The 72,089-nt window shown below is 45.1% G+C and overlaps 2 protein-coding genes across 2 annotated transcripts in view; one reads left to right on the top strand and one right to left on the bottom strand.

The window, feature by feature from the left end:
• LOC146208030 (uncharacterized) overlaps window positions 1-8,361 on the top strand; it is a 13,411-nt gene extending 5,050 nt beyond the window's left edge. The window contains exons 3-5 of the mRNA XM_084577935.1: window positions 211-540; window positions 3,649-3,947; window positions 8,076-8,361. Of these exons, the coding sequence (XP_084434061.1) occupies window positions 211-540; window positions 3,649-3,947; window positions 8,076-8,361 (915 nt within the window). The remainder of the gene's footprint in view (window positions 1-210; window positions 541-3,648; window positions 3,948-8,075) is intronic.
• A 10,591-nt stretch (window positions 8,362-18,952) lies between these two features.
• Window positions 18,953-71,449, bottom strand: LOC146208029 (sodium-coupled monocarboxylate transporter 2-like). The gene is made up of 15 exons (XM_084591714.1): window positions 71,117-71,449; window positions 66,773-66,838; window positions 65,732-65,783; window positions 62,546-62,613; window positions 56,270-56,427; window positions 54,209-54,346; window positions 53,146-53,275; window positions 39,449-39,537; window positions 36,021-36,130; window positions 33,748-33,815; window positions 32,674-32,760; window positions 32,196-32,368; window positions 26,754-26,857; window positions 23,878-23,978; window positions 18,953-19,184 (listed from the first exon to the last, which is right to left on the bottom strand). The coding sequence occupies exons 1-15, from the start codon at window positions 71,447-71,449 to the stop codon at window positions 19,104-19,106; spliced, it is 1,758 nt and encodes a 585-aa protein (XP_084447840.1). The 3' UTR covers window positions 18,953-19,103.
• Between the last annotated feature and the right edge of the window lie 640 nt (window positions 71,450-72,089).

The following is a 72,089-nucleotide window of genomic DNA, read 5'->3' as shown; positions in this document are numbered from 1 at the left end:
GGAACAGCGGCAGTGATCACGCACTATCTAGTAGTGAGCTGGCAGAACTGGGTCTCAATAAGGCTAACCAGGGTTGATAGCAAGGCGGGCATGTTCAGCGGTGGAAATAACCACCATAATGCCGGTACTCTTGCTGCTCTGGCGGCTATTGACATTCCTAGAAAGTACCATCGAACCCCAGTAATGATATGCAAACGTCGTTCCGCGTAGGTGTATCTGGACTACGTGCGCGACGTGCTCAGGCTAAACGCGCACGACGATCATCGAATGTTTGCGTACGTATGGCTGTCAGACGTGCCGCATAGCAACGACCAAGCACTGCTCGTGCTTGATGGGCCCGTACACGGACTTCTGCGAGACGTTCAAGCGCGGGGTGCCCTCGAGAACACGGCGCTGGTGCTTCTTAGCGACCACGGCGTCCGTTTCGGCTACACTCGCTCTACCGATATAGGGCGACACGAAGATATGACGCCTGTCGCCTTCGTGGTGCTGCCGCCAAAGCTGCTCCGACGCTATCCTCAAGTTGCTGTCAACCTCGAGGTGAAGTTTACATACTCTAGGAGTAATGCCCTGATTTACGAAACGTTTTGCGAAATAAGGATACACTTAGATTGAGTTAGGTTTCTTAGTAGTTAGTGGAGTAGTTATGGTGGAAATATAGAACCAGTGAGATTAAATGAGTTGGCTTAAACAGCTGACGAGCGATATTAGGTTGATTTTCGAATGTAAAATTCGCTGATGAGTAACTAGATTCGTTAATGAAAACAGAATTAAAAAGAAACTCTTCCTCAGCCCAGAAATGGCGTAGCATGCACTATTAGCGTGCTGCTTCAGAGAGGGCTAGTGTGCGCAGCGGAATATAAAATGAGGAAACGAAGAGAGAAATCAACCATAATGAAAGGCAAATCGCATACAACATTCTGAAGTGAGCTGGAAGAAGATTGTGAGCTATGTTTTCTTGGTTTTGTGAAGAAGGTGGACCCCTTCGCTAGACTCAGACGAAGAAGAAGCAGTTGTGGAATTTCCATTGCGCAGATCGTGTTGTTCTTGATCATCCCGCTTCCTCGCCGACTTCGACACCGACCTCGACGCTGCCCTCGACGTCCTTCTTCTACATTTTGTGGGGGTGCAGCCTGATATCGTTCCCTCACGCTGGAGCTTCGCATCCGCACGCTCCCGGTAATTTGTATGGCTGAAGACGAACACCCACCGGCCACCCCGATGACCCCACCGATTGTCTGCTCTGGCACCTTACGCCAGCGAGACCCTGCACTCTTCAGCGGGACCGACGACACAGGTACGAGCGAGTGAGTTCCTACAATAACTGGGACTACGACACAAAGTTAACAGACGTCATATTTTATTTGACCGGCGTTGCCAACTTGAGGTATCGTAACCACGAAGCCGATATCACAACATGGGACTCCTTCAAAGCTAATCTTACAACCTTGTTTGGTCGCACTGCTGTACACAAGCTTCGCTCCTGCATGATCGATTACAGCGGCCGAACGAAACATTTACAAGTTACATTGGTGATGTGGTCCATCTGTGCAGTCGAGTCGACGCACAGATATCCGAGAGATCCAAGATAAAGCACATCCTGAAGGGCATTGAACATGACGCCTTTCAAATGTTAACGTCCCGGGATTTGACTACTGTTTCTCAAGCTGTCAACCTTTGCCAGAGCTACGATGAGTTGCGCAAGCAGCGCCTCATCACTTGACCGCCTCCCGGGCCTGTGGAACCACTTTCTGGTCTCTCCTCTACACCTGGAAGCTCCACGCTGCTGCAGCAGCTCAAAGACTTCATTCGAAAGGAAGTTGCTCGCTAGGTATCATTACTTCCCAAGAACTGCGAGCTGTCTCAAAACTTGGCGCCCCTTCGACAGGCCATCGCCGACCGCGTGGCGGAGGCTCTTCCCTCTGTCGCCCCGCGAGCGCCCATGCCTCCGCCCGCACTATAGCCGTTGAGCCCCTCGCGTACGCTGACGTTCCTGTCGCTTCAAGAATGACGCCCGCTCCTATCGCACCGCTGACGTACACTGCCGTAGCTGCCCGACCACGGCCACCTAGCTACCCTTTGGTCTACGCTACTCCTCCGAGACTATACAGCAATTTCTTCAGGCGCCGCAGTCTTTTATTCCTCTACTGCTTCTTCACCAGAGTCCAGCAAAGGGGTCCATATTCTTCACAGTTTCTTTAAGGTAATTCTCCACCTCAGATAACGATTTTGCAGCCTATGTTTGATTGGGGAAAAAATGCTCTAGAAGTTGCGCCTTTTGCTTGGCATAGTATGGCCTGGTCATTGAACCCCACCAATCAATCAAATGCAATCTTTACTCCTGTTCAAAAGCGAATATAATGTAGTCTGTCTTGCGTCGAGGTCACATTGCTGTTGGAGGAAAACCAGATCCCAAGCACTGAACTGCTGCGGGTGTTCGAGAATGTAGGTTTGGGAATGCAAGAGCGGCGCAATAGGTTCGCGAACGGGTATACGATGGCTAGTTACACTCTCGCAGACTTATTGACGAGCCGTCGCCTTTTCGTGCATGTGGCTATTACGAAATACTCTGTGCTGTATGGCTGCTTCGGGCGGTGGCGTTCACTGTACAGAAAACGATATTAAATCTTGGTAGCAATGATAATGATGATGATAACTGCAATATAACGCATATAAAGTGTGTTCCGAGTAGCGCCTTGATGTACTCGATGGGAGAACCTTAGCCATCTGCGGAGGCGCCGGGCATGTGGCAAATTTCGAGTGAACTCGCACAGTTAGGTGTTTATCGGTGTGGCACTAAACAAGCTGCCTGATGCCTGAAGGGACAAAGCTAGTCACTAGTTACATAGGGTGCACTGATTTAAGTTGAAAGCAAAAATGTTGAACACTAGTTATTAATTTAAACAGCGCTAACAAGAAGACACAGGACAACATAAAAGGAAGCCACAGTACAAGCGCTGACTCACAACTATGCCTAAGACATCTCTTTGCTTGAAAGAGCAAGAGAAGTCTCGCTGACACACTTATTGTTAGCAAGGTTAGGATTTTGTATCGCCACAAAGAAAAGATGACAAGAACGATAGTTGAATCATATTTTATTTCAACGGACAATAAGTGTGTCAGCAAGACTTCTCTTGCTCTTTCAAGCAAAGAGATGTCTTTTTTGAGTGACTTTTTGTGCAGCAGGTGAACCCAGGGGTTGTTTCATGTGATTGTTTCGTTTTCGTCATATTTGTTTTTATCTGGTTCTTGAAGTAAACGCTTAGGCACAGTTGTGAGTCAGCGCTTGTATTGTGGCTTCCTTTTATCTTGTCCTGTGTCTTCTTGTTCGCGCTGTTTAAATTAATAACGAGTGTTCGACATTTTTACTGAATCCGGCTGAGACGGCACCCGCTCCTCGTTTGGACAGAGAAACGGAAATATGACACAGATTAAAATAACAGATACATGTCACAACATCTGCGTCTACCGATGCGCAGAGAACGACAGCGGCTCTAGTAACAGGTACGGTTTACTTTAATAATTGGGTTCCGCCACAATCAGCCCCAATTATCTAAATGTTTCTTCCGAAGGGCCAGGAACCACCTCCCTCCTGTCTTTACAGCCAGTGCGACCTGCTTTAGTGGCACCTTTTCGAATGGAACGCAGGTAAATCAACGCCGCTTGGTGACGGCCTACGACGTGCACGCGACCCTGCTGGCGCTCTCCTTCTACCACGACGCTGCCTTCGACGCACCCTTCGCCACGAAGCGTGGCCTGAGCTTGATGGGCCACATACCGCCCGAGAGAAACTGCACCGATGCGTTTGTTCGGGCCGAGTTCTGCGAGTGCTTGGGCTCTCGTAGTGATTTGGATGAACGGTCGCAGCTAGTGCAGTCTTTCTCCAGATTTGTTGTGGAGTACCTGAACGCTGCCAACCAAGCTAATTTTCCCGGCATGTGCGTCAGGTGGGTGAAGGAAGCATTTCACGGGGTTTTAAAACATTTATCGGCTTGAAAAACGTTACATCAATAGCTGTAAGTTGCACTCACGCCGGTGAATATTGCCCTGGTGCTCCAAGTGTTCTGTGGACGAAAATTAGAGGCTGATCAAAGGCAGAATTTTCTAATTGATTAGCTGGTACATGCCACCCATTTCAATTTATAATGACAAAAAGAATCAATGGTTCATTAAATACTGTCGATAGTTAAGAAACAAGATAATAAAACTGCTATACCAGAATGCCAAACTCGTGGTAAACGCATCTACGTCGGCTAAACACGCAGACGGTTAGACCCTATTCACTATCAGGTTTAGCAGGCGGCCGTTATGGTAACACTGCAATGCGGAGACGCCATAACGTTGGGCGGTTCGAAACTCCTCCTCCTCCTCCTCCCTGCGTCCTCCTTGCTGCGCGCCGCTCATTTGTCGGACACCTGAGACGCCGTTTGGAACGCCGTCCAACCAGAGCTCAGATTTCACCAACGCCGTACCCTGATTCGCCGTAGGCCCCTAATCTCTCTTTCTTTCTCCCTCTCTCATGTTGCGTTGTGCGTGCCATGGTTGCCAGTAAAGCAGCAATGACGTCACGTAAATAAGCTCTATACAGTTTTCTATTTGCGCCTTGCGTGACGCTAAACAGAAATACTTTTTACGCGATGTACAGTCACTTATCAAATCCTTTCCTAGGAAATTCTGGCGGCTGATATCACCTATGCGCGACACAGGTCACAAATTTCCTTGCATGATGATAGTCAATCACCTTTGTCCGACAAGGCATGCTGGATTTTATGATTTTATTAAGCACGCTCTGAAGCATAAGCGGGAGCCCTACATTAAGGCGCCCTTCTTCTTGAGAGGGCGCATGTAGACTCGCGACGGTTCCGACTATATTCTCCCAGTGATCGTTGATTTTTTTTGTGGATGCTTTTAGACGGTGCAGAATTTGGGAAATTATTTTGACAGCACACAAAGGGCCAGGTGACGTATCTCCTTCCGATGTACCACTGCTAGGGCTATTTGTGGATCCAGGCGTGCGAAGTGCACCCCTCGTAAACAGCAGCAACAAAGGTTCAAACCGGTCTAGACGCCGCTTTTCTAAAGAAATGATGACCACGGTTCTCACTTGTAAAATAGCCAATCAGGCTTTTGTGATATGACACCTGTGGCCTAATTTTCAACGAGCTACATAGCGATGTGCAAACTCTCATACCCGGATACAACAGAGCTAAAACACGACAGGTCCGTGGACCTTCCTGTGGGCGATAAAACGCCGCGGAATAGAACACGCTGAACGCAAATACTAAAGCTGCACAGCGGCGAAGGTTACTTTTCATAGAAGTTAGTCTAAACACTCGTAACGGATGTCATTCGGCCCAGGCATGACTGTTCCCGTGTAGTACGTGAGAAGCAAAATGTCACCTCGTTGTCATGCTTTGCCTCGAAGTGTGGTATGCAAATCGTCGCATATTGATGTTTCTAGCGCCATTTTATTTATCATGCTAAAAACAAAAAACGCGTAAGCGCTGCCTCTTGTCCCGTCGTGAGTACAGTGGTTTGTATGGAATCCGCAACACATATTATACAGCATCGAGCCTCGCCAGCAACAATTGTTTCTTGCAATCAGGTCGTGATTGAGGGGAGCACAGTAATGGCGTACGAATGCTCAAGTCACGTCCCTTTAGTTGTACTCCGTGGGATTTCTCTAGATCTGGACAGAAAAATGCACGGGAAGCTTAGACGATTGTAAACTATGGAATCCATGGTTTCTGGAGGTACTGCTCGACCTAGAATTCTATTCACTTTTCAAAAGGAATAATTAAAATTTGGTACATAATTGTAATGACGCATTGAGAAGAATTAACTATTTGGTGAACATTTCCATATTTGCACAAGGCGTAGCTGCCAAGACGACTCAGTTTCCCTTGCAACAGTTTATATTTCAACCTTTGCCCTTCGACTGAAGTTAGCCGGTACACCCAGTACATGCGAATTGTTAGTGAACATATGTTTTATTTTATATTGCAAACGTGTGGATGCACGTTATAAAATGATTTATTATGGTGCGGAATTACAGAAATAGTACTTGTATTCCACACAGACCGAATAGTGAGTGACTGGGTCACACAGGAAGCTTGGTAGAAGTGGCACGTCTACTGATAACGCGTCGCAGCGATTACGGTGCCAAATTCAAATTGTCCTTCTCTACTGTGCCGAGCCATGCTGTTCTTTTCGTTCTATCGATTGCAAAAATAATGACCATGCACTTAACAATGACTCTACTTCTATTTACATCTAAGGGAAAAGCAAAACTTGCTCTTGACTTGGCACAAAGTGCAAGCAGTTAAAACGGGGCGCAATACCCACAACAACACGTAATCGGCGAACGCGTCGTTTACTGCCGAGCTTCCAGGTGTCTAATGCGCACAGGCTCGTTTTCTTGTGATAAAAGGTGCCGAATTTCGTAAGGCTGCAGCACTTTCGGTAAATCAGGTTTCTTTGATTTAGAAACAGATATATTTTCCTGTCGATGGCTTTGAGTTCTTAATTGACGCTAACTCCTCAAAAGTGATAATAAACAGCTGATTCATGGCCTTTATTTGGTTAGCCATTTATAAGCTTTATTTTTAGATTACATCAGCAAGGATCAGGATTTGACCCTGGAATGATTTTCTATCTAGTTCATACTCCACATTTTTTAAATATTTTGAAAGTGTTTGCTTAAATATTCAGTGTGCTAATGAGAAAGAATTAGGTTTTGCTCAGTTGCCGATCTGGCGAAGTGTGTCCCTGTGAAAATTCGATCAACATAATAGTGCATACACGCCGTTCAATTTACCTTCTTTGATGGAACATCCCCGCTAATCGTATTAGCCTTTTCGTTGTTTTCCTGTGGCATCATCATCATTATTATCCGGACCACTGCAGGGCGAACGCCTCTCATATTTCTTCAACTACCCCGTTCGTGTGCTAGCTGCATCCACTTGTCCCCTGCGAACATTTTAGTCTCAACAGCCCACCTAATTTTCTGCCGTCCTCTGCTACGCGTCCACTGCTACGGCAGGTGCTATATCACCTATGATATATCACCTGCCGTAATCCATTCATGAGTAAAGAACGCTGCGGCGTGTCCGCTAATCAAAGCAAGTTATCTCTCAACATGCCTTGGGTACGCAGTTCCCTATCGAAGCCAAAGAGTAATGTGGTTTAATTCACATTTTCTTTACTGTACTCGAAACCAAGGCAGCTGAAGCGGACAGTTCAGTTCAGTCGTTCAGTCGTGTCCGACTCTTCGTGACCCTATAGACCATGTCACGCCACGCTTTCCGGTCTCTCACTATCTTCATAACATCACATAATTTCATCTGAAGTGCTTCGAGGATGCCATCTAACCATTGCGTTCGCTGCCTACCCCTTCTCCAGCGACCCTCAACCTTTCCCAACATCAAATCTTGCTCCAGCGACTCCTCTCTTCTCATCAGATGACCAAAGTAGCTGAGCTTTAACTTTAGAATTTGACCCTCCAATGAACAGCCAGGGTTTATGGTCGACAATATCGACTGATTTGAACTTCTGGCAGTCCAAGGAACTCTCAAGAGTCTTCGCCAGCACCACAATTCAAACGCGTCAATTCTTCGGCGGTCAGCCTTTTTCACAGTCCAACTCTCGCATCCATACATACGCAGTTCCCTATCGAAGCCAAAGAGTAATGTGGTTTAATTCACATTTTCTTTACTGTACTCGAAACCAAGGCAGCTGAAGCGGACAATCACCCATAAATTTGCACTTCACTTATTGAATAATTACTATTAAGGTTTCTTTATTAGATCGGTAATGTGAAGTAACCTTTTCTGAGGCACCCTCATCGTGACCGCATAATATTCGCATTCATGCACTTGACGTTTCTGTTTTCTTCCATAACTTTATGTTGAAATCTTCCTGTTCTTACGGGTAATACATACAATACAAAGCGTGATGAGCTTTCGTTGTCCGCCAGTATCCCTTTGCTGTCTTTACTAAGACCTGTCACAATTGGACGCAACATACAGTATCAGAGCCGGACGGTTTTGTTAACATCATGGTATTGCTTCTACCAGGTGGAAGCTCGCAAGCGTGAAGGACGCATCGGCCATGGGCGGAAAGGTGAGCGGAAAGATGCTGCTCCGTGCACTAGTCGCTACACTACCGGAGGCACACTTCGAAGCGTACGGCGAGGTGCGTGACGGCTGGCGACAGCACGTGGACTTCGTTCAAAGGCTGGACTGGTATGCCAACCAGACTGGCTGTCTTCCGCCCAGCCGGTGGCAAAAGTTCTGTCGATGCACCGAAGAGGCCGTGATGATTCGCGAAGGCACATCAGCGGTCAACAGCTCGTCTGGATAACACAGCAACCGCATATTATGATGCGATTATCCCTATTTAATTTCAGTATCTTGCTTGCAATAAAGCGGTATTGCATAGAATGTGTTATTTTCTTCCGGTTGACATCTTCGTCTTCAAATTAATTCTCTACTGTTTTAAGCACCAAAACAAAGCATCTGGAGCCGTAAAAGAATGCTTTGCATTTAGTAACCGTTGGGGAAGCATCGACATGAACGCCGTCGACATGTAGCAGCCCTTTGGTTAAAATCCATTACGGATCCACTTTCCGTTACATACAGTTTGTATGCGTTTACTGCGGCTATTCGAAGTACATCGCTGCTCATATTGAAAGAAACCATTCGACGCACAAATTGTGCGATTTTGACCCTTTGTTGCCTTTATAAACCTTTAGCTGCATTCCTCTCAAGACTGCACCACGTCGGTTTATTTTCGCCATTATTAACGCATGTCCGAATTTCTATTTTCTCAGCGACAAATTTGGGACAGTTTTTAATAGTTGGTTGCATATTTCTTTGATACTTATGCGCCTATGGTTGCCCTCCTGCTGGTGGCATAATAAGAGTTTTATATATAATTTGGTGTTAAATCAGTTTTATGGCGTTCACGTTATATGTTTCGTATTTAGCCAGCGGAGGCAGTAATGCTGGCTTGAGCCCAAGGCAACTGGAGTCTGTTGCAGCTACGGGAGTCACAATTCTTTGGAAACGAAACCCTTAAGCCGTTCTTTACCGGTACTCCCTTCGACGAGTTGTTTGCAGATGTAAGTGCAATTTGGTAAATTTGCAATGGGGTGCAGGGCATAGTCGCGCTCACGTATCTTCATTTTCTCCGATGGAGGCACAGCAGGAGTGCGGTCTATTCTTATTGGCGCAGACCGCCCTTACCTTTAAGAGAGGTACAAAACGTAATTGTGCAGTTCAGTACAGGCTTCGTACGTGCACGACGCCAGGCGCACAAAGGTCGGCGCGCTATTCTGCGCCGCTGGTGGACTTAATTCTGTACCCAGAGTGGGATAATGATACATGTAAAAAGAAGTTCTAAACAGATTTTTCTTATTTCACAGTTCTAGTACGATGTCATTTCATGAAGAAAAGCCCAGTACTCCTTGAAACAGACTGTGGCATTATGACGGCTCATTCTGAAGACGATGTGTTTTTAAAGCACCGAGATACGAGCGCATGGGAGTACAAGAGCACAGTGAAGAGAGATGCGCATTTAAACAAAATTATCCGAACAATATCTCGTTTCATCGTGTACTCATGTAGGCAGCCGTTCGTTCACAGGTGGCATTTGTTTAGAAGAACGCTCGACAAGGTATCCAAAGACATTCCGAATCTATATTTCGAAAACAGCAGGAAAAGTTGACATTGAGAAGCCAGCATATACCCCTAAAGGCGTTCTGGCAGCTGGCGTTTTCGAATTAGCACAATAATTTCATAGAATACAACATGCTGTTACGTGCGTTACCCTGGTTCAATTGCACGGTCGATGAAACTGCGATGCTCTATGCTAAAAGTGGCTTTCAAAAGGCATGAGTAACGAACGAAAACAAACTGTGATTCTCTACATGAAAATCCGCTTTGAAACGGTATGGCAAACAAACGGAAACAAACTGCGATATTTTACGAGAAAAGCAGCTCTAAAACAGCGTGACAAACCAATGAAAACAAACTACGCACAATTGTAGACTACAGCGCAGAAGATACCACGGCCGCTGAGGTGGCTCGCATCGTACAGATGACGACAAAGACGACATCTCGGCCGCTTCCGCCATCTACGAGAGTCACCTCAGCCACAGCCTCAGCGGCAGTATTATCTTCTGCGCTGTCGTCTATAATGGTGTGCTTTTTGTTTTTGTTAGTTGTTCATGCCGACTGAGAGCTGCGTTTCGTGTAGAGCAGCCCAGTGCTGTAAATGCGGCCCAATGATGTTTCTTCTGTGTTGTTGTTACATTACATAAGGATTAAATAATGTGTTATTCTTATCCTAATGTTATTTCTTCTTCACCTGTGTATTCATTTTGCATGATTTTCTTTTCATTTTAACCTCTCCCCCACTCCCTGTGCGACACCAAAATAGGGCTGCCGATACTTGGAAAAATAAATTATACTGCATATTTCCACTCCCTTCCACTCGGCACAGTTGAAAATTTCTTGAAGACAGCGCATTCCAGCCGAGGCGAATCATTAGCATTCCTAACATGTCAAGGAGAATTTTTAGGAATTTTCCATGTGGGCAGATGAAGGCGACCACCTTTATTAAAAGAAGTTATTATAGTGCATAAAACTTTACTCATTCACTATATCGCTACAGCTGTGCATTTTCACCCCTGTTAAGCCTGTGGTCGGTAATGACGGTTATCGTAATAGACTTGTTCTTTTCTCTCTAGAGAACGGAGATTTCGCTTTTTATCTGAAGGCAAACATAGAGATGACATTGTGTAAAGGGACAAAAGAATGTACATAAAAACCTATGGATGTGAACGACATTTCAGTTGCATAGGTAAACAAAGACTTCACTTCTCTCTTATGGATATCCTTGTTTTAACGTCGTCATACATTTAGAAGCCGTCAACCAGCTGCTCCGGCTATTGTACTTAAAATAAAAAACAGAGCTTAATGGAGTGGTGCAGCCGGTGTCGTTAAATCAGTGTTCGGGGAGCACGACGGCTACCCGGTATTAGAGAGCTCGGGCTAGCTCGTGAGCCGCTTCGTTACCAAGGACGGCAGCGTGAGCGGGTGTCCAAATTATCTGAATTTTCCTATTCAGCGTTCTTTGGGTGAGGATTTTGGCCGCCTCCGGTGATATCCTCCCCTTCCCAAAATTTTGAATGGCAGTTTTGCTGTCGCTAATTATGAACTTGGCTTCTGTTCCTACGCAAGCTAGCGCTATCGCAACTTCTTCCGCAGTCTCTATGTTGCGGCCTCTGATGGCTGCCGCGGATACAGACGCTCCTCGGCCATCGACTACCGAGGCTATATACCGCCGCACCTGTTCTGACACTTGCCGCATCAACATAAACTACTTCTTTTGCTCCCATGTTCTTGAACTATCGCTCTAGAGCTTCGGCTCGTTTGGCCCCTCTTTCGACATTAAATTATGGATGCATGTTTCTAGGGTGGGGGGATTGCCAATGCGTTTCTGCTTTCCCTACAAATTGTGACTTTTTTTTTAACTCCTCTGTCTGGGTTAAGTCTACTTTTGCAAGGATCACCCTGCCCGTCTTGGTCGTGCTTAGTCTCTCTAATTGGGAGGCTCGCACGGCCTCCGCAATTCTGCCCACGTGTTATGCACCCCGAGTTCGAGCAGTCGTTCGCGCGAGGTACCCATGGGCTGTCCTAGCGCCTTCTTAACACATCTTCGGATCGGGCCATCTAATTTCTTTTTTTCTTCAGTCTTGATGTCCAGGTAGGGCGCGGCGTAACTGATTCTGCTCATTGCGTACGCCTGGATCAGTTTTAGTAAATTTTTCTCCTTGAGGCCTCTTCCTTTAGTGGCGACCCTCTTCAAGAGCCCGAGGGTTTGCATCGCGTAACTTTCTAATTTCTTCAGGACCTCTCCGTTATGGCCATGCTTTTTTATGACCATCCCCAGAATCCTGGACTGATTTACGTTTGGCACCGGTTTATCCTCTATACCTGAATATGAAACTCCCCACTATTCTCGCAGGGGATGTACATGGGGTGATATACTAACAACTCAGATTTTTGTGGGGAGCACGAAAGTTCCCTTTCAGCCGCGTAATCGACAACGATGTCGGTCGCTGCCTGCCGGCGGTAGTGGTGGTGAAAACATTTAATATATGTACAGAGGTATATACACAAGGTGGGATGCCTTGACAGGCACTCCATTGGCGTTTACCGCAGCCTGGGCGCGTTGCGTTAACACCTTTTGGGCCTCTATTGTGCAGCTGCCGGACAAGGTCGTCGCCCAGTTCTCTCGGGTGGTGTTGGGGATAGGGGGCGAAGATGGGTTTTTCTGGCAGGCCCACACCATGCGGTAGGTGTCAGACACCTCTTCACAGTGCGAGCACAGCCCATCGAATTGGGGATCAAAATGTTTTAGAGTAGCCGGGTACAACGTTGTACTGGTGAGCAGGCAGCTCACCTGGTTAATTCAGAGGGTGATATCATCCGCATACATGCTAAAATTTAGCCCCTTAATTAGATTAAGTTTACCCGGGAGGCCTCTCATCGCCACGTTAAACAGGAAAGGCGATAGCGCTGAGCCCCACGACGTGCCTTTGCTTCCTAACACTAACGTGGGAGATTCTAAATTTTAAAATATCATGCAGGCTTTTCTGCCCGATAAGAAGTCTTTTATGTAGTTGCACGTTCGGATTTCGCGAGCGAAAGATACTGCGCTTTTCCTCTCATGGAAACCTATTATAAAAGGCCGGTGGACTTTGATGCGTTCAACGGAACGCTGGTTGTGTTCGACAAGGGGCGCGCGATGTGCTGTATGCAGCAGCAACGGTCAGGCTTTCGCAGCTCTCCACGGCAGATTCGGCTATGCTCTCGGAATTTTATGAAGGGCAAAATAAATATAGAACCACTGCTGCTGCTGCTCCCATTTTTTGTCATTTACATATGCTTAACACGCCATATGCGTGATTCTATACGGTCAGTATGGTGCCGTACATTGGCTGTCTGAGCAGTATCTGCACAGAACCTGTGAGTTTCAAATAACGTCCACCTTATCAAGTCAGAAAATATACAGAATTATGTTAATCGTGACGAGTAAGGTGGGGCTAAAATATTGCAGCAGAATATCAACCGGTTACGGGACTTTTTTCAAATCGACGAAAAGCTATTTGCAGACCCCCCTGACCACAAACTGAAAAGAAAAAAATTGAAGAGTACTGCAGAATCTGTATTGGAGCAATGCGAAAGCACGGACGCTGCTGTTGGTTTCTTCTAGTTGCTTAATTGACCTCTTGTTTTCCCATTTTACTCTTTGGTATTTTAAAATTTCGCGCCAATTCCTTCCTATGCCCTTCTCTGGCTCTACTTCCGGTTGCGTGACGTCAATCCACTACGGCTCCCCTTGACTTCTTTTCGCTTTCACTCCCACCTTCCTCCCTTCCCTTATGGGAGGTTCAGGCGTCCAGAGAACGTGTGGCAGATACTGTGCCTTTTCTTTCCTGTGAACCAGTTATTCTAATTAATTACGCAATTGCCACTTTGGCCTAAATATTTTTCCGGCAATAACATTACGTCACCCTCTATCGATTGGCACCACTCATTGTCGGCACCACTTCTCAATTACAACTGCTGCGGACTCAATTTTGCGGACACATTCTGTGGACACAGCCTGTGGACACGATCTGTGGACACGGCTTGCGGACACTCTGTGGACAGAAATCTGTGAACATAGCAAAGTAATGCTTTCGCATTAAAATGAGTAGGGCGTTTATAATGGTTGACAGGAACGGAAAGGCCCACTATTTGTCACATCTCGGCGGACATCTCAACCGTGCCTTAAAGGGAAGAGAGAGAACAGCGCTTATTGTTTTGTTTCCATTGAATTTCTTAAGTTGTGCCACTGTAACTGACACATACTCATTATCCACACAGTAAATTGCTAGCAAGTTATGTAGAAGACCACCTGCAAACAATATAAATCCCAATTTTAACCAAGCCGTAGAAACGTGGCCACTTGGTCTAGTGGTGGTCTGTGCCGGGATTGAAAGGTCGACGAGAGTTTGCTTCCCTTCTGGACGTTCAGATCAAACAAGCTAACACTATGCAGCCCCTGCAACCTCACCTCATCATGGGGTGGCGTTACATTGCGCATCCCTGCGGCCAGTTACTGCCCGGCTATATCACCTGGTAACTACGTGTTGCCGAATGCATGTTATAGATGGAGTGCTGACAATGCCTGACGCCGAAGCCTAATTTCTGGCAGAAGGAGGCCTTCAGCATTTATTAAAACACTCATCTGTCAATGAATGTTTATATGAAGGAAAGAAGCCAACAGTCGGCGAGGCCAAGGAAAGCGTTGGGGATGTTACTTTATGTCTTCTTTTCTTTTTTTTAATGTTTATTTGGATAATCACAGAAATTAGTGATGTAATCTTGGTTAGAAGAAAGATAAACACAAAGTAGAAGAAAAACAACGTGCCGATGGTGGGAACCGATCCCACGACCTCCGAATATCGCGTCCGGTGCTCTTCCAACTGAGCTACATTGGCCGCTGTCCCCCCTGCTACTTGCTTGGGTATTTATGTTGTCTGTATACGAAACTTGAGAGTGTTCACCAGCGCCACCCTCAAACATAGCGGCGGACGTAGAACGTCCTTTTTTTTTTTTTGTTACCGCCAGCGTCACGTAGAACGTGATCAAGAGCGAAGGCGAAAGCTGTGCTCATTTCCCCTTAATTAATCTGCTTGTAGCTTACGAGGGTCTCGGTTCTGGCAGTCTTGAAGCCATAGGTAGCGTAAGAGGGTTCTAGCACAGTTTTCGCCCTCGCTCTTGATCACGTTCTACGTGACGCTGGCGGTAACAAAAAAAAAAGGACGTTCTACGTCGCCGCTATGTTTGAGGGGGGCGCTGGTGAACACTCTCAAGTTTCGTATACAGACAACATAAATACCCAAGCAAGTAGCAGGGGGGACAGCGGCCGATGTAGCTCAGTTGGAAGAGCACCGGACGCGATATTCGGAGGTCGTGGGTTCGGTTCCCACCATCGGCACGTTGCTTTTTTCCACTTTGTGTTTATCTTTCTTCTAAACAAGATTACATTACTAATTTCTGTGATTATCCAAGTAAACAATAAAAAAAAAGAAGACATAAAGTAACATCCCCAACGCTTTCCTTGGTCTCGCCGACTGTTGGCTTCTTTCCTTCATGTATTATAACGAGCACCCTCATTTCCCCTTAATTAATCAACGAATGTTTATAGTCTGTTTAGCGTCCCACAGATAACGCGTTTACTGCTGCAGTAGCTTGAACTCATTGGGTGACCTCATTGTTATATATATATATATATATATATATATATATATATATATATATATATATATATATATATATATATATATAAATAACAATGAGGTCACCCAATATATATATATATATATATATATATATATATATATATATATATATATATATATATATATATATATATGCGCTGTAAGATTTGTACTGCTCCAACCGCAAATAAACAAATTGACTAGAAGCAGGAGTCACTCAAAGAGCATGTATCTCACACTGTTCCTTATGGCTTGTTTAGTGGTCTCGTAGAGCGGTACTTCGAAACCCTTGAACTCGTTTCGATGGAGGCGAAACGAAGTGGCGTCCGTGTGCTGTGCGATGTCATCGCACGTTAAAGATCCCCAGGTGGTCGAAATTACTCCGTAGCCCTCCACTACGGCTCCCCTTTCTCTCTTTCCACTTTCACTCCCACCTTCCTCCCTTCCTTTACGGCGCGGTTCAGGTGTCCACAGAGCAAGTGTGACAGTTACTGCGCCTTTCCCTTCCTGTGAACCAACCAACCAACCATTCGTTGTTTTGAAACATTGAAAGTTAGATCCGAGCTCTGTAGCTGAGCCACCTCCACTACCTCGTGCGGACAGAAGAGAAAGTAGAGAAAAAAAAAAGAGGGAGTCATTGCACCCGCTACCACCGAAATGGTAGCGGGTGCGATGACGACCTATAGATCGTCAACCAAACCATATTTTTATCTGTTGTATACAAGAGATACAATTATGAGTTGGTTTGGTTTGTGGGGTTTAACGTCCCAAAGCAACTCAGGCTATGAGAGACGCCGTAGTGGAGGACGCCGGAAATTTCGACCAACTGACATCACACAGCACACGGGCGCCTTGCTTTTCGCCTCCATCGAAAAGCGGCCGGCTAGCCCCCACTGCCAGCGGCATTGACCTACCTGTCCGAGACTTGTAGGGCCAGAAACAGCCACCCTTCACCACGATCCTCCCGATGTCAGAGCACGAAGAGCCATAGGTGATCGAAATTACTCCGGAGCGCTCCACTACGGCATCCCTTACTCACTTTCCATTTTCTCTCCCCCTTCTGCCCTTCCCTTACTGCACGGTTCATGTGTTTACAGAAAAAGTGTGACATACGGCGCCTTTTCTTTTCTGCGAATGAATTATTATTATTATTATTATTATCATTATTATATACCATTGAACGCTGAGGAAGACTCGAATAAATGCGCTATACAAAACCTAGCACACAACATATGCGAAATGATGAATTGTTTGATCAGTCGTTTTTATCATAACCACATTGACAACTACCAAACCCCACATTTCAGTTCTGTCAATGGCACAATGCACGAATTGCAGTGTTGCCTCCCGATTAATATGCACATGTGAAGCTTAGGACATCAGGGAGATACCTGTTGGGCTTGTTTTCCACGTTCGAAAAAACAACTCAAGCCTTATGACTCATCCCTTACAATGTCATTTTCTATCAGATCATGGTGAAGACACTTATGGTTTGCAGCTCTGTCATGAAAATGAACTAAGTGGAGCCTAGCTGGGTCCGCCCGCTTTGGCAATTTACCGGCCATTTGCTCCCGGCCTGATAGCAATGTTGCGTGGACATCACTGTGAAAATCATCAGTTCCACCCCTTATTCCTTTCCTCCTGTGAACATGGACTGATACCAGTAGGTATAAAATGATTAAATATCGTTATGAGTGGGGGAAGAGTGGGCACACGATGACCTGGATGTTGGACAACATGAAGTCTGGATCCAGCTCCGCGTCCATTTGTGCACTGACATAAGCGATCACAATGTCCCCTTAAGAGTGTCGGAGTCGCGACGCCCCGGCTATTCCCGCAATTCACACGAAGCAGCGTGGTGTCTTAATCCTAGGTGGCATTTTCCCACATTCAAGTGATTTGAATTACTGGCACTGCAATGGTCAATTGTCACAAGGGCTCCTCTAAAACAGTACCTCGAATGAAAACATCCGCGCTTTTTGAGAGACTGTAGCTTAAACATGCTAATACAACCGTAATAACAACTACCTGATAGCATACTGCCATTGCCACGGTCGCGCAAGCCCTTTTTTAGACAATGACCTGCAGCGATTATAGAAAATGAGCAGCTCAACCCATAGTGAGTAAATGAATGCATTATGATGCCTCAAATCGAGCCCCTCGGGCAGCTGGGCCAGCAATTCCAGAATTGGAGAAATAAATAAAATAAAATTCTACCGCTTTCGCCCATCAGTGATCCAAAACCGACGTTTTCGTAGCTGATAAGGCTTATCCTTTTTTGTTACGTCGATTGACGAAGCAGACAATAACGCCGGCCGCGGCCTAAGCTAAGCGACGTGGTTCCTTAGCCAGGTGAAACTAGCGCACGCGCTTCGAATTGTGCGCTACAGTCATCACGACACGTCCGCAGCGGACGTTGCGGTTGCTTGATACTTCCGGTGTGCCTTGTGCGCTAAGGTTAAGTTGTGCGCGGAAAAAAGCGTTGGATTTCCTTGGCAGCAGGGCTCTAGAAAATGAGAGTTTCTTCGTTTCAAATACTGTATGGCATAGTCTCGTTCACGGCATCAAACTCCTTATTGGGACTAACCAACACAACTACCATTATTAAACGTTTGTTGGTTGTTTTTGTTAATTGCAAGAATGATTATATAGTTATGCAGCATGCTATGTGGGTCGAGACAGAGAGCTCGTTCCTGAAATATTTCTGTTCTATTTATTCTGAACCGACTATTCTTAAAACGTAGTTAAAAAGTTTGCTGAAACACCCTTACATTATATATAATTTCCTATAACGCAGATTCCTACGGTTCTTTGGTATGCTTTCTTTGCAGACATCTTCAGTGTTTGTTTATTTGTTCCTCAAAGGTCCTGAGACATTACATGAGGGGTGGGCTGTGAAATTTAATATGAATACAAAATATATTCGATGGCGGTTTTGTATTGGCTGAAGTTGGTGATGGTTGCCAGTTCGGATGGAAGGCCATTCCAGTCTGGAGCTGTTTTTAAGAAATTAAACTGATAATATGTATCGGTGCTGGCTTTCATTGGATAGACGGCGTTAAGGTGAGAGTTACGAGAAATGCGATGAGCACATGTGATAGGAGTAGTTTCAGGATCAAAGGTATGATAAAATTTGTGATATAAGAAAAGACGAGCGATCTTGCGACGACAGGCCAATGTAGGAAGGTTAGGCCGAGATTTAAGTACGGAGACACTGATGTGATATGAATAGTCGGAACAAATAAATCTTGCAGAGCGATTCTGGACACATTCTAGAAGAGTTATTAAAAGAAGGTTACTCAAAGAAGGATCGTACGCGGCGCATGCAAACTTTAATTTCGACGGTACAAAAGCAAGCAGTTTTATTCAACGGGGTGCTAAGGCAAGGTTACGGCGTAATTGTACCCTAAAATTTGTTTAGCTGAATTAGTTACATGGTGAATGTGTTGCGACCAGGTTAAATCTTTGCTCAAGTGGATGCCGATATATTTATAGGAGTCTACTGATGTAATGATATATTGTTAAATGTATAAATCCCGTCCAGGTGGTTGCGACGGCGGTGGAAAGAAAGAAGAGAGGTTTTAGCAGAATTTAATGACATTAGCCAAGCGTTACACCACTCTTGGATGCGTAGAAGGTCTTCTTGAAGCTTGGCTATATCGGACGGGTTAACTATTGAACGATAGATGACAACTTCCAATGCTCAGCTTGGTTGGCCACACCAATTTGCTTTTTCCTCTATGGTGAGCTTTTTATTCCTTGGTAATCAGGCTATTGCTTTTGGTTCCGAATGGTCCTCTTTCCATAACAGCGCCGCAGCCGCCAGCTGATCCAGTCGGACAACATCCTGCACCCGGAAGAGGAAATCATAAAGTAAACGTTTTTTTCTTTCAGAGAGGTCGCTCTGGGGGGGGGGGGGGGGGGGGGGGGGAGCCGAGCTATTAAATCTAAATCACTATTTCCAGCTGCAATCAAACGCTATGTATTACAAAGCTTTCCTGTACTTTAGACATCATGTATTCATCACGATGTCGTCAGACATCAACATAACCCTCATTGACGAAAGCGTGTGCTGGATGTATTGTCCTCACGAGCAGAAAGAACTACTGCCGTATTGGTCTGCCCTTTCGAAAACTGTTAGGCGTGCGATTGCTCAAATGTGCCTTAACGCTACTCGAAAAAGCTTTCAGGCACAGACTTAGAAGTTGGCCGGAACAGGCTGGATACCTATAACTTCGACGTTGACTGCAGTCGGCCTTAATTCATAAGTCGAGGAACGATAGATTTAAACACAGTACACAGGACGAAGCAATAAAAAAAAAGTAGACCAGTCGTGATCCCTTCGTAATCATAGGTAGTTCATAATTTGAAGAACATTGCAGCGAAGTACAAAGTATCTGTGGTGTTTTTCGCCCCGAAAAACGTGCTTGCTTGTGTTGTAAAAGTGACCCCAGCAAAATCAAGAAAAACCAAGGTAAAAAAATAGCATGCAGATTCGTTTGCGGAGGGGCTGTCGGTATAGTTTATCAGATACCTTTGACATGCGGCAGGGTGTACATCGGCCAGACTGAACGATGTATTAATGACCGACTAGCAGAGCACAAACGCGATTTGATGAATGGGACTGGATCCCATCTGCAACACTACTGTAAAGCCTTCGGGGAAAAAAACAAGAGCTTGTGCTGCACAAGGCTGAAGGAAACAAAAATCTTAAACAGGAGTAGAGATAATATCGCCCGGGAACTGCTTGAGGCATGCTAAATAAAAACAAAAATAAATAAATATCAATGACAAAGTAGTGATCGTGCAAGGACGCCATCTATTGCAATGTATAGTAATGAAAGGATCTTTTTAGATTGACAGTACGTGCATAGATTATGCGTGCTGTTAGATTGTATAATGTTTGTCCAGATGTGTGCGTGCATCTTTGTGTGTGTTCAGATGAGTTTAGCTGTGCGTGTGTGTGTGTGTGTGTGTGCGTGCGTGTGTGTGTGTGTGTGTGTGTGTGTGCGCGTGCGTGTGTGTGTGTGTGTGTGTGTGTGTGCGTGTGTGTGTGTGTGTGTGTGTGTGTGTGTGTGTGTGTGTGTGTGTGTGTGTGTGTGTGTGTGTGTGTGTGTGTGTGTGTGTGTGTGTGTGCATGATATAGGTTCGTCCTCTATGAATTCCTATGCCTTAAATTCACTTCCATCTGCTATGAATAAATAGCTGCAAGTTGCGCCTGTCCTCTATCTCCATCAGCGTGTTGTCCGTTTTGGTGCTACATCTTTTCAAGGGAAGTGGCCCCAATCAACCAGCCCTCCCTCCCTTCCCTCCTCCCCCTCACCCACCTTCCCCAGCAAGTATTATTGAGCTTGTATTTCACACAGTCAATATTTGAAGCAGCTCGTGTTTGGCAACCAGAAAACATGTGCGGGATTGGATGCATGACACAGAAGGAGGCAAATTTTAAGGAAGATCTTCCGTTTTTGACAGTTCCTTTATTTTTTTTTTTCTGTCGGCGTTCCACCCCGTCGAACTTTTGCTAGCAAGCGTGCACTCATTTGACATGAGAAACCTGAGTGAGTGAAACCGGATTTTTCTTAATACACTGTTGAAATGCGCAGACGATTGTGTTCACATCGCGCATTTTAGCTTCTCCCCAAAGAAAGGTTTTGCCACTAATGTAGATCACCAAATATTATGTTTAATTTTCATGCATCCCGACCACAATCAAGAATACCTTTCACAGATGCGTTAACCAATTATAAGGGCTCACTTTTTCCCCACTGCGAAAGCTCATGAAACTAAAGAATTTAAACAGGGCAATTAGTCTGGAAAGGGAATTCACAAATTTGCAGTAATTCACAAATTGCAATTAGGCTTAATAAGCGGTATAAACTGAAGATTGTACAGGCCTATGCACCTACATGTAGTTATGATGACCAGGTAGTTGAAAGCTTCTATGAAGATGTAGAATCGGCAATGCGAAAAGTAAAGCCGCAGTATACTATACTAATGGGCGACTTCAATGCCAAGGTAGGGAAAAAACAGGCAGGAGACCAGGCAGTAGGTGACTATGGCATTGGTTCTAGGAATAGCAGGGGGGAGTTACTAGTTGAGTTTGCAGAGCGCAATAACTTAAGAATCATGAATACCTTCTTCAGCAAACGGAAGAACCGGAAATGGACATGGAAAAGTCCTAACGGAGAGACTAAAAATGAAATCGACTTCATAATATGTTCAGCCCCCGCCATTGTGCAAGATGTAGAGGTAATCGGGAAAGTGCGATGCAGTGACCACAGGATGGTGAGGTCCCGAATCAGCCTAAATCTGAAGAAGGAACGCAACAGATTAGTAAGAAAGAAACTCATCAACGAATTAGCGGTGAGGGGGAGGGCAGAAGAGTTCAGGATCTCGCTACAGAATAGGTATTCAGCTCCAACTGAGGATGGCGACATTACCCTAGAGGCAAGGAACAAATATTTCAGAGATATCATTACTGAGTGCTAGAAGCAGGCGGTAGGATAGTTAGAGAGGATACCGGTAAGCTGTCTAAGGAGACGAAAGATTTGATTAAGATACGCCAGAGTATGAAAGCTTCCAATCCAACAGACCAGATCGAATTGGCCGAGATATCAAAGCTAATCAATAAGCGCAAGGTGGCCGATATAAGGAAGTATAATATGGAGAAAATTGAGCATGCTATAAAGAACGGGGGAAGCCTTAAAGCGGTAAAGAAGAAATTGGGCATAGGCAAAAACCAGATGTATGCGATAAAGGACAAGGCGGGCAACGTCATCACTAATATGGAAAAGATAGTCAAAGTGGCCGAGGAGTTCTATACAGACCTCTACAGTAGCCAAAGTAGTCAGGACCGTAATGAGATTGGCGGTAGAGAAAAACAGTCAGACGTTCCTTCAGTGACAAAGGACGAGGTCAAGAAAGCACTAGAAACTATGAAAAGGGGGAAATCAGCTGGAGAGGATCAGATAACTACAGATTTGCTGAAGGACGGGGGGGATATCGTGCTAGAAAAAGTGGCCACCCTGTATACGCAGTGCCTGGTGTCATCGACGGTGCCGGAACCATGGAAGAATGCAAACATTATCCTCATTCACAAGAAACGGGACTCTAAGGACCTTAAAAATTACAGACCAATCAGCTTACTGTCTGTTACGTATAAGGTATTTACTAAGGTAATCGCTAATAGAATCAGGACAACCTTAGACTGCAATCAAGCAAAGGATCAAGCAGGGTTTCGGAAACGGTACTCTACTATCGATCATATCCATACCATCAATCAGGTGATAGAAAAATGCTCGGAATATAACCAGCCCTTATACATAGCATTCATTGATTACGAAAAAGCATTTGACTCAGTTGAAACCTCGGCGGTGATGCAGGAATTGCGAAATCAGGGGGTAGACGAGCCGTACATGAAAGTGCTGGAAGATATATATAGTGGCTGCACAGCAACCATAGTTCTGCATAAAGAAAGTAACAAAATTCCCATAAAGAAAGGTGTTAGGCAAGGAGACACAATATCCCCAGTACTATTCACAGCTTGTTTAGAAGAAGTATTCAGAGACTTGGAATGGGAGCAGTTAGGGATAAGGGTAGATGGAGAATACCTCAGTAATCTGCGATTTGCTGATGACATTGCCTTGCTAAGCAACTCGGGGGATGAACTGCAAATAATGATTGATGACCTAGACAGGAAAAGTAGAAAAGTAGGCTTGAAAATCAATATGCAGAAGACTAAGGTAATGTTCAACAGCCTCGGGAAGGAACAGCAGTTTACATTAGGTAGCGAAATACTGGAAGTAGTAGGTGGATATGTCTACTTAGGACAGGTAGTAACCGTAGATCCGGACCACGAAACGGAAATAACAAGAAGAATAAAATTGGGATGGAGCGCATTTGGCAAGCACTCGCAGATTATGACTAGCAGCTTACCGGTATCGCTCAAGAGGAAAGTATACAACAGTCGCATCTTGCCTGTACTCACCTATGGGGCTGAAACGTGGAGGCTAACCAAGAGGGTTGTACTTAAGTTGAGGACAACTCAGAGGGCTATGGAACGAAAAATGGTAAGTGTAACATTAAGAGATAGAAAGCGTGCAGAGTGGGTCAGAGAAATAACTCAAGTTACCGACATTCTAGTAGAAATTAGGAAGAAGAAATGAACATGGGCAGGACATGTAGTGCGAAGAGAGGATAACCGATGGTCGCTGAGGGTAAAAAATTGGATTCCAAGGGAAGGAAAGCGTAGCAGGGGGCGGCAGAAAGTTAGGTGGGCGGATGAGATTAAAAAGTTCGCAGGGGTCAAGTGGATGCAGCTAGCACAGAACCGGGTTAAGTGGAGAAATATGGGAGAGGCCTTCGCCTTGCAGTGGGTATAATCAGGCTGATGATGATGATGATGATGATGATGATGATGATGATGATGATGATGATATTCAGAAACGAGAGTCAAAGGCGCGTAGAAGAAATTAGAAAAGAAACATCGTTAAAATATTTCAACCGTCTATATTTAAAAGCAAGAGGAAATGTATACTCACTTGATCTGTTTTCTCGGCTTCAATTACTCCTAGTCTCCTCCACAGCTCGATCAGTGGTTTGCTCAGATGCTTCACGCTTGCTCTGGGCTTCTTCAGCTCACCTGTCAGAGCAGAGCAAGACATTTTTATTGTGCTCCCAGCACAAATTGTACACTCTGTGTTCGGCGTCTCAGTCACTGAATGTCTGCATATGTTATTTATATGCCAGCGTAGTGTTTATTATGTTAGTGAGGGCAGGACTTGTATACATAAAAAGTATTACAAAACATAACGCAGTTCAGCTAACGTTATGAAGGCGATTACAAAGGTATGTAAGGCATTCTTGAATAGATGGTAAACTTGCAGCACTGCTATTCGTGCGGTAAGGAGACCCCACTTTGGTGCTGCACAAATTAAGCCTACAGTTGGAAAGCGTTAGTTGTGCAAAATGCAATACCGACTCTGTAAGCATTTTTTCTAATATCGATGACAAGTTATGCATGGGAGGGATTACTTCCGCACGCAAATGCTGAGGAGGAATTATCCCAGGTAATGACTGCGAAACATTTTCCCACGTATCGTTATGCCAGTAGTACTTTTATACCTAAAAGAATAAAACCGAATGAAGTATGCTAAATAATTTCCAGTGGATGAATATTTACGTTATGACATACCAGGCGGATTCTTCGTAATCTAGTTGCGGATGAATTAATATTGTATACAAGAGCAATTTAAGCGATGTCGACTCTCCAGCCAGATTATGGCTGATATAAGTGTATATAGTATTGGCTCCGTTGACTGAATTTTGTATATGTAGAAACCACGTGGGAGCTCAGGTGTTGTGACGTTGAGTTATGTGAATGAGCACACGGCTGTAAAAAAAAAAAAACACATTAAGGGGAAAACCGGGCTTTTGGCCTAAGGCCTTCGTAGGAAAAACACGAGTCCATTTATGTTAAGTTCAATTACATGTGTTACACGAGGGCGCAAAAGAGATGAAATCTAGTGAATGTTATTTCTGCCGTCGCTGGATGGTATTATGCAAACACTATGCAGTCTTCATCAAATCATTGCATACCGAATCACCAGAACAAGCTATATAGCTAATGTAAATTAGGAAGTGATGAAGACGACCAAGGACGAAACTGAAATGCCGCACTGAAAAGGATTTGAATACTAGCCTACATTATTATTTGACGCACACTGTGAAGGGCTCGCAAAAAACAAACAAACAAACAAACAAACAAAAACCTCGCTACAACTAAGAAGGTTGAAGTCTAGATTCATGTGACGTGCTCCTTAAAGTGAATGGTTATAGCGGACGTTTCACAGCCGTATGCAATTATCGATAGAAAATAAGTTAGATTAAGACCCTAAAAACAGAAAAGTTATAGGAGCACTTAACCTCTGTATATAATGGTATTAAGACTGCTACTGAGAATGTTCCATTGCGCACATGCACTCTCCTACTCTTCTACTCGCTTAATCACTACTTTCCTAATGTATGACTTTCTTACATCGTGCTTACTCATTAGCATAAACAATTGGAGGACGCTTTGGTGACTTAAGTGATGAAATGCGAAAGCCTGAGTGCTGCGCCAAATTTGCGCCTGTCCTCAGGTGCAAGCATTTCGGGGAGATGACATCAGCTCATTAGCGACGAAATCGCGCTCCTTGTATCTTCGCAGTTGTTGTACATTTACGGTTGTGTGGTTAATTTTACGGGGCGCGCAGCAATAATTGATAATAAATAATTGATAAGACTGTCAATAATTATTATTTATTAGTCATTAATTGTAATTATTTATTTAATCATTGAATAACATATAGTAATTAACTAGTAATTGATCATTGATTAGCATATAGCTATATAAGGGACGCATTGGCGCATAGTGTGGTGGTGCTCTGTGATTGGTCGAGACCTCCATGACGTCATCCCGTCTCGACCAATTAGAGCCGCCGCAAAAGCGTGACACTTTTGCTGACGACAACGATGAGGCAATAAAGGCTTTCACCTTAAAAATTAGAACATGCCTTTGTGGCACAGGAGTAGCGTGCTGCACTCGGACAGGGGAGGGGAGCGGTTCTTGCAACCTATCAGGAGCCAAATGTGGCTGATGAGTTATCGCTGTCTGCACCTACACCGGCAACGCCGACGCCGCACATTCTGCACAACGTACGAGGCCTTTAACGTTGGGTCTGGTTCAATACCTCGCGCTAAACAGAAGTTCCTTTCCATAGCGCTTTTGAACCAAGCCTCTCATAAGACATCAATATTAATTAGCCTTATTTCTGGGCAGCAACTCAGTAAAGCCAATGATGCCCGTTACGTAAAGCTTTTGTTGCGAATATTTTGAGCAGCGGACTGAGAGGCAAGATGGGGGCCAGTCTTCCTTAGCACAGTAACACATTAAATTCCTCTGCATATTTGAGTCACTAGCTAAACCAACCGAACTTTCCGCTTAGCCCAAAAGCTGCGTTAGAGGGACAGCAAGTACGCAAACGAAACGAGCCGAAGCATTGGGCTATCCGCAAAGGAGAAAAAATCGTTGAAAATCGGTGGTACGTAAAGGACCGCACGACAGGAAGTGTACCGGGCACACGTGGACGGGAATAAACGCCCAATGGCGGTGGCTGCTGAGCAGTGAAAGAAGTGCAGACCAAACGCGCTGCCCAGGCCCAAGAACAAAGGGACACTGCAGCCCCATACGTGCTGCTAGTGTTGTCTACGAGCTCGACATTCAACGCGAATATTCGGGATGTTTCTGAACCATTTGTCTTCATTTGCAACCTGATGCACGACATCTATGTGTATTGTAGGTTGCATGGAGAAAGTGTAGAGCCGTATAACCCGTAATATTACGAAGCGATGCCAGAATACGATTCTCGGTACTCACCAGTAGCAAAACTTATGACGACTCCCAAAACGACGGTGCCAAAAGTGCTAATTAAGCAATTCCAGAGTGGTGACAAATGAGCGAAGCCTCCATTATGTTGCACTCTACGGGAGGAAAAACCAAAAACCAGAATTTCGATGAAGAGCAACTCATTCGAGCGTATGGAAATTAATGATCTATAGTCAGGTTTTCTCTTGTGCACATGAAAAGGTGTAGTAATCAGAAGCATTTTTTCTTTGTGTGAATGGGGATTAATACAGCGTTATACAAAAGGTAATAGGAACTAACTGCTAGACGTTCTGGAAGTCAACTGCAAACCCCAAACTTCCTATTGAATTTCTACGACACTTGTAGATCATAATTAACATCTAAGCAAACTCCAATATACAACTCCTATCTCTCCTGAGAAAAACTAGAACACCATCAATCATAGCATCTAATAGATGTGAATATTCCCTTTCTATCGTATATTTTCGACACACATGCGATGAAGGTGTTGTTATAGGCTTCCGATTCACAGAATGAGGTCACGTGTTTGATGAAAGCCAAGCAGAAGTTCGAGCTGCAAGGCCTCGACACAGAGGCGTGCACGGGCAGAAATTTTGAGCCCGAGCTCGGTTCGGGCCCGACGCTACAGACTCGAGACCGGCACAGCCCCACATGGATATGGACAGAGCCCGGCCCGGCTTAGCCCGGCGCTTAAATTTAAGGCCCGAGTTCGGATCGGCCCATCATGCTGTAATTGCAGTTGAAGCGATGAAAAAGAAGGTAATTTGAGGATGATAGTGTTACGAGGCACGTCGAGATGTTAGGAGGCGATGGTACGTCGCAGCCGCAACAGTTCACCGTCAGGGACACACTCACAGGAGAACCAGACGTAGCTGCAGCGTCGTCTTTCTCTACTAGCCCAGCACTTCGTCATCCTCTCTTTCGCTGCGTACCTTAACAATAGCTTTATCCAAGATATTAAAATGTTGAAATCTCATGTCTGAAATGACAAATTTGCTGAATATTTTGGGGCATTGGACGGACGTATAAATAAATTATTGCGCAAAAACAAGTCATTCATTGAATTGAGACATTTGCGGCGTTCTTAGATAATGAACCCGGTAGCGCTGAAGTTTTTCTTCGCGCTACAACTTGTGGCTGGATAAACTAACACGTTATTCGATAGGAAACCAAGTTTTCGGTAAGCATCCTGTTCGCTTCTCCAAAGTACGCTAGCTCTAAATCTAAACAAGCGGTTGATTTATGGCCAAGTACTTGATGAGCTCGTCTGTCTCATCGTGTACCTTTCACGTTAAATTTTTTCAACAAGAGAAACTAGAGGAAACTCTTGCACCGCGGATGCTTTAAGCTAGGCCCCACTCCAAACGAGACCATGTCGAGGCAAGTGTAAGCCACTACAGAGTCGTTTGATATGCGACAGAGAGGCGCGAATCTCGAAACAGATAACTAAACATCAGCGCCGGTCTTACCAAATTGGAGATGCAAAACTCAACATAGCCCACAAGTGGCCCCTCTGTTCGGTCACTGACGACTACCAGAAATTTGTTCGCGGTGAGGAGGAAAGGCGGGCCCACACTGGGAAAGAACTCGGCAGCTCTCGCGTGGGGACGACGCGGGAAAATACTGCGCATTCTAGACCCTTATCGCACTAAGGCCGCATTCGCGCTTTCGCAAATGCGTTCATGATCGGGGTGTCTGGCCCGGCCAGGCCCGCCCGAGAGAACTATACCTTGACCCGGACCCGGCCCGAGCACGAGCGAATGTGCTTTAGAGCGGCCCTAGCCCGGCCCGAAGGCCGGGCCAGGTACGGGCCTTCAGGCCGGCCCGAGCCCGTGCACATCTGAGTTGTTAAGAAGCCTAAGGTGACTGAAATTAATCTTAACCGCTTCATTCCCACGAAACACATAACGTCTAATAAACTTCTTTAAACAGCTCTGGAAGGCTATAAACATCTTGTTCTAGAACAAAACCTCTCACAGACGTCGACGGAAAGAAGTTTCCTGGAAAACTTTGTTAGCACGTCTAAACTAAGACGCCTTTTCAAAGACGTCTCAGATATGTTTTTTTGGAGACATCAATTAGATATTTTTCCAAAGACCTCTCAGCGATGTTTATTCAGAAACGTTTCACAAATACTATAGCAGAAAGGGTTTACTAACTTCTAAAAGCCCACAAAAAATACTCCATGTTACCCCTGTTCAGAATGTTGAATCCCTATTCAAAGAATGTTCACGAATCACAGCGAACATTTTCTATGCATGGTTTATTGCAGCCGCGGAATTAAGCAATAATTACGGCCCAAATTGTTAGACAGCCTTGAATTACTCCAATGTCTCAACTTGATTATTTGATAATCAGGAACAGAAGGTAAGAGGCCGCTTTAAAATAACCTCGAACTTTGAAACTGCGGTTCGTTCTAGCGGGAACCAAAGCCCGTCATTTACGGTCCAGCTAACCTACCGCTCGTAAGGCTGCATTGGGTTGCACACCGGTCCTGAAAGACGGGGGGAGGCACGCGAATGACAACACTTTTTTTATGCTACGAATGCCTCTTCATTCTAGCTTGCCTGGCCAACACCAGAAAACCACCGTATTGCCGCTCGTAAGGCCGCACTGGGGTAGCATACGGGTCCTGAAAGAAGACGGGAGGCACGCGAATGACATGCTTCTACCCTCCTACTCCGGCTTGCTTGGGAGCACGAGAAAACGAAAACCACCGCACTGCCGGAAATTTGTTGCTTGGGCAAGAGAACAGTCAGCAGGAGAGCCGATCGTACGCTCAAACATCGTTCCGCACGCTGAAGCCTGCTGCGTGGTGGCGCTCTGCTCGATGCCGATGCAATTTGCAATTTTCAAGAATGCTTTATTAATTCAAGTTTTTTGTTTCTTTGCAAAGCATAAGGTTAAATTGAAAAACAAAATAAAATTAAACTCATAATTGTTTTTGTAATAGTTGGGTTTTAAAGCAGTTATTGCTTTATTGGCATTTTGGCGTTGCAGTCGCTAGCGACTGCTTGCTACCCGCGCGCACCGATCGTTCAACTCATCTTTTCTCGTCTTTCGACATGCTCAACGGTTGCTCAACGTGCTCTCAATGGTGTGTGTTCGGTGTGCTGTCTTTGTTTCCCGCGCTTGGACATTTACGCAGATTTTGCAGCTTTCCCGCGCTGTATTTTACAACCACTGCTGCGCTGTGATATGGAGCTCATATTTCTCAACAGTAAGTAACTTTCCACTTATCTTGTATGGTGAATGCAGCGCGCCGAAATTGAACCACAGATGCGCCTGACTAGCGCGCTAGAAACACGGGTAGATAGCAATGCGTGTTTGTCTTTCTATCTGTCCATGTTTCTAGCGCTGTTTTAACGTACTGTCCAACCAACTCGCCCAACAAGCAACATAGCTGTATTGTATTGGCTTTGTTAACTTCACTGATGCGTGCTAAGTATGTGCGGTAGCAAACGTAGAACTGAAGTAATATATCTTGAGGAGTTATTTTGTTGCTAATGGTCGTGTTGAAGATGTGGAATTATATGAGTCTTTGAAAAAATTCCGGCACTTCACTGACATCAGATGTAGAATATTCGTGTTTTCTTCCAATAAATAGTTGGTTGTTGTGCGCATATGGTGCCCTATTCGTTTTTGTTGTCATCTTTGCACCTTAGCGTTTTCAAATCAGTAACCTCAGCTCACTTTAAGGTTTTCTGTGTATGTACAAGGTGAATAAAACTTTCTTCTCTTAAAACACACCAGAAAAAACTGTTCAGTTCACGGTAGGTCAATGCCCGAAGCATAAGGCCTCTGCCTCGACCTCGTTTTGTGGTGCGAGCTATGAGGGATTTTTTTTTTCATGCATGGGGGGGGGGGGGGGGGGGGGCGGGCTACTAGGTGAATGATTTCAGTGGCGTTCATGGTAGATCCGGGCATTTTGCATAGATGCTAGTGGTATCGCCGTATTTTGGTGTTTCCTTTCTCCGTGCATATTTTCCTTTAAAAACCCCACAGAACTCAGGCACGTAGCTCAACTGCCACTGCCTTTGGCTCGTTTGATTATTTTGAGTTTTTTTTTTTGTCATTGCAGGTTGCTGGAATCTTGTCTGTCTTAAAGACCCCTGGAAAAGGCAGAACCTGGAGCTTACGATAAGCCATTGAATTTAGCTCATCGGCCAATGCCTTGAGTGTGCATTATGATTTTATATATCTATGCAAGTTATAAAAAAATATTTTTATGCAGAACCTTCTGGGCGGATGGTTCCCGTGAGTTTACACAAGTGCATTTGCATGCATGCCTGTAACTTAACTATTTTTTGCTAGTGCAGGTTGTTTGGTATTTACTTTTGCAGAAGAACCTTCAAAAAAGGTTTCTCAAATCCATATTGTCAACAAGTTTATTTGCTGAGTGCTTTTACTTTTGTAGATGGAGTGCAATAAAAATTCGGACTGGAGAAGCATGTGTTCTTCATACATTCAGCATGTGCATTCACTATTGAGTGTAGCGATTTGTAGTTTGTGCTCATTGTTCTCAATTCAGCATGTGAGATCACACAATAGTCTGCTTTGAGAGCATTTTTTTCTAAATTTTAAATTACAGTTAACTGGGGAGAGGGTGAATTGTTGAAGGCTTGCATTTTCTATAGCACTATAAGAAACAGCTAGAGATGGCACATAATCGGTGGGGTGTTAAAGGAGTAAAATTGAAAATTCTATAAAAAAATTTTGAATTCTCTTCAGCCCAACTGATTTTTCGCCATCTCTAGCTGTGTCTTATTGCGTTGTACAAAGTGCAAGCCTTCATCAATTCGCCTTCTTCCCAGTTAACTGTGTCATTTCATCAAATTTAGAAAAAAAAATGCTCTCAAAGCAGAGCACTGTGACCTCACATGCAGAACTGATGACAATGAGCCCAAACTGCAAATCGTTACACATCTAAAACAAGAATAGAAACGTTCTAGCCAAGGGGGTTTAAAGATGTCTATTAGCACAGCTATAGCAGAGCTACAGCTGGAAGCAATGTCTAGAACAAGTATAAAAATTTTCTAGGCGAGAAGTTTTCAAGACTTCTACTGGCGTAGCGTTAGCAGAGCTAAATCGGAGCTACAGGAAGGCTTGTAGCTCTTGGGTCTACAGAACGTCTCAAATGAGTCTTCTTTTAGAAGTGCCCATTTCTTGGCCTAGACATATTCTAGATGTCAATTAGCTCTTTTTGTGTTTCGTGGGTTGTGGCCAAGAAAATTCTCCATTAGTTAACTTGAATACTTCAAAGGCAATAAAAAATCTGGTGCACTTTGTTTACTTGCAGAATAACGCTCAAGTTCCAAGTTCAAGGCTTCCAGGTTCTACGCAGTTAATAAAGATGACCAAAGGCATATTGCCGACGGATTGTTCGTGATGAGAACCTGCAGGTGACAAAAAAGTGTGATAACTGCTCCGTACCTCTTGCTGGAATTCAAGGAAGTGGCGTTTGGAAACCTCTGCAGGTAGGTGATGTTTTCCTGGCAGTATTCTAAACTTACTGGCATTAGCGGTGATGTCACACCATCTCGAATTCTGAGCCCCATCAAAATCAGCTGAAGTGCAAACATTAGCAGCGTTGAAATCCCTGCTCCCTGAAAAAGAACAAAAAATACATACCACCATGTTCTGAGACACTATCCTTGCTATTTTGTGAGTGATGTGTTCGCGCAAAGTATTGAAAAAAGAAAACACACATTGAAATATATCATTAAGGGACAGCCTTGAAGGCAAAATCGCATAATTAACAAAACACTGTATGTGCCTCAAATAAGCTGCACTCCCGGACTTCTCAACCTATAGGAAACCATAAGCCGCTGAAAAGTGTTTCTGTTACGGATCTGAAACAACCAGCAATGCACAGCCTTTGTTATAAAGTTATAGAGGCTCCAACTGGCACCTTGGAGTGGACGAAGGGAAAGGCGACAGCGAGCAGCAAAAGGCCGATACAAGGACCGGTTGTTGCTGAATTCACCATGATGGATACCTGGAAAAAACATTGGTGGATTATGATCACTGAGTGTCACCTTTGATTGAAGAAGCTTCTCGGCTCCCACGACTGGCTAATTTCACCGCTTTGAAACGCGTTTTTGTCAAATCTCCTATCGACCTTTGTGCTATCACATAAGTGACATAACCCACAAAGCAATCAGTAAAGTGTCTCAAATAACGTGTTGCTTTGTGTTTGCTTGGTTAATTTTCACGGAGAAGAAATCATAATAATTATCATCATCATCGGCCAGACTATGCACACTGCGCGGCGAAGGCCTCTTCCTTCCATCCTCCTCCAATTAACCCATTCCTGTGCTATTTGCCTCCACTTTACCTTTGCGAACTTCTTAACCTCATCTTCTGCCTAACATTCTGCCGCCCCCTCCCAGACGTTCCTTCCCTTGGAATGCAATGTTTGTACCCTAAGCGACTATCGGTTGTCCTTTCTACGCACTATATGCGCTGCCCATGCCCATTTCTTCTTTTTGATTTTTACTAGAATGACATCACTCGAGTTATTTCGCTGACCCACACTGCGCGCTTGCTATCTGTTAACGTTACACTGACCACTTTTCGTTCCATCCTGTTACTACCTCTCCTAGGTAGACATATTCGTCTACCCCTTCCAGTGTGTCACTACCTATTGTGAACTGCTGGTCCTTCTCGCGGCTCTTGAACGTTAAGTGTTTCTTCTGCATATTGATATTCAAGCCTATCGTTCTGCTATCTTTCCCTGCCTTTCCTCCTCACCTTCCTTCCTCCTCCTCCTTGCGCCCAATTATTGTTCCGCACAGATCGCGTGCAACTAAGAAAATGCTTTGTTGAAATTGGTCACACGATTATGTAAGGACATTCTACTCAAGTCAATTAATTAAAGTCCTGCCGACATGAAAGTAAGTGGCTAAAAAGCAAGCCTGTGAAAGGCTTCGTATACTAAGCAGTTCACTCGTAAGGCTATGCATTACTGAAGTTGTGTACTCACCCTAAATACTGACCCAAGGTATACACACAAGCAGCTGTAGAGTGTCATAACAGCGCCAAGAAAAAATGCTATAGAGAAAGAAGAGCGAGCACATTCAACACGATTAAAAATCTAACATAGCGCCGAGCTATGGTGGCGCTGTACGTGAAATACCAAAAAGTCGTGCGAAGTTTGCCGAAAACTACCAAGGAATAAAGCCATAGCTGAGAGTAACATTGTGCAATTTCAATGTAAATTTAGTAAGTGCGGTGTTCTGACATAAACTCCCCGTAATTCTTAAACGCTGTGCCCATCTCCACGTGCACGTAGCGAGGAAGCTTTCGAATATCAGCTTGGCCAGGTCGTATCGTTAACCTATGATGGTATGGTTTGGTTTGTGGGGTTAACGTCCCAAAGCGACTAAGGCTATAAGGGACGCCTAGAGGAGGACTCCAGAAATTAGTAACACTAATAAGAACAGGTGCTGACGCAAATGTCTTGAGCCGAAATGGCAGCGCGGCAAAATCTGTATAAATTGCGACCCATTATGTCGCAATACCTAGATAGGGATATCGACTACTGGTTGGTTTCCAGCAATTCTCCGAGCGCACCAGAGAGGTGGACCTTATCTTTCGAGAAGAACCTCGGCTCAGGGCACACAGGCTTTCTTGTTTAAATTACATTCTGTTTTACAAGGCTTTCGGAGCGCTGCGAATGGTCGGCGCAACCTTGCCTAATCATTATGACACGCCAAACATGACTGTATCAAATGACTGTATGACTGCAACAATTCTTACACTGGGATCGACAGAAGCGTAGGGACACATCATGTAGTTCGCGCCTAGACTAACCCAGGTGGCCCTTACCCTTCGTAAGAGTCCCCTGTCGGGGTGTGCAGTAGTTAGGGCGCTCGGCTGCTGTGCCCAAGGATGCGGCATCGAATCCCGGCTTCGACGGCCGCTTTTTGGTGGAGGCGAAAAGCAACTTGGCGCCTGTGTGCTGTGCGATGTCAGTGCACGTTAAAGAACCCCAGGTGGTCGAAATGTTCGTGGTATTGTACTAAGGCATCTCTCATACCTTGAGTCGCTCTGGGACGTTAAACCCCACAAACCAACCAACTACCATTCGTAGGACAACGAACAGGTCGTGAAACACAATATATGTGGTATTGATGTTACGGGACGGAGGCTTGTGCTGAAGTGCAACGCTTCAGCAGTACAAGCCGAAACAGATAAAGATAAACTGATTAGATATGCGTGTGCTTCGTGCACCTCAATATGGCCGCCCCCGTGACAAGTGCATAATGCCTATAGGCACACATTGTGCCAGGTGGGCGGGCTATGTATGCATACACAGCCTATTTTTACTATTTCCTCTGGTGAATTGCATCATACGATGCAATTCATCAGAGGAAATATTTTTAAGTACATCAGTTAACCGCTGCCGCAACAGGTGACATCATTTTCCTTCCTTTCTGATCATGAGTAAAACTTTCAACATCTTAAAGAGCAAACAAACCTGGTGAGGCCTGGTCACAAAGAAGCCAATTACGCGGTTTTGTGGCCTCTATATGAAACTATTTCTTGCCATCAGACCCGCTGTAGGCATCATTTGGTCGAATGTCACCTAATTGTCCCTGTCCGATATATTAGCTTGTTTTCGTTTAATTACTTTATATCGCTCTAGACACAATCACACATACGCTGCGCATATATTTGTAATTGATTGAAGGGACAAAGACAACTCCGAAACTACTCCTATCATACGTTGAATGTGTTCTGATATTATGCAAATTAAGATTGTAAGAGAAACCTAATAGAGAGAATAAAACCACGCTTTTCTGGGCAGCTTGTAGTGCAGAATTGGGCAAAGTGCTGCCACTTATTATGGATTTCAAAAGGGACTTGCTAGGATAATACCATTGTCAGATAACGTGGATTCTAATGATCGAGCTTTCAAAATGTTTCTTATGTTTAGCCCAGTGCGCGGTCATTTTAGATGCTAACGCAAATGCATTTTTTTTTTGTATTCTCATATGGGTTAGTCTTACGCATATTTGTTGAACTACGAGTTCTATATAGAGCCGACTCTGCAAATTAAATCATTTCACGCCTTCACATGTGCCTATGAGCTGCTGGATGATTCTTCGCCCATATAAAATTTTCCGTCACAATGAACCCGCGACTTGATAAAGGGGCGATAATCTTAGCTATAAAAAAATTTGGGAAATGAGGTGTCATATTGCTTGTGTTTTTTGTTTTGCGTGGAAACAGAGCATTGCTGCATATACTTACCCAGGCCTCGTGTGATATGACCAATGCAAGAATTGAGACTATTGATTCTCGGCGACAAGATGTCTACGTAGACGACCGCAGTCTGAGTGTTTATAGCCGAAGATATTGTGCTGCGGAGAGAATGACGATAGTCAGAACATGCAACGGTCACAACTGAAGGATCGCAACGGATGGGATGCCAATTCGGCTGCATGAGGTTTGTATGCTCAAACAACGAAAATTTCTCCAGGCACAGCTATTTTCCGAGGCCACGCATTCTGTGGACATGTCCAAAAAGGAATCAGAGGGTGATAGAGAAAACATAAAAAGCATAACATCATGGCATTTTCACTAAAAAACGCCCGAGTGCAAAAAATAAAAATAAAGAAACAACAGGAACCCATGCAAAAGCGTTTGTGCGAATCTGATGTCAGGTCTGGGGAGAGCAAGCAGGGGCGCGCACGGTAAATATGTTAACAAAGTTGAATCAATCTTAAAATATTGAAAAATTCTTCAAAACCTGTCTACCTAAGAAGTACCGAAAGGATGCGTTAGACGAGAGTAGGGGCCGGTAGTAGTCAGATGCCCCTAATTATTTTTGGAGGCGTAACACTTTGTGCAGCTTTTCGGTGGAGGCGAAAAGCAAGGCGTCCGTGTGCTGTGCGATGTCAGTGCACGTTAAAGAACCCCAGGTGGTCGAAATTTCCGGAGTCCTCCACTACGGCGTCTCTCATAGCCTGAGTTGCTTTGGGACGTTAAACCCCACAAACCAACCAACCAACTTTGTGCAATAAACGAAAAAATCAATTCCGGTAATGTGCTAATTCTTCTCCTATATTATAACATACGTAGAGCAGTGCAATCAAATCTCTGGCCAGGCAGCAACAAAAAGTGTATTCTTAGTTTCGCAAGCGAATTAGGGAACAAATAAATTAATTAGCTAGTTACATTGCAGTAATGCTTCTACACGCAGATGCCCGACTAAACCTATGAGGGAAAACTAACGCAAACTTAGTTGTCCCAAAGAAACCATGTTTTATTCCTTACGAGTAAAATTACCAACTATAACTAACGATCTGAAAAAGCATACATATACCAACTCACAACTGGCACTTTATATAATTTACTTGTTTACATATACTCAAGCCCCGTCGTATTGCAAGTGTGGGTAAAGAAAGTAATACATAATCGACAGCCAGCACCACAAACCCACAGTCCAAAAACTCAACAGCAGAATCAAGGGTCCTCTACAATGTTTAAAAAGATATCTAATTGTAAAGGTCGGCTTCAAACTATAAAGCATAAAGTAATATTCAACAATATTAAAAAATCTTGTTCCAACAAGCGTATACATATCACCGGCAGTGAACTCAGGCTGAAGGTCACGAGGAATAAACTTTGTGTTTGCGAAAAGCGTCGAAACAATCAAGAAATGGTAGTTCCGTATGTAAAAGTTATAGAAATTTGCAGGTATTCAGTGGATAGAGGGAAATGCATTTAATAAACAGTACTGTGAAATCACTTCGAACACTCATTGTCGTGACTATTACAAAGGATAGATATATGCTTGAGGTACATGAATAAATATTTCTCTTAAAATGATTATTATCAGAAACCGGTTTTACATATCCTTCGATGCGTTCGAATTTAGGCACCCCATTAGAACAAACCCAAAGAAAGTTTTCCACGAAGTGTGAGCGCAATATTTTCGGTTTATTGGTCACTCTTGAAAGAGATATAATGCGCTAGAGTATTGTATTTTAGCATATTTCAACAAAAGTATTTGTTTTCTGTACTACGCTGCCCCTTACGACAGCTTGAAACTCATAAAATTGAATAACTTTTACATTCTACAGCGTAATGCCTACCACCGATATCTACTTGTGAGCTCGCAGTCCTAGGCATACATAACATCTGTGTCGATTTCATCAGTGCTCATTTCACCAGCCCGGCCTAAAGTTTCACCGTCAATTTTACCAACTATATCACCTGACTTAGAACACGCATCGGAATCAACTATATTCCTGGAAACATGCGCTCTGATCATCAGATGAACCGCAGATGGGCACGGGCAACACTCTTATAGGAACAGTACTGTAACGTAACGAACGTCAGAGATGCCGACGCGGCACACTAAACATCACGGTTGGCACAAATTGCCAGCGTAGAAGTTATACACGGAGCGATGCCAGTGCCACCATAGCCATAGTCAGTAACCTCAAGGCAGAAGAAGTAGCAACCATGTATGCAATAGCGACCAGCCCTAATGAAGGCACACTTCTAAAAAATCATTCTTGACTCGCAAACCGCCTGCCGTAATCCCGACAGAGAATGGCTATCCATCTTTATGTATCGCATACCGAATTTTCTCCTTTTGTGGAAGTTTGCTCGCGAGTATGTCCGCAGAAACCAGCTAATGCGCACCCTATCCCGAGCTTAATTCCGGGGACCGAGCGCAGCAACAAGGCTGACTACAAATGATATCGGGGCTTATCAAGTACAGTGATATTTTCCCGCATCACCGGCTCAAGGAGCAAACCTACTGTCTCTATATAAACCTTTAAACTGGAATGAAGCAGTAGCTTGAAGACGCTTTAGAACACACATTTCGCCGTGACAAATATCCACATTACGATACCTATCCCAATCGATATCACACCGTAGAGCTCGCTGAAAATTGAAAGCAGCGCCAGTAGTTTTAACCCGAAGCGAAGACAGCGAAGGCCGCGCTGGCCAGCCCTAACTTGGAAGACCACAGGCAGCTGGTGAACGAGGCCCAGAGGAAAGAAAACGGAACGGAAGACATGGACTGAGGGCCCCTCCCCGCACCGACCAAGTTTTCCGGAAATAAGTGTTTTTCGTCAGTCGATGTATTCCTTTCTCGAGAGCAGGTACCGATGCTACCAGAATGGGTAGATATTTATTTGTTGTAAACAAAATCCGTACTTGCAGAGTTGTTCTCTGTGTTCTCTGTGAGTTTAAAAAGCAGAAAGAAACTATACTTTGTTAGAGCAGAGACAACAATTAATATTATTGCAGCTGAAATAAAGAAAAAAAAAAGAAATCGTCATTGTTCGGGGATTCACTGCGGTAGACACAAACCGCTTGCTCCTTTTGGGGATGAGGTGGATTACATGATACAATATCATCAAGGCACAGGTGTTGTGAGAGTCAGGTAGAGTGCGGAGATTGCAAACACTGTAGGGGCCGATGGCTATAGCTGCCACGGAAGGAAAACGATACGAGAATATGAAGTCTCGCCGCCGTCATCATGGAGTGCACGAATTCGAATGGATGATGCCGAAAATTGTGCATGACAAGGATATTGGTGGCCTCAGTAAATAGTGTACGGGGAAAGGTCATCAACAGCATTTCACTGCAGGACACTAAACAGTGCCATGCGTTTTCTTTAAGTGTGGTCAAAGATAGTGGCTTGGCATGATTCTTACCTTGTCGCCGCGGTTACTACTGCAGCGAGAAAAAGTCCTGTGAATCCCGGAAAAGTGACGAGGTAGGTCTTTACGTAGAAGGGCAAAATCTGTGGAAAGGCATACAAAACACTGCCGACAATTGCGTTGCTTGCTGATGCGAAATTTGAGCACAGCTGACCAGCTGTTTTAGCTTTTTCGTAGATTGAGGCAAAGTGTTCGAGGAAAACATCTTTGTACAATTACAGACAATTTGTCATTGTTCACACATACTTCATACCAACTAGTTCTTCTTCCGCGAATGACAGATATTGGGCTTTTCATTTCACGTGTACCACCAAAGCGAAGAGGCGTCCGTGGGCTGTGCGATGTAAGTTGTTGTTGTGGCTGTAGGAAGAAGGAAAATAAAATGCACGGGCCTGCTCTGCTACTGGCTCTGTAGCTTAGCCACCTCCGCTGTCTGATTGATTTATTGATTGATTTATAGGAAGGGAAAGGCACGGTAACTGTCTCAGTTGTTTTCTGTGGACACCTCAACCGCGCCGTAAGGAACGGAAGGAAGGTGGGAGTGAAAGTGAAAAGAGAGAAAGAGGAGTCGTAGTGGAGGGCTACGGAGTAATTTCGACCACCTGGGGATCTTTAACGTGCACTGACATCGCACAGCACACGGACTCCTCTGTTTCGCCTCCGTCGAAACGCAGCCGCCGAAGTCGGGTTCGAACCCGGGTACTCCGGAAGAGTAGTCGGGCATCTTACCACTGCACCACCCCGGCGGGGCACCTCCACTGCCTCGTGCGGACAGAAGAGAAAATAGAAAAGAAAGGAAAAAGAGGAGGAAGGGAATGACGTGCGCCACAACAACCACCGGAGCAGTGGCGGGTGCAATGACGGCCTACAACAGATAAAATTCGATAGCTGGCTAGCCCCCGCCGCAAGCGGCGTTGACCTACCATCCCAGCCCCGTAGGGCCAGGAACTGCCCGCGTTAAAGGCCCTAGGTGGTCAAAATTACTACGAAGCGCTCCACTACGGCAACCCTTTCTCTGGCTCCGCTTTCACTCCCACAACTTCCTTTATTTACGGCAGCGCGGTTAAGGTGTCCACAGAACAGGCATGACCGACATTGCGCCTTTCTTTTTCTGTAAACAAATTATCATTAAAATTGGCTCTAATCAATTAACTAAACCACATCAACCATTTTGTCGCTTGCACACCTTTTCTTGACGCTCTATGCTATGGTACCGTTCTTTTTTGGCTGTGGAGGTGGTGGCGAGGGACTGCGGCGACGCCGGCGATTAGGTTACTAGTTGCTAGTCACTGCAAAGCGCGGGAACGAGCGCTAAAGAGCTGCAAGGCTTGATGACATCGGCAACCATAGCAATGATATCTAGCGAAATAAGGAAATTATACACGTCCTCAACAATCCACTTGAAAAGGTGCCTTATCTTGTCTTTTTCTAACATCTGTCGGTTGACAATGCGACAAAGTTTCAATACTTCCTCGAAGTATCGTGTGCATGTCTTTCTGGGCAGCTGGGGTCTCTGGTTTATGCTCAGCACGTTCCTGTTTTGGAATAGAATCCCCAAAGGAGCTTTGTATATATATTTATACAAATTACTCCTAAGGGCCCTCAGTTCAATTCTATTGCATAGAGGGGTGCAGGCATGTAAAAAAAGTAAACAAATAAGCCACAATTATAAGAAATTACAACAAAGCAGATAAAAGCAAATTAGCCTACAAGAATACAACACAACATTAAACATTGAACCATAAAGGGGAAAAAGAAAAAGATGAACAGAGCAGTAGACAGTAAAGTTGATACAAGTTATACAATTTCACACAAACGAGGGCGTGAAAATAAAACGAGAATCATCAATAACAGAAATATAACACAGAAACCTAAGGCACTAGTAAGTTAACAATGTACCCAAGAAATTTAAGCAGAGTTAGTGGCAGCCAATATACTATAAAATGTATCCGCACTAGTGACGGTAGCAACAGTTGAAGGAAGAGCATTCTAGTCAGTTATATTACGTGGTATGAATAAATGTGCATAGTTAGATGTACGACATGACAGGCGCTTAACTTTAAATGGATGATCGCGGCGGTAATAAATGTGTGGTGATAAATGTGCAATGATATCTTTCCTGGTGGGTCTGGGACAGGTCGGTCACCGCCGCTTGCAGTGGGGGCTAGCCTACCGAATTTGTATCTTTTGTAGGCCGTCATTGCACCTGCCACCACTTCGGTGGTGGACGACGGCTGCTGTTGCGGCGCGCGTCTTTCTTTCCCTCTCTCATTTCTCTCTCCATTTTCTCTTCTGTCTGCACGAGGCAGCGGAGGTGGTCCAGCTACAGAGCCAGTAGCAGGCCCGTGCATTTTCTTTTCCTTCTTCCACAGCCACAACAACAACAACAAATGTGCAACTTTACGACGGAGACAGATCCCGAAGGTCGGCGCGTTTCTTCAAGACTGTGGAGGGGCGCTGAAGGCAGTCAAGGAGTGCGGACGCGTCTCACATGCGCTCTGCAAATTTTGAAGTCCCAAGCCCAAAATTTCGACTGGACCGCCGAAATTTTCGTGCGAGAAGGAAGAGGAACCGAAGCGGAACACAACGACACCAAATTCTAGCCGGTGGGTCCACCATTTTTGGATTTATCGGACTTTTGGTTCTCCCACGGGGCCGCCGAGAGCTAAGCCTAGATTAGGCTTAACGAGCACCGGGGACTGCGGGCGGCCCAGCCGCGGCGGCAAGGGCGCCGGAGGCCCGAAAAGACCTTCCCCGGGCACGCGAACACCCTGAACCGAAGAAAATGATGGAGGGACCACCCAGGGGCCTGGCAGAGGCGCAGGAAATGGACTACCACGAGGCGGCCGAGACCGAAGGCGCAGGCCTAACGGGGTTAGGCCTAACCGACGGCGTGGTCGGCAGCGAAGCCCCGAGAAGCAGCCCCTCACTCAACCCAAGTCTATCGGAGGAGGAAGACAACCAAAACTGGAAGCTCGCAATATCGAGGAGGCAAGCGAGGCGCCAGCGAGAGAAGAAAAGACAGAATAGTGACGGCAACGATAGCGGCGAACCGGCCGGCACGGTGTTAGGCCTAGCGGGATCGAGGAGCCCGGCGAGCGGCGAGGCCGGCATGGAAACCACCAACGGCGAGAAACGCAGAGAAGAGGTGAGGAAACGACTTCCTCCTCCACCCAAATATGATTTGAAGATTATTTTGAGACCTAAAGGCCTCATCGTTAGAAACCTACAGACCCACCAAGTGGCTCGGGCGGTAGTCGCGGCGACCGGTTCGAGGTGCAAGGGGGAAGACCTAATTATCAGACTACGCAACGGCTGCAATATAATCATCGTGAGCACCGACAACGAAGAGGCGGCCCAGCAAGTGAGGCGCATATCCAATCTCATTTTCGGCGGGAAATCCTACGAGGTTAACGCACACGTGGCGGCGCCGGAAGACACAATACGAGGGGTGATCCACGGCATCGAGCCCGGAACAACGCCCGAAGAGCTGAAAGCCAATTTAAGGGTACGTACCCAGGGAGTCAAGATTCACAGCGCTCGCATGCTAGGCAAGACAAGCACGGCGGTAATCACCTTCGACGGCCACATTAAACCCAGACAAGTCTTATACTACGGAGGGGAGATGTGGTGCCACCCATACTTTCCCGCCCGCCAGTTCTGCCACATATGCTGCAAGCAAGGCCATAGATCCGACGTCTGCCCGACCCCGGACAGTAAGGCCTGCAAGCAATGCGGAGAGCAGAACCCAACCCAAGAACACCGATGCACCCCGGAATGCCTGATTTGCGGCGGAGACCACCAAACAGGCACCAAGGAATGCAAACAAAAACTGAAGCCAGCGGCGGAGCTGAGAGGGCGACCCGCATTCAGAAGCCAGCAACAGCAGCAACAGCAGTCGCTAGGACGGGGAAGAAGTAGGAACGGCAGAAGAAACCGACGACCAAGATGGTTTGGGGAAGAAGAGGCCACCCAACCACGGAACAATTCGAGAAGCCCGAGCCGGGAGAGCAGCAAGAGCCGGGACGGACGGCGAGACGAGTCCTACCCGCCACTGGAGAAGCTCGGGGGCCCTGGGCCGAAACAACAGCAGAAGAAGAGTAGCGGAGTCAAGGTAAGCTGGGGAGCGGGTCCTCCTAAATCGTTTAATCCGCACTCAAACACATACACGGATATAAATACACCCTTAAGCAGGGAGAAAAAGCTAGAAGAAGAAAATAAGGCTCTGAGGGAGGAGCTAAAGAAAAGTCGAGAGGAAACTAAACAGATTAAACGGAAACTAGACGAACTCATCAAAGAACTACAATGGCAACAACAGGGCAGCAACGAGGCAAGCAATATTAGACCAGCCTCTCCCCCTCCTCCACAACCGGTCGAGGAGAAGCAGAAGCAAACGGAGGACCAAAAATGGGACGAAATGAAAAGCTTTATGATGACAGTACAGAAACAAATGCAGGAATTCCAGCAGAGACTAGCTATGCAAGACCAGAGCTTCCGCAGCTACGTCAAGAATCAAAACAACAGACCTATCCACGAGGCTAGAGACAGACTATTTAGCGAAAGACGCTTTGGTGCAACAGAAAACCAAGGGGCAAACAACAATGCAAACCCATCATGGCAAGACAACAGCAACTAAATATTTGGCAGTGGAACTGCAGGGGGTACAGGAAAAAACAGGGCCTCCTGCAGCAGTACATAAACTCCAGGGGGAAACAGCCAGATATAATCCTGCTCCAAGAAACCAACAGCACACTCGCATTAAAAGGATACACTTGCCAGGAAGGCGGGAAAAGAGCCGCAACCCTCATCAGCAGCAAAATAGCCACCATAGCACACAAAGAGATCGAGGGAACGAATATAGAACACGTAATCACCGAAATAATTCCAAAGAAGAAATTTGGGGCAAAAAGCACCTTCATAGTAAACCTATACAGCCCCCCGAGACAAAAGGACGGCGATTTTGGAAGGTTGTTTACCGAAGTAAACAAATTAGCCAAAACAAACGCCCTTGTGATAGCGGGAGACTTTAATGCCAAAAGTCCAAACTGGGGATACCCAACGTCTGACCGAAAAGGCCAAAGCATCTGGGACACTGCGGCAGGCCAGGACTTCGAACTAGTAACGGACGAAGACCAACCCACAAGAACGGGCAACAGCGTAAGCGCAGACACAAGCCCAGACCTCACTTTCGTAAAGGGTACAAATCAAACAGAGTGGGAAAACACCCTAGAGAATCTAGGAAGCGACCACTACATAGTCCATCTCACAATGACGGCAGAGTCCACCAGACGGAAGCTTGGGAAAGCCCGCCTCACAGACTGGGACGCATTCAGACAAGGGAGCAGGGACCTAACAGGACAGATTACGAGCATCCAAGAATGGTGCCAGCAGCTCAAACAAATACAGGAAACGTATACGAAGGAGGTAGACAGAACCGAGCGAGCACCAGAGGTGGACAAGCGCCTGCTTAGGCTATGGGAGGCAAGGCGCAGTCTCACCAAGCGATGGCGGAAACAAAAGCTAAACAGAAAGATAAAGAAAAAGATTGCAGAAATCACAGCCAGGGCAGAAGAATACGCCACACAACTAGCAAGGCAAAACTGGCAGGAATTCAGCAACTCGCTAAACGGCACACTGAGCACGGCTAAGACATGGCGTATCCTGAAAGCCATGATGGATCCGGGAAAAACGAGGACCGAAAGCAACAAGACAATACAAAGACTAATCCACCAGTACGAAGGAACCGAGGACCAAATGATTGAGGACCTAAAGGCCAAATGTTACGGGAAAGAAAGCCCAGAAGAATACAAAGGAAGTTATCAAGGCAAAGAGAATCCTGAGATGGACAGGCCGATCACGCTGGCAGAAGTGCACGAGGCGATGGGGGCCCTCACTAAAAACACGGCAGCCGGGGGAGATAAGATACGAAACTCCCTCATACGCAACCTCAGCGATGGGGCAGTAAACCAGCTGACAAACTACCTCAACCAACTCTGGGCCGAGGGCACAATCCCGGCCGAATGGAAACATGCAGAGGTGGTAATGATTCCCAAACCGGGCAAAAAATTGCAAATCGAGAATCTGCGGCCAATCTCCCTTACCTCATGCTTGGGAAAGCTGTATGAAAGAATAATTACGAAAAGAATCCAGCGGTGGATGGAACGAGAGCAAATCTATCCATACAGCATGTTTGGATTCAGGTCTAAGCTATCTACGCAGGACGTTCTCCTACAACTAAAGGAGGACATCCTAACCAACATCCCAAAAACAGGGGAAAACGTGGTCATGGCCCTAGACATCAAAGGGGCCTTTGACAACGTCAGCCACCCGGCCATAATGGAGGGACTCCAAAATATAAACTGCGGGGAAAGAACTCACAACTATGTAAGAGCCTTTCTAGCAGGCAGAACAGCCACCATAGGGCTGGGAGAGGTGATAAGTCAGCCTTTCAGCACCCCCCACAAGGGAACCCCACAGGGGTCGGTGATCTCGCCCGTGCTCTTTAACCTAGCCATGATCGGCTTGGCCAAAAGACTGGAAGAAATCGAAGACATACAGCATGCCATGTATGCGGACGACATTACGGTATGGACCAACCGGGGCACGCTAGAAGAGAAGCAGGAAAGCCTACAGAGAGCCGCAACATGCGTAGAAGAATACGTAAGGGCAAGAGGCCTAGCGTGTTCAACAGACAAGTCGGAGATACTCAGGGTGGCGAAGAAACCTACGAAGGCGAACCTGGAAATCAAGCTCGAAGGCCAAAACATACCGGAAAAAAACGTCATAAGGATATTTGGCATGTGGCTGCAGAGTAGCGGAAAGTGCAGCCACACGATCAGCCTACTGCAAAAATCAACCGAACAAGTCAGCAGAATGATTAAAAGAGTCTCCAATAGAAGGCATGGCATGAAGGAAGACGACACCCTTAAACTAGTCAGAAGCCTGGTAGTCAGCAGGGTGACATACTCCCTTCCCTACCACCCGGCAATCAAGAAAGAAAAAGAACAGGCCGAAGCTCTGATAAGGAAAGCCTACAAACCTACCAAGAAACACCCCAAACAACAAGCTACTAGAACTGGGAGTTCACAACACCTTTGAGGAGCTGGCGACGGCCCAACTGGAAGCACAGCTAGAAAGGCTAGAACTCACGGAAACAGGCAGAAGACTACTGAGAAGACTTGGCTACCAGGCGGAAAACACGCCAGACCCAAACGAAAACATTCCGGACGAAATCCGGCGAACCCTCAGAATTCGCCCGATACCACGAAATATGGATCCCAACCTACACGCGACCAGAAGACAGGCAAGAGCAGAATACGTGGAGAACTACCTAGCTAAAAAGGCATATACAGTATATACAGACGCAGGGCTATACCCGAGAGACAGATACAGCACCAACACGAGGATAGCAGCAGCGGTGGTTGACTGCTCAGGCAACACGATCAGCTGCGCATCCGCGAGAGGAAGATCGGTAGTAGACGGAGAGGAGATCGCTGTGGCACTCGCAGCGGCCGAGGGCTATCGAAGAAACGAATCACAGGTTATAATAACAGACTCCAAGACAGCCTGCAGAAGGTTCCAACAAGGAAGGATCTGCAGGGAGGCCCTACGCATTCTCCTCGGCGCAGGAGCCTCGGGCTATAAAGCAACACAAGTAGTTTTCTGGGCACCGGCGCACACCAACATAGAGGGCAACATGAGAGCAGACAGCCTGGTTCGCGAAATCACGCACCGAGCCTTGCTGACAGAAGACCTCGTGGACCCCGTGATGGTGGACCCGACGTACGCAGATATTTTAAATCACTACAGAGGCAGAAGGTTAAAATACCCTCCGCCCCACAAGCGACTCACACAAGAAGAAGCGACCAGCTGGAGAAGACTGCAGACTGGCACCTTCCATAACTTATACATTCTAAACAAAATGTTTCCCACACAGTATAGAGATAGCTGCCCCTGGTGCGGAGACAGTCCGACCCTATACCACGTCACATGGGAATGTAAACACAACTACACTTTCCACAAACTAACCCGAGTGCGCAGCAATGGGAGGGCCTGCTAACCAGCTGCGAGCTCACCGCCCAAAGGGCATTGGTGCAGCACGCATGCGAGGTAGCCAGGACCAGTGGAGCCCTGGAATGAGGGAACCACCCGTGCTAAGGAGTCTCCAACGGTGGCGAAGAAGCAGCTGCAGGAAGACTCTCCGAGACTAACCAAAAGACCTCAATAAAGTTTTTTCACTCACTCACTCAAGACTGTGATACTGGTATGACAGTGATCTCTCGAACAACCCGGTTCCAGGTCGTGAAGAATTCCTCGTAGATGTCAAACCACGTCAGAGCCGTGCCAGCAAGGAAGCAATCAACGTTGCACAGCGGGGCAGTAGAGTTTCAGCGGTTGTACTTGCTGCTCCTTTAGTAATGTCGGAGCCATTCTTCAACGTCATCTTCGTGCTCACCATAAAACGTACGGGCCTCTGGTTGATGGTGCAAGTTCGTCTCGTCTTCATCTCGCTGTTCCTGAGTCTCGTCTCTTGAGGGACAGCCATTGAAAAAAAAAAAAAACTGATTGATTTATAGGAAGGAAAAGGCGTGGTCACTATCTCACCTGTTTTCTGTGGACACCTCAACCGCGCCGTAAGGGGAGGCAGGAAGGTGGAAGTGAAAGTGCAAAGAGAGAAAGAGGAGCCGTAGTGGAGGGCTACGGAGTAATTTCGACCACCTGGGGATTTTTAACGTGCGCTGACATCGCACAGCACACGGACGCCTCTTCGTTTCGCCTCCATCGAAACGCATCCGCCGAGGTCGGGTTCGAACCCGGGTTCTCCGGCACAGTAGTCGGGTGACTTACCGCTGCACCACCCCGGCTGGGCACCTATATGACTCGCCTGCATGGCTCGCCTGCATGGCTGCTGTAGACGAACGGCGAGTTTTGTTGCGAACGCAGCACTAAGCCAGCTCTTCGGCTCCTCGCGTGGGTCGTAACTGTCGTAACGCTGCGGCCACGAATGGTTTTGAGCCGTTGCCTAGCAACGCCTCAGCTGGTCCAGCGTGCTCCAACTGATGGCACCGCCGTTGACGCCACTGCCATCGCCGTTCGCTCTGCGAGATGTGTGATAGCCGGCGTTTGCTCCGCTGGGGTAAAGGGAGAGAAGGTATCGCCTTGCTTCACGCTTTGTGAGTGATAAAGTCCCTTGCTTAGCCAGTGGGCCTAGTAACGCCACCTAGAGGAAATTCTTCCAGGCCGGGGAGCTCCCGTGGCCACGTGACCATACGCAATCGTTGTGGGGCCGTCGTCTTCCAACGGTCGTCTTCGGCGCGGCGGCGGTCGCAGTGTCATGTTTGGACGCGCACGTGGTCACTGAAAAACGTGGTCGTTTGCTCGGACCTTTATTTCTGTGCGTGAACCGGCGACTGACATCGGTGTTTATCGCGTGTAATGTGTGCCGAACAGGGAGTGCAGAATTAGAACCAACTGCGAAATGCCTGGGAAGTGTTGTGTGCCGCGGTGCAATGACAATTACAAGACAGGCCCCAAAATGCACGTCTTCTCGTTCCCTAAATCCGACGAAGCAAGAAAAGCCTGGTTGCGTGCAATTCCACGCAAGAACCTGGTCGTGTGAGCAATTTCTAGGGTGAGACATTTTTGCTGCTTATTAATTTCCCGGCAAGTTGCTTCTACCCTTGGGGTTGCAAGCTTTGCTTACAACTCCTTTGTGTTACGTAAAGGATAAATGCGTCACGTATAGCTCGCGGTGTCAAGTAGCCATACCTATGGTAGGATATATTTATTTTGTTTAGGTCTGCGAACGTTACTTTAAAGCCAAGGACATCATTATAGAGAACCTGCAATGCATAGGTAGCGCTGCAATTGTCCCCCAGAGTGAATAAAAAATGCTGCTGTTAGCTGCTTGGTTTGCGATAAACGACCGAGCACATTTGGCACCATTATAGATGCACTTGTGACAGACGTTCTTGCCCAGTCGCTCTCAACGTCGCCCAGTTATCTGGCCCACGCCAAGAAAAGATTTGAAAAAGCGTGCAATCTGATTTCTGTAAGCTCATGCAGGTGGCGTGAAAACGTCCTAAAAAGCCGCCTCAGAAGTATTTGCTCTTCTCGCTAGGACATGTGTTGCGGCGCGGCAATCGACACAGTAAACTTCATTGCAGGTTGCCTTAACAAGCCACCGGACGCACAGTTACCGCGTCACACTCGCGTTTGCACCTTCGAACTGAGGCCGTACCGACGATATTCCCCGATTGCCCATGCTACCTGTCCAGAGAAAGGACTATACGAGAGCCCCCAGAGAGCAAGCGAATGCGCGTAGACGCCGCTGCCCTTGAGAAAGTGCTCGCGAAGTCAATTATCATTGCCCAGAATGAAGACGAAGCAGACAAGCTTTGCGATTTGAAAGCTTTGGCGAACTTCTTTCGAGACAAACAGCTGACATTTTGGCATGTTATCGAGTGCAGTGAACACATCATTTTGGCTCACATTTGTTTATGATGAGGCTCCTTGGAATAAATACTCTGTTGTTATAAAAAAAACAACTTAACTCTTACAGTAAACGTCGTAAAAGCACCAGTAAAGCTGCTCGGGTCCAAAGTGCTAGGTTCGTTGGCGGTCGACAGCAAACGACGGCTGCTGGATTTGTTTGAGGGAGTCGAGGATTTTGACAGTGCCGTGAGTTGAAGTTCTGAAAGCTCAGACGTGCACATCTGCGAGACTGTCACTTCTCTTCTGAGCAAAATATCTGCCGCGCAAGGAGATAACTTCCCGACCATTAAAATGCTTACCCAGCACAAACAGCTAACGTCCACAAGAAAAGAACGACGGCGCTATTCTGCACACTTCATGGTTTGCCGCTGCATACTTTTTAAAATATGGGCTCATACGTACAAATGCATGCGAAGTCACGGGAGCATCATCATGCCACATCTAAGGACTATTCGATCAATATGTTCATCACTCGATTCTCGAGGTGAACCCCCAATTAGAGCAGCAAGACGGCACATTCCTAAGCTACATCGCCAAGAAGATATCAGAGTTTAATGGAGTGATTCGAGTGATTGGAGCCAAACACAACTTAAAACACGACGAAAAAACTGCCAGTTTCGTAGATATAATAGTAAAACGGTCAAAAGTTGACGACGTCAAAACCCCTCTCGAGGGACTCAGACTAAGAGATGAATATCAAAAACCAATCTACCCTTTTCCATTCGACTCGAGGCTTTGCTTTAATAGCGATTTCTTGTACTGGTTGCAGGAATGGAAGGAAAGGAGGGCGGACGCCTGTAAGTTGTCTGATGAAAATTATGGCGCTTTGATCCAGACGACTCAAGCATTTGTTGAGATTGCAAGATACTGCTTTGAGGAGCTCAAGATGTTCTTCGTGCTCCTTGGGAAGTTCCAGACCGACTTTCTAGAAGACCGCTATGGACGTTACCAACGACTGGCTGGTTCGCAATATTATTTGCCTGTAACGTAAATCTATGAATATGAGAACAAGTTGCGACTACAGAGCACATTTCCACAAATGAGCGCGGTCCCTGCAACCGACAATGAGAAAAATCAAAATTTGGGAAGAGCTTCAAATGCAAGCAGCCGTGCCAAGCAGACAATTCAACATTGTTGTGACCGGACAGGCGCTGTCAAAACTGAAGGTTGCAATTCCAGTCATTGCATATGTGGCTGCTTACTCGGTGCACATTGCTCTGAAGAGGGTGAAATGCGACAAGTGCAAAGGAGTACTTGACAATTGACAAGACTGTCACAGTTTCGCCTGACAATCACATGTACAGTCTTGTGAAAGAAATTGACAGGGAAGGGCTGGTTTACCCATTAATGCCAGCTGTGAATACTGTGGCTCACAATCACGTTGTGGTGGAAGAGTTGTCCAAGCGAGCAGAATTTCTAAATGTCCAAAACCAGCGCCAAGTCGCTATGGAACTCACACTCCAATTGCTCAGCGATAAGGAGCCTTCTGACTTCGACGTTCGCGAATACGGATACACGAGCAAGATAGTGCTGAAATATGTGTTGTGGTGCAGGCCAAACATTCTCCTCAAAAATGTTTGCCGACGGTTGAATGACAAGGTGTCTGGCCTGGACAACAAGAGTAAGAAGCGGAAGCTACAAACTCGGACCTATAAATGAGTAAAACGCCGATGCGTGTACAATTTATACACGCATTGGAATTCGGAATTATACACAAGTGAATTCGGAACAATTATAATCGTACTGCTAGCGTTACTGATATGAAGATTGCGCTTAACCTTCCCCTTCTTTCTTCCCGTAGAAAACTATCACGTCTTTCTCCTTTTCACAAAATCTACTATCATAACCAGATACTTAAGTCACGTTTCATTACACCAGCGTCCTATATCTCCCCACGTGTGGATCATCGTTTCAAAGTTCATGTACCTTCTCAGCGCACAGTCACCTACTCATATTCATTCCTGCCAAGGACCTGTCACGACTGGAACCACCTGCCTGCGTCTTTAGTTGCTATCACCGACACCGATCATTTTCGCAAAGCACTAACAAATATTTCTGAAAGTGAGTTTATTCCTGTATGAAAACTTTTTTTTTTGTTAGGTTTTGTTCCTTACTTCCTTTTCTTTCGCATACTGTAAGCCCTGAGGGTACAAATAAATAAATAAATAAATAAATAAATAAATAAATAAATAAATAAATAAATAAATAAATAAATAAATAAATAAATAAATAAATAAATAAATAAATAAATAAAAACACACGACTCTCTGCTGTGTTTTAATGCCTGAATATATAAAGATTACTGCACGCGTAGCCGAAGAAAAAAGTCAGGTGAGCTCCCCGGCCTTGAGGCGGCGTTGGGCCTAGTCGTTATGGGGAGCGCTAAGTTAGCAAGGGAGAGGCAAAGACGGCTCCTCCACAACCACACTTGTACAGGTAGCTTAGGAGATGTTCGACGAAGAGGCTACGGTGGCACGCTTGTACTTCGTGTTCAAAGCAAATTTTTATGTTTGTGACGGGTACCCTTTCTCATAATAGAGTGACAACTGCGTCCTAATCCGTATAAGCGAGATAAAAGAGGCAAGAGTTACGCGACGCACCATCTCGCCACCTCGCAATCATGCACCAAATTACTAAACTGCTGGAGAATCTAACCAACAATCGAGAAGACCTTGATGATATGAAGATGGTGGAGAGCGTCTTCTCAGGAAGAAGGAATGCCAATTTCTCCTCAATAAAGTTTCCTCCTCCTCCTCCTTCTCCTATGCGTGACTTGAGCACATGCTGATGAAGGGATAGCGCAAGCGAACTATGATGTGAAAGTGAATTCGGTAATGAAAGCCCTTAATCATATCGCATTAATACAGCTGTGCCATAAATACCAGATCATAAGTGTCCCACCTATTTTTGGTCCGCACTTGAAGCCCTGTTCGTAACAATTTTGATTTCAAAACGAAGCTTATCCGGCTGAATTTGCAGACAATGCTAATAAACCCTTTTATGCTTAAAAATATAAATTTGGCAATTGACTGGTACCTTCTCGAGACCCTGTACTTAAATGCTAATCTTGTGATAACGACGAACTATGTAGTCAGTTTATCAGACAAAATAGTTGTTTGTTACCGGATACATTTTCTGAAACATACATATTAAGTTTTAAACACCCCTAGATGCTCAGTTCAGAACTGTGCACTTACCTGATCATAGCTCTTGACAGCACCCGCCAGCAAGGGATCGCACCCTCTGAACCACAGCACCAAGGCAAACGTCATCACAAGTAGAAAAAGAGTGGTAACATTTAGAAGTAAGGCCCCGATGTACGTGGTTCTGTGGGAAAAAAAATATGCATATATTAATATGCAAATGTATGCAGCATACGACAGGAAAGACAGCACGGATTACGGTCCCTATTTTAAATGCACGCTACTAATGCATGTCCAAGGTAAGCAATTTTTAGTGTAAAATACTACAGTCACATTACTGGCCCTAGTTTTTTGTGATCACTTGGAGCATTTCTTCTTAGGCTGAAGAAGTTTCAGGTTTCATCAGCCAATGTGGTTCGAAAAGTGTTCCGCTAGTGTCTACTATAGATCTTTATTATGATATAAATGTCGCAACGGAGAACAAAGAGCCACAGTGTTAATGGAAGATAATCTCTTTAGTAGCCTATAAACATTTACCTCTCCATTAAACGCCTTCATCGTGAGGGATTGGGGGATCAGGGACACTTTTGTTGAGTTTTGATGACACTGGTACTTTGGACAACGGTAAAAAAAGGTTTCTTTAGTTTGAAGCAACTGGTGACGTGAAAAATGTAAGAATAATCTGTCCTGTGTGCTAACAGTCCGCAAGCAAAATGCTTTCTCTTTATTTCCATGCCTTCGCACTTTATCAACTAAAAGATTGAAGTGATTAATAACTGAGGGTACAGAAAATTATATCAGGAAGCCAGTGTTAAAAGTAAAGCCGGACATTATCAGGTAAAAATGGAAGTGAGTTTTCTGAAGAATAGCGTCTATTGTCACCAAGTTTTCCGTGAGTGGCAAAATATAGTCATAAAAGCTTAATTATGTTTTATAATTTCCATCCCGAAATACTGAAATATCTGATATTTTCACCCAAGTTGAATATTCAGAACGCTCGCTATAAAACGGGTTTAAATATCGGCTTATATAATCTTAAGAGTGAAACAAAAAATCAGCACATCAAAATGAAGCGCAATTACAAACGTTGTTGTATGGAGGATACGATATTTCAAACCTTCGTGCACTAGCAAGCGTCCTTGAAGCCAAGCACCTCTGGACGACGACTTGGTCCATGCCGAATCGGTACAGGGCGGCAGTAAATGAAGACACAGCTGCCCACACGTTCTCGTCGTGAGTGATGTCAAATTGTAGGCTGGAAACAAAAAAAAAAAAAAAAGGGAAACAATGCCAACTTCAAATTTTACCCCTTCAAGCGTTCATTTCGATATTAACTGCATTCTTGAAGTATTTCGCAGTGCGAACTATGTACCGGCCTGACTGAAATTAACCACCGTTCGACAAGGAAGCCTGCAGAAAAAGCTCTCGGCAATTGTTGCTGTTAATTTGGGCGGAGTATTGGTTGTCGATTGCGGAGTATTGGTTGTACACATGCTGAATTTGTTGATGTAGCCTTTGCTTAACTGAACTACTGCTTGAAACCGGAATGAGGAGTATTAGGTTATCAATGCGCATGAAAAACATTATGGTTATTGGAAATGTTGTTGCTATATTTTTGGCCAATACGCCTTTTAGCAATTTGGATACGTCCTACGTGGACTGCTCAAAATATCTCTACTGCACCGGCTACTATTTCTGGGAAAGGCGCCAGTATATGTTCAACACATACACTTTTGATACCTTAAGATCCTTGAGAAGCGTGTCATTGGCAATTGGCGATGATCTTGACAGCTACAAAGTTATTGCAGGCTGCTGCAGTGGGTACAAAATACAATAGTTTAAGGTATACAACGGCGCGTTTTAAGGTGCATGTTTATTTTTTGTATTTATAAAAAACATACTGTAGTATATCGAATGCCATATGGTGACTGCTTACAACCAATAAAATTTCTAACTGAATTTCCTGTGCTGTTTCGATTTACTAAGCCGGTTTCTCGCTTTTGTATTCAGAGTTTAGTTAAATCACGTGAAGCACAGAAGGATTGGTATATGTTACATTGCAAGCAGATTCATTATCAGCAACGCACAGACCAGAAGGTTACTGAAGAGCGTTAAGAACAGTAAAAAACTTGTGAGTTATTATATTACAATTTTGTCTTGTCTCACTTCTTTCCTTGCCTTTTCTTGTCCTATTGGAGGTCACAGCCACCGTTCGCTTGAGAAAATGAAGGCCAAAATATGGCCTCAAGAAGAAATCCAATTTGCTCATTATTGGCTGCGGAAAGCTACCAAGAGGCGATATAAGTCCAGGAATTTATTTCCACCGATCAAGTAGGGGACAATTAGGCTTTGCCTTAAAGGGCATCACGAGTTAGAGTTAAGGCTCCAGACTGTGGGATCTCTGGCGGACCTATGTCTTACACGAATGTTTCGACTCGCCTAACAAATGCTCAGCGCGCATTGGAGAATGAAAGCGATATAGCATTTCATCTGATGGCGATACGAGAGCATAGAAAGGAGACAATAGACTAAAGCTGTGCAGATCCAATAAACGCACATTTGCCTTAAAATAATTTATTTTCTAGCACTATAATCACGTTAAAAAACATTTATAAGATAATTTTAAATATGCTGCAATTATAATTAGTCGCCTGATGCATTTCTCTTAATTTTACTGTACACTGCTTTGCTATCTAGACGGCACATATGTCGCTAATAAAGTGTTTAGGATGGCTGAGTGCATTTTTACGTGTGCGATTGTACATCTCTGAAATATTCCCCATATGTATATATACTGGTTCTTGAGTTCTATTGGGCAATTGACGTCTTGTTTTTTATATTCGTTAGGAAGGTATGCAGTTAATAAAACAATTTTACGCAAAAAATTTAATTTGTGCCTTGAAGGGACAGTGTGCCCTTGCGAGATGAAAAGGAGGACTCAAAAGATTGCAGTGAGTGTTACGTCTGAATATTTCTTGGAATGAGTTCACATCTGCAACTATTTCTTCCTGCGCCCCCCCCCCCCCCCCCCCACCCCCCGCTAACAAATTATACGGAAATATACCGGGAGTGAATGTGTGGCGCCTTGCATGAAATGTATTTTTCTGGTATCGATACCCTAGTCTATGCAGTGGGGATTATTTGGTGAAAAAGAAAATTCGCGTTTCAAAATACTTACTTTGCAAAATATGCACGCAGATCAATATCTGACAGAGGTTGCGGCGAGGCTCCAGGACTGTTCCAATCGTAGATAATTTTTGCTATGATGGTTGTGGGTCCGATTAAGATGAAGACAAGCTGCACGCAATCTGTCCATACTACGGCTCTTAGTCCACCCTTTTTAGTGTACGAGACAAAAATCGATACTTGAGTAAAACAACTTTTTGGGCAAGTTGTTAACATTCTTGATTCATACTGGCAGCGATTAAGCACAAACACATAAAGAAGAAACACACCAAAGACGGAAGAACGCTGCACTCACAACTGGTTTATCGGGAAAACTTTTCAGTATAAAAAGGCTTACGCGCATGCGCACTACAGAGAGGATAAGAACCCACAACCACGTGCCAGGGTAACACCAGATGGTTTATCGGGAAAACTTTTCAGTATAAAAAGGCTTACGCGCATGCGCACTACAGAGAGGATAAGAACCCACAATCACGTGCCAAGGTAACACCAGAAAACATCCTATTATAATGCCACGAAAAGGTTGAGCTCCGGAGTGTATACATAAAAATTGAAGCATCCCTACTACAACAATCTGCTCTTTTTTTCATATGAAAGGCCTCTAGGAGTTCACGTGCCATTTGCTTCTAGCTCCTGCCCTAAATTATAACACTGTCGAAGCAGGGCGAACATGTGGTGCATGACTGGCAGTGCTTAACGAAGTGCACATGTTTTTAATTTTCTTTAAATTCCTTTGCTGCTCTCCCAGCCGGTCGTTGATAAATTGCCCCGTTTGACCGATGTACATTTTTAGACAGGAGAATTTCAGCTCGTATACCCTACCCAAAGCCCACTGCACAAAGGCGTGGTGTGCTTTTTACCACAACCGCTTATTCTTGTATCGCCTCCAGAAATATTAAGACACAGCTTTGAAAGCTCCGCCGGAGCCGAAAGAAACGAGTGGCACCCCATACTCACACTTTGTGTACGTAGGGGGAGCTTTCGGTGACAGATACCTGTCCCTCTCCTGCATCTTATGGTTAGCTGTGCATGCCTTCACTTTCTTCAGGCTAGCTTCTGCAACAGAGGTCGCGACCGACAATGGGTACCCAACAGACGAAATTCTAGCTAATTGATTCTCAAAGCCAGTCAGCATTTCATGGACGCATGATTTCTGAAGCGCCGAATCCACACACAAGCTAACTATGCCTCTTTTTATCACCTTCGAATGAGAGGAATCGTATGGCAAAAGTTGCTTCTGAACACGAGGGGCGTACATCCAGCAAACATGCTCTCTGCCCAGCTTCACCCGAATATCTAAAGAACTGAAGTTCGTCGTTATCCGGTGGCTCATAAGTAAATGTTAGTTCATTTCCATGCATTCTAAAAGCACCTAAAAGCCTATTAACAGTAGTATACAGGGCTCTGCTTGTCTAAAACTATAAAAAAATCAACAACATATTGGTAGCGGGTGGAATGACGGCCTAGAGTAGATAAAAATAGGATGGAAGGCTAGATAAATGTACGATGGCAGGCGCGCACAGACGCCGGGATCGGACGCCCCTGATGACGTCATCTATTTCGAGGCACGACACACTACAATACTGATGACGTCATCATTACTTTCAAGTCAAGACATACTATACTTCTGATGACGGCATCATTATTTCAAGGTACGACATACTACTCCACTGACGAGTCATCGTTTATTTCCCGGTACGACATATTACACCATTGATGACGTCATCAAACTGAAGCGTTACGGACGGACGGACATGGACGTGGCTTCGAGCATGAGCCATTAAAGGCATTCGCCTTAACATTTGACTCAAATAGGCGGTTTCAACCATTAACATAAAGCGCCAGCCCGCCACAGATCATTCGGCGAATGCTCGCTTTGAGGCAGAGCTTCAAGCGCAGTGACTGCGCGCATTGGGTACCGACGCGGCGGCTATCAACGAGGTCGGGGTTCTAATGAAATCGACAACGAACCGCCGTACGCCTACCTGGCATTCAGGGAATGCCGGCAAAGTGACGAAATTTTTGAGTTAGCAATCTACGTCCCAGGCGCTGTGCTAGTGTGTAAAACTGACTATCAGCGTCCAGGTAGAACAAGAGGAAGAAGATGGTTTACACGGTATGAAAGAGCACTGAGCCTAAGTTTGCAGATCGAGCCAACGTTTCGACAAGTGGACTTGATTTCGCCTGGGCAAAGCGATCATCACTGGCAGGGGTTTAAATACGCTTTGCTTCCGAAGAAGAAAAGCTGGGGAGGGGAAAGGGGATGAGAAGAAAGTAGGTCATGGAGCGAACAAAAAAAAAAATCTTCAGTATAGATTTCTCAGCCTGGAATCAGGGATCCTGTGGCGTGCAAAAGAAGTAAAAGCGGCAGTACCAGGAAAAACTACAATACCGGGTAGATGATTAGTCACCACTTAAAGGGACACTAAAGAGAGAAAGGAAGTGGGTTTGCATCGATAGAATGCCAGTTCCTGATTACAAAAAGACCACTCTTACTGAAAACAGAGCTGTTATAAGGTAGTAAAGAAGAATAACAGAAATGCAGGTATCGCCACCACAGCCAAACGGCCGAGGCTCGCAACTACAAATCACGTGACGCGCTAGGGATCCCGGAGGCTGACAAATGCGAATTACGTTGCATGTTTGAATGCGGTAGTACGTTTTTTCTCAAAGATGATAACACGCTTTTATCATACGTAAACGACGGCGAAAAGACGACGTAAACGTTGAAAGGCAAATACAAAAATATACTTGGAGGTGCCACAGGCGCCCACTTCAGTTTTGGTTATGTTTCGGCTCAGGCATTTCGTGCGCACTCGGATAGTTTGTTTGAACCTGCAGCGCCTGAATTACGAGCTTGGAGCAGCAGATGCGCCTTGATGGTTTCCATTTGAGCATTCGGAGGCACGAGCGAGCGAAATCCGCTACCGCCGACAAACTCTTTCGTTCACACTTCTGCGCCAACATATCGCCGCCGTTGCCGCTTCGACTGCGACCTGACCGCTTGACTGCAGCTACGTACGCCACGAAACGCATACATATGCTAAGTACCGAAGGAAAAACGCATTATCATTCAATTGTTCACTAAATCATGGCACATCTGACCAACATATACTGCGTCAACAAGATCTTCAACGTGCAATTTGCAGGCGTCGTAAACAAAAGGGGCATACTTTTTTTTCGTCGCCCGGCGAAAAAAAAAGGGCCTCGGCTAAAAAATAAAAACTAAAAATACCGAAGCACCAGAAATACAATACAAAAGGTTAAAAAAAAACCGATTTGTAAAAAAAAAAAATGCCAAATGCGGTAAGACTCGAACTCGCTACTGCTTGCTCCGTAACGTTCGGCGCTAACCGCTCAACTACGCCGCGCCACAGGAACCTTGGAAATATTTCTAGTTTTTATGTCATGACCCCATTTACAATAAAGTGCTTCTGCTGCCGGTCTAAAAATTACAAGTTCTGGATGCCTATGCGCATTATATTGTGCACTGAATCCATTTTAACATGTGGAATTTCACAGCGCTGGCAAATGTAGTGGCGCCGGCACTTCGGTCATGTTCTGCTACTGTGGACGTAATTTTCGCTGAACACGGAGCTGCAGCACAAACCTTGAAGGAAAAAAGTGCGACGAAGCTTCAAAACTGACAAGCGCAGCAGCGAGGACACTATTTTGCTGGTAACTAAATCTTATTTGCATGTAAACATGTCAGGAAGCGTTGCGATGACCGAGGGCTCGGTTTGTTTATACACAGTGCAAGAAGGAGCGCAAAAGCTTGAGAAACATGTAAAGTATTGTGCATTACAAGCGCTCTATGTTTTTTTTTCTTCCTTTATGAGCCCATCGCTCGGTAAATTACTCTCTCCATCGTTTTATTTATTTCGGCTGAGGCCGTCATTGCGAGTACGCTGTTGCCAAGTTGGCCCTTGAGGGATGCGACGCCGCGGGCCGCGCCGGCTCGCTAGCTATCACGGAGTCTCCGCTTACGTCATAGCGTGCGTCACTCAACTCCAACTACGTAGTTGGAGGCCACAGTTTGAATTCGACCGGCGGGAACAAGAAAAAACCTCAACTTCTTATCGCAATATCTCAGCAATTATTCGATTTTTTGCTGCCGGATATGCGGCGACTGTGTCACCAAATGTAGTTTATTAGATTTTCATACCATCTTTGGCTGTCTTTAGTGTCCCTTTAAGCGGGTCTGGTGCAGATGCATCTTACAAAGGGACAGGCTTTTCAAAGGGCCTCGAGTAACATCAGGGTGACATTTGAAGGCCCTATAACTAGCGGTACATTTTTTAAAGAAAACCCTATTTCATCTTTATACTGATTTGAGGGCGAGCTCCAATCCTGCAAAGACAACATACCCCATAAAATGTAAATTAAAAAAATTCATTAACGCATTTAGTTATTTAGCGAGCAAATGTGAGCAGTTTGCCTCTTTCCTGATGTCCGACACAGCCTTGAATATAGCCCCAGGGCTAATATAAATCTAAAGCCAGTTACGTTTCTTCAAGCATTTTGGAGCTTCTTAGAGAAAGACCCGGAAAAGTTGAAGCAGAAGAGTCAGTGAAAGCGGATTGCTTGCACGCACTTCAGACGTGGTATAACAAACCGGGAAGGCAGGTTGCCGCACAGTGAACGAGCTCTTCCCTTCACAAAACCAAGTGCTGGGCTAGTTGGTTCTGTTACAAGGGGATCTAGAGATGTGTGTGCGTCTGGGGGCTGCTGTTGTCGGTCGCTATGACGTTGACAGACACACAGAATGGCCACTTCTGGGAACAGCGTCAACGCAGCCCTTTCGGGATCTCTTAGTATGGTAGACGGGTTGTTTTAACGCTAATGACGCCTACAGTGGATGACTAATCTTGAAACGCCATGCGGCATGAGTGACGTTGGGACAGCGCTACAGCTAACGAGTGTTTAGGGAGTGAAAATTTCCACTCTGCCTGCGTCATCTCCGGCCTCAACCTAGGGACTGTTAGAGGGTCCTATGGCCGAACAAAAGCTATGTAAGGCGGTGTATGATGTACCGGGCAGCGCGTGCTCTTTCTCTCTACTCTCAATGTTTTGTGAAGACGCACTTCTTGTGTACGTTTCTTCTCTTTAAATATGTAAATTTAGGCACGTTTCCTGTTCTACATCATGAGCACAAGGTTCGAAGCATCCCATTCATGCCAGAATATGGAACCTGCTCCTCGATTTGCACGCCGGCAAAGCAGTTCATTGGTTTGGTCTTGGGGTTTAACGTCCCAAAGCGACTCAGGCTACTAGACACGCCGTAGTGGAGGACTTCTGAAATTTCGACCACCTAGTGTTCTTTCACGTGCAGGGACATCGCACAGCACACGAGCGCCTAGCTTTTCGCCTCCATCGAAAAGCGGCCGCCGAGGCCGGGATTCGATCCCGCGTCCTTGGGCACGCTAGTCGAGCACCATAACCACTGCGCCACCCCGGCGGGGCCGCAAATCAGGTCATACTGAAATAGAGAGGATCTCTGTGCAAAGGTGACGAGCACAAAGTCAGTATACGGGACGCACGCTGTCCAAGTCAGTTTCTGTCTGGGCGCTCGACCACCTTCGTGCAGTTCTCTTGAAATCAACGTTCACTACGACAACATTAGAGAAACTCTCCGTACACTTCCTCTTCCTGATAAATCTCTCACTACCACGCAAATCCGCAATCTTAGACGCATACAACTAAATACACTGCTTACTCCTGCCCAATCTTTTCTATACAGAATCATACATTCCCCTGCATGCCCAAATTGCCCAGAACACTATGCAAACTTGGAGCATTGCATCTTTTCATGCCCTGTCGCCCTCCAATCTCCTCACTTTCCACACCCTCCTCCCCCAACGTGGCGGGCTTGGTTAGCCTCTGACCAGCTTCAAGATCAGTTTTCCTTGGTGACCCTGGCCCAGGACATTCCTAACGCTTAATGTAATGCGTTAAATAAAGTTGTTTCCTCCTCCTCCTCTCTTTTCCTTTCCTTGAGCTTCATTTAAGGGCCTCAACTACCGCAATGACACAGGCGTAGTAGACAACCAACTTAAAACTAACAACTTAACATTAATTCTTGCTTTGACTTAGTGGGCAGAAGAGTCTCGGCTCCATCCGCAGATAACACACCTCTCTTCGTGACGTTTAAAGCCTAAGAAATACGATGTCCTTCCTTTTCTAAGAGCGAAAGCCTTATATGGCTCATGAGGAACGAAACCTGCTACAGCAGGAAGCGATCGATACCTAGCTGTTTTAAAATACTCACCAGTGCCGTGTACAACGTTCCGCACAATCCTATTACAACGTTACTCCACATAACAGGGGCTCCGAAAACTGTAAGAGAAACAAAGTTTTTTTAGTAATTCCTCGATACTTACTAATATATATATATATATATATATATATATATATATATATATATATATATATATATATATATATATATATATATATATATATATATATATATATATATATATATATATACATTTCTTCTCTTCAGTGTTGTGACAGAAAAATCGCAAGCATGTCCTTGGCCGCTCGCAGCTGGTTGGCAGCACAGCCTGCACATATTACTCTTTGTATTTTGTGATGCCACGAAACTTCTAGATATGAGTGAGTTATCTGGAGCTGTCAAATCTGCCAGCTTATTTGACATGCGACAACGAAATGGCAATTGAGCTTAGCATTCCTGGATTCCAAGTGTGATGCACATACCTCATACCACGTAAATACCTTCGTACGAAATAGGTTAATCCTGACTTTATATATATTTACGGTGCACTTTAAGCAAATATTGCACCCATCCGTGTCTATAACAAAGCCCCACCAGAAAGGTTGCGTGAAGGTACTAATGCATCTTTTTAATGTGTGCAGTAAACAGCACTGCACCTGTTGAAAGGTGTGATTCAGTACCCTAATGCACCTTTTGAGGAGGGTGTGAGCTAGTCACACGGAAAGCACCTTTAATGGTGTCATTGCATTTACAGTGCAGTTTTTTACATAATTGGTCGCCTAGAGCTATGTGTTATTAAGCATGCATGAGCTAATAGATGCAAAAAAATGAAGTTACTTAATAATCTAGTAGAAACGTAAGTCTACGTGAAGGAAAATCCTCAAGGTAGGGCAAACGGATGCCCATAACGCTGCTGCGCTGCACCCTTAGATGTGAAGCTTAAGTGTCTCTCGAAATTTTTCACTGACACTGGCAGAGAAATATCATGAGAATATGATGGAGACGAAAAGATCTTGCCTCATATAGTACAGATCAAGCACTACAATATAAAAAATAGGCTTTATAACTTTAATTGCATAAAACAACTGCCAATGAAAATTACATAAAACAACTTAGGCGCTATTTAGCGAAGAAACCCTATTGCTTTCATGTGTAGTAGCCCACGTGACTGATTCTCAGCAAAATATCACTAATTTTCGTAATTGCACACTTTTTTGTTTTCTTCTAGGAGTACTTGTCATAACTTATTATATTTTGCGGTCTCTCCAGTGCGTCCTTAAGTGTCTCTCGAATTTTTCACTGATTGATGGCATTACCAGTAGCTGCGAGCAAACAGGTAATTAAGGCGATGCTAAATCTATATATGTTAAACATATATTTTAGCACGACACATAGCTTAAGTTAGTCCGCACGCTTCAGTTAAAAAAGCAAAATAATACACTTGTCCACAAGGCCATATATGGACATGTGGATAATAGGAGACAAGAATAGAACAATAACAGGTGAGAAGAACTGAAGGTGAGTTACACAAATAATGAAGGACGATACGGCTAGACGGTTGTTCAAAGCAATTCCTACTGATCAAAATGACTTGTCGATATCGAGCCTAAACGCAGGTAAAGGAATTATGATTAAGACTGACACTTTCAAACCGGTCATTCCTAATGCGAGTGAACGCCAACCATTCAAGTCATCAAGCTATGTAAGCAGAGCACGAGTAGGAGTATAATAATTTACAGAAAATTCGACAATTCAAGGGGTCGAAAGAAGGCGAACGGTAGTGCACTAGACATGCAGTGCACTTATCGTCTAAGCTCAAAAAGTATTTCTTACCTAAAGAGCATCCAGTAGAGCAGAAAGAATTTGATAGTTTTCCAACGGAAAGCTTTAAAACTAAGTTTCGAATGTATACATTGAGAAAACTCTTTCAATTATTGTTTTCTGCAAACATAGATGATCTGGCTCTGCCTAATTTTTTGAGTACCGAAATGGCTAAGTATTCCTTTAAAATACAAGTGTTCAGTAAAATATGAACACCCAAGTTGCCGTGGAATCACTTTGTGTTTCTAAGATACACATGACGAAAGAAATCCCGAAATACTAGACCGCAGTACTGGCGCCTTTTTTTCAGTACTAAAATTTACCTATTTACTCAGAAATTTGCTTATTCTTCAGCCTTGAACCACAATTAAAAAAAAAAGAAAAACAATATAAGGATATACACGGTACCATTATATACAGGGCAGAACACCGATGCGGCAAAACAAGATAAATTGAAAGCGGGAGTTCCTATCAGTTGACCAATATGTTTTCTAATAGAGGACCTAGTTGAATCTTTTTAAATAAGTTCTGAATAGTTATTTGCATAAACATCGTAAATTGCACGAAGGCCATGTGGGCGTCTTACTTCTGTTGGTTCTTCTTTTAATTACAGCCATTCTCCTTTTCTTCTGAACGCATTGCACAGAAGTAGTGTCAATGCTTCATTGAGAAAGAAAATTCCACAGCGGCCTTCTTTCTCTATACACGAACGTCGAAAACAGTCATCGGCACACCATAAAAAACAGTTCTGTGAACGCGTAATGACAATAAATAGTAGCTGACGAAGTGCAGTACTTGTTAAAATTGCTAGTGCCTCTAGAGTAAGCCTTATTACATTATCTCCGGGTAAAGCGAGCAAAAATACTGAACCGAATTTCGTAAAAGATGATTCCTCCATTCATGTTTCGGCTCTTTATCAATGTTAACGGCCGAATTTAACTCAGGAACCATTGAACGTATATAATGTAAGCTAGAGAGGCATGTACAGGGAGCGCCTCAAGTACAGCACTAAAAGCATCGTATGAATTGGTAAACAAGCAGCTACAGGAAACACGAAATGGATTGAGGTGAAACGATAAACGCGCTATTGGCTATACCTATAAGTTCGGAAGCGTACGAAGGCCGAGAAAGAAACGAGCGATGAAAGTTGAATTCAGGTGGCCGTTTGCAACATCCTAATGTTAGCATTATTTATGAAAAACAAACAACGGCCAAAAGCAGTAAACTTGCGTCTCTAGAATAGTAAGCAGCATTTTGACGGCGTTCTTTGCCGACCATGGTGAGAACTATTGTCTCAGACGTATAAGGCGCCTGTTAGGGGAAGAGTTACCGAAATGAAAATCGTCCCAGGAGCAATTCATACGGACAGTAGTGCATGCTGTAGGTTTAACATACCTGTTACTATCGTGAGGCTTGCTGCATAAATGGCCAGGGAGCCGATGCTTTGCTGCAAAATAAGAGCGCAAATAGATGTCAATAACGCATAGATTGCAAAGTAATACTGGCTTTTTTCCCTCCGCATCAGAACACACAAACATAAACAGGCACGCACACACACACACACACACACACACACACACACACACACACACACACACACACACACACACACACACACACACACACACACACACACACACACACACACACACACACACACACACACACACACACACACACACACACGCGCGCGCGCACACACACACACACACACACACACACACACACACACACACACACACACACACACACACACACACACACACACACACACACACACACACACACACACACACACACACACACACACACACACACACACACACACACACACACACACACACACACACACACACACACACACACACACACACACACACACACACACACACACACACACACACACACACACACACACACACACACACACACACACACACACACACACACACACACACACACACACACACACACACACACACACACACACACACACACACACACACACACACACACACACACACACACACACACACACACACACACACACACACACACACACACACACACACACACACACACACACACACACACACACACACACACAACGTTAGTCATCACTGACGCGTAACCCAGTTGTCTGACACTAAAACGTTAAAGACTTGCTTTTATACTTCAAAGCTTCTTATTTGTAAATTACAAGAGTCTCCGTACCGAGTTTATTTTAGACGAAATACACATAACATGAAGGATAAAAATCAGTGCAAAATAAAACCAACCTATCCTCTGTTGTGTAACTCCAGGTCACCTACTTTCTGGGTGAGACAATTAAAGCCAGTTCCTTGAAGGCAGTGTTAATGGCAGTGTTGTTAAAGGGACAAAAATATAATTTGCACCACCATAATTATACTGCAGCTGATGCTTTCATTTCCTTACCGTGAGTAGAACGTAGATTACGCAGGTGGTGACTGAGATGGCCGAATTGAATCGCAGCCGAAGGTACTGTAAAAGCAAAGTTCACACTCGGTTTTGAGCGCTTCGGTTTATAACGCTAAGTAATTAGAAGAAATTCGCTCAGGAAAGTGATTATCTGCTGATGGGTAAAAAAGATCCCAGGTTCGATTCATGACCTAAATCCAATGTCGCTTGGTCATAAAACAGTCGCCAGTACTTAGCCGGACAGATACGTCCCCCAACTGCGTTACCGCTGCTTCTCTAGGATTTAAACAACAGCAGCGACATTTGATTAATATATTACGCTCACAGGTCTTTCTGGGACAGAATATTGAGTTAGTCGTTAAACGAACGTCTTCGTCCCCGATCATCTTATAAGTATGAAAATAACTACGCTTACGAGATATTTTGTCTCAAAGTTATTTTTCTTTGTTCTGATCACCGCCATACCTCTACAGCTTCAGGGGGCCAGAAGACGAAGATCACTTCACTACAGCGACATTCAGCCGGTTTGACATATGCACCAAAGGACAGCCGACTAAGTTCCTTTTCCGACGTTATTGTTCAGCAGGCGTTCGAGAACGGACGTCGCCGTGAGGGGGCGGTACCTTGTCGCCTAAAGACAAGTAACCTGATCATCTAAGCTTTCCTAAATGAAATAGGTCGACGATTTTGCGATTGCATTACATATGCACGCAGTGCAGATCACTCACTCTCAACGTAGAATGGGCAGAGTGGAGTGACAGCGCGTAGCTGTTTCTCGAAGGCTGTTATGTCCATCAGGTGCAACTTTCGAAAAAAAAAAAAAAAGGCGCGCCAATTGAAAAACTCGGAATGGACCTTACAAGGCAATCTTTTTTGTCATTTTCAATAGCTTGACATGTCTCCAAGACCTCAACTTTATAGTTTTGAGATTTCCTTCCATACTTCGCCGAAAAAGATCTTGACAGTTGCCTTCAAAAGAAAATGCATTTGCAAATCGAGACACTGAGAACATAAAAGACAGGGATTCGATCGCTCAGGATATTCGCGGTGCTCTGTTTTGTGCCTTGCCTTTGTATGAAGAAGTATTCAAGTGTATAGGAAACTGTTTTAGCAAGAGTCTCACTGATCTGCTTGATCACCGTCATAATTAGCCTTACTACCCCTCCCTGCAAGACCAGTACCTTTTTTAGATGCCTCTCCAAATAACCTTGTCCTGATCTTTGAAAAGTGCCTAATTTCCTCTGTTGCTTACTTTTTGCAGCCCTTTGCTATGCTTGCCTTATCTTGGAACCCAGACAGTTGCAGTGAATGACCATCAACAATATCTCATTCTCATTACACGTTTTGTTCATGAAGACCATGAGCATGGTGTTCGAACGCATGTATGTTTTGCTACATACAGAAATATCCGGAGCAATAATGCTTGTCATATTGCATGTTTTAGTTTCACATATGCTTCCAGCGGTGAAGCGATGTCAATGATACACTTCCGACTACGCCTTTGGCGTGTGTAAACACTCGAGAAAGCGTAAACCGATATGCGGCTGTCTCTGCATATTGGGATTGTTAGCGATGTGTTTCAGTTATGCTCGAGCACAGTTTTGTCGTCGCTAGCGAAACGCTATGGTCTTCCTTGCATTTTCGCATTTTCAATGCGAAAATGCAACCTATTCGGTTGTAGGTACGAAGATACACTGTAGGATCAGAAGAGCTGCAGCTAACTTTGCAGGCGCAAAAGCGATGCGATGCGGTATGCACATGCTAGCGTACACTTCGATGGCTTCATGTCTTCGAGGTATTTGTGAAACAACGCGTACACATATACACAGAAAAGCTGTAACATATGTTGTGTGTGGTGTCAAGCTTATTTAGCACGCTGGCATGCTCCGGCATGGTTATTCTGATTGAGCTTCATCGATCGGTAGGGGTTAGGTTAAGAAGCGGAAATTATCTCTCCGATACCAGTTCCATAAATGACGAATTTGGATGTCTCAGTAAAACGGACTCGTTCTTTCCGGTATATGAGCGCAAAGCGGACTAGTCCATCATGTTTCAGATACACACTAGACCGGGATTCTCGGTGTGAGATGCATACCGGAAATGGTCTGTCCGGTATTAGCTATATACCGGACCGATCCAGCCATATTGAGATCCATATCGGACATGGTCTGTCCGGTTCCGCCTGCATACCAGATATGGCCTGTCGGTACCGATACTCCAACAGGACTGGTTTGTCCGGGTCGAGCGAGCGGTAAACAGGTTGGGTATGAACCTCTTTAAACTACATACAGGCCTGGTCACATCCGATATAAGGTTTATCTTGGATAATACACGACCGGTAATATCCGGCTTGGCATGACACGAAATTTGTCGCTGGCGAGAGGTCACATGATAACATAACATGGCCGGCTATGCAGGAGCTGACTAATCGGCTTGCTTTTTTTATATGGGAACGAGAAATGGAAATAGAAAACTAGCGAAAGCCTTGGATCCTGACTCAGTCACATTGATTCCAGGTGATGCAGGAACATTGCTGCCGCTTAGTTAACACATGGCTTTACAGCCATATCGGGCAGTCTTTTACATAATGTTCTAATATATTACTCTATGCAAACGAGGGCGTTAGGGTGGCACATACAAGTAAAAGAATTAGTCATTAAGGGAGTAGTACAATGCCTGCACGCGAAGCAGAATTCGCAGGGGGAGCCATAGCCGGAGCCATTACAGCATTCACTCTATGCATTTAAAGGGGGAGCTTAACTATTTCTCAATCTTTTTATATATTGCCCTTCTAATATCTTGTTTATCCAAAGCTGCATGACGCTTGCAGTTTGAGCAAAGTCACAAGCTACTGTTCTCCCTACAGCTCCATTGAAGCCTAGATATGTTTTACTAATTTCTTGATCACTTGATGTTCCAGGAGATCTTCTCTTTTGTTGACATCTCCTTAACTAATTCTTTAAAAATTCTGAAAGTTAACGAACCCATAAAAGGGAATGCTTTCTTTCAATTCAGCCCGCAACTCCTTCAGAATGACCTAGCAGTCCTTAACACCCATTGAAAAAGCCAAGACTCCTTTGTTGGACTACCTCAGATACTTGATGATGTGAATCAGTCCTTGTGCTCGAAATGGGCCATCGATGAACAACATTCTGAGCGATTGCTGAAGGATTTACAAGTAATTATTTTTACTGCCTCCCGCCAAAGAAAATTATCGCTCCAGGAGGTTTCTCCAGGTTGTAGGTCTTCTGAGTGCACATTACATTGGGGATCTGACTTCTAACTGTTCTGGAATCAGCGCAGTTGGTTGTTCAGGCTCAGTAACTTGCATAATCTCCTTGTTCTTAACCTCGAGCATGATGCAGTTTTTAAAGTTTAAGAGGGCGTCAGACGTTGCTGATCCTTTTGATGCCAGAAGGCTTTATGGAAGCATGCGCAGCCTGCCCTCTGTATTCGCAGTCATAAGGGTGAATGATCATCCTTTCAAAATGGAAGTATCAGTTAAAAAGTGTGATTCAAGGTTTTACAGCTCGTAGTGAGGGAGTAGGCTTACATCGTCTGCTACGATTCAGATTAACCAAGCCATACGGGCGTGACCACGGTGCCGAGGAGTAATGCCTTTGAATCATGGCCCATGGGTCTTGGAAGCATTGATGCACATCTGGCCTTTATACGCAATACATGTGTCCGAGTTGGCAGTGCGTGCAATATCATGTGGCCTCGTGAGATCACAAAAACCGTGAGTGATAAGAACCTGGATTTGTCACATTCCAACTGCAAGCTGCCAGATTCATGTTCGTGAATTTTCACTTACAACACCGGTAACATAAAAGCCGACAACGCCGCCCCCTACAACGCCTAATTTCCTCCTGAACGGAGACTCACTCTATAGCATTAAATGTGCACAGCCAGGCTACACAGCTTATTGTTTATAACACGCCTTCCAAATATGACTGATATGAGAGGAGCTCTAGGTGTAGCGCCCGTATATGGCTCAAGATCCGAACTGCACGTTTCACCCAAGAAAATTTCACGGAATATTTGATATATTCAAACGGTGTGCGTTTATTCACTTTCAAAGTCTGTTTCGCAATGTATTACAGCGTTACGCTTTTCTCGTGCCCTACCACTCTTCCATATTGCCTTTAGCGGTGTTTCGTTTCTGTACACATCACATCTAGTCTGAATTCAATACGGTGAAAACTCATCACAGGTAGCCGATGGGTAATACCTTACAGTTAAGGCTGATTATTTAAAGCCAAGAGTGAAAAGTTCAAATATTTTCATGGCATCTTCTAGTATTGCAGTCACATGTAACAATAAAGGTAAGGAAACACTTACCTCGAACACAGATGTCATGCGCAGTTCGTACAAGACAGGTAGGAACAGCCAAGATGCTATTGGAGCAGCAACAGCCATGCTGAGACAATACCACGTGAAGTGGAAACCGTACGCGTAGAAGTGCCCAGTTAAGCCTACCAAACCGGATGAGGAAACCAGGCTGGCAACCACAGACGCAGCCAGAGGAAGAGTGCGCAAAGCTCTGCCCCCTAAGAACACCTCGGCCGTTGTGTTTCCCGAACGCTTCTTTCCAGGCAGCGAAAAGTAAAGGCCCAGTCCGAGATTCAGTGCCATCAAGACTCCAAATAATGCGTATTCCACGACAGGGATCATTCTGCGTTGTTGCAGATGCTTTCAGTGTCGGTGAAGGTACTATTCTAAAATTTTCCACGGCAGTCCTGCAAGCAAAGCATATTCAACTTTGTGATGCTAGGCAGAAAAGAAAAATACACATTCCGTTATTAAAAAATTATAACTGCGACAGCCATAATGCGCAACCTTTAGAAGACAATTTCTCACTTCTTTGCTTTCATCACACGTATTTTGACTGGAAGTATTTGCTAACTGCGTTATGGCAAACTTCTCTCAGCGTTTAGGGTTGCCAGAGATGTTTCTATGACATGCCGCTATGCATCGATCACCAGTGAGTGATAGCTGCATAGAGATATTTTAGTTTGACTGGGTCACCGCAAGGATACTGCACCACCTAGTGGGTTCTTTACACATCATTTGGTGTCTACGCTCCGTCTCAAGCATAGAGTGCACCAGGATGATGTAGCAGGCAGGAGCCACGTTCTTTCCTTTGGGGGGGGTGGGGAAGGGGGGGGGGAGCGAGAGGGGGCAAAAAGAGGCACTTCGCAGTAACCGCGGCCCTTGCAATCTCCTTAGAAGCAGAGGGAAATTCGTTCTTAGTATCGTGCCTTTCGCCAAATCTATAGAGGTGGGATGGCTCACTGTATGCTCCGCACCTGCT

This window comes from Amblyomma maculatum, chromosome 1 (assembly GCF_055883805.1).
Source record: "Amblyomma maculatum isolate TAMU_Amacu chromosome 1, ASM5588380v1, whole genome shotgun sequence".
Lineage (NCBI taxonomy): Eukaryota > Metazoa > Arthropoda > Arachnida > Ixodida > Ixodidae > Amblyomma > Amblyomma maculatum.
Note: the sequence above shows the minus strand (reverse complement) of the source record. Positions and strands in the feature narration are given on the sequence as shown.

Coding starts and splice junctions, on each gene's coding strand:
- LOC146208029 (XM_084591714.1), bottom strand. CDS start 71,449: ATGATCCCTGTCGTGGAATACGCATTATTTGGAGTCTTGATGGCACTG. Junction 66,839..71,116: donor GCATGACATCTGTGTTCGAG/GTAAGTGTTTCC, acceptor TTGCTTTTACAG/TACCTTCGGCTGCGATTCAA. Junction 36,131..39,448: donor GTAGTAACCGCGGCGACAAG/GTAAGAATCATG, acceptor TTCTCTCCGCAG/CACAATATCTTCGGCTATAA.